This window comes from Phragmites australis, chromosome 9 (assembly GCF_958298935.1).
Source record: "Phragmites australis chromosome 9, lpPhrAust1.1, whole genome shotgun sequence".
In the NCBI taxonomy this organism is placed as follows: Eukaryota; Viridiplantae; Streptophyta; class Magnoliopsida; order Poales; family Poaceae; genus Phragmites; species Phragmites australis.
In genome coordinates this window covers 25017169-25078116 of record NC_084929.1, presented here as the reverse complement: position 1 = coordinate 25078116, position 60948 = coordinate 25017169, and the positions used below count along the sequence as shown (strand labels likewise).

General features: G+C 43.6%; 1 protein-coding gene and 1 long non-coding RNA gene across 2 annotated transcripts; both read right to left on the bottom strand.

The window, feature by feature from the left end:
- Window positions 1-9035: 9035 nt before the first annotated feature.
- Window positions 9036-20312, bottom strand: LOC133928881 (protein NRT1/ PTR FAMILY 3.1-like). Its single transcript, XM_062375387.1, has 3 exons — window positions 20073-20312; window positions 16786-17569; window positions 9036-10069 (listed from the first exon to the last, which is right to left on the bottom strand). The coding sequence occupies exons 1-3, from the start codon at window positions 20164-20166 to the stop codon at window positions 9166-9168; spliced, it is 1782 nt and encodes a 593-aa protein (XP_062231371.1). The 5' UTR covers window positions 20167-20312; the 3' UTR covers window positions 9036-9165.
- Window positions 20313-58749: 38437 nt separating this feature from the next.
- Window positions 58750-59746, bottom strand: LOC133927945 (uncharacterized). Its single transcript, XR_009911405.1, has 3 exons — window positions 59634-59746; window positions 59180-59556; window positions 58750-59102 (listed from the first exon to the last, which is right to left on the bottom strand). It is a non-coding gene; the product is annotated as an uncharacterized LOC133927945 (long non-coding RNA).
- Window positions 59747-60948: the final 1202 nt, after the last annotated feature.

Genomic DNA, 60948 nt, shown 5'->3' with positions numbered 1-60948 from the left:
GGACTGAAAAGGACTAGGAAGTGTGCAAGAGGCGAATTGGATGCTCGCGTCGGCAATGGTGCAAAAGTTGCTGCATTGGCCGTTGGCTTTTACTCCTTATCGCTACCCTCAGGATTAGTTTTGGAATTAAATAATTGTTATTATATTCCTGCCTTGGGCAAAAACATTATCTCTTCTTCATGTTTGGAAGAAGATGGTTATGAATTCATAATAAAGAACAAGTGTTGTTCGATATTTTTGAATGGTATGCTCTATGGTAATTGTCCATTAGTAAATGGATTATATATATTGGATCTTGAGGATATAACTATTTATAACATTGATACAAAGAAGCCTCGGCTTGATGATTTGAATCCCACTTTTGTTTGGCATTGTCGATTAGGTCATATAAATGAGAAGCGTATGCAGAAGCTCCATAAAGATGGTCTTCTACATTCATTTGATTTTGAATTATTTGATACATGCGAGTCTTGTTTACTTGGCAAGATGACTAAGACGCCTTTCACTGGTCGAAGTGAGAGGACAAATGAATTATTGGCCCTAGTACGTACAGATGTATGTGGACCGATGAGTTCTACAGCTAGAGGTGGTTTACAGTATTTCATTACTTTCACCGATGACTTTAGTAGATATGGTTACATCTACCTAATGAGGCACAAGTCTGAATCCTTTGAAAAGTTCAAGGAGTTCCAGAATGAAGTACAAAATCATATAGGCAAGACAATTAAATTTCTGTGATCAGATCATGGAGGTAAATATTTGAGCCATGAATTTGGTGATCATCTAAGGCAATGTGGAATCGTTCCACAATTGACTCCACCGGGTACGCCACAATGGAATGGGGTGTCTGAGCGGAGGAACCGAACTTTGTTAGACATGGTCCGGTCGATGATGAGCCAATCTGATCTTCCGTTGTCCTTCTGGGGATACGCTCTAGAAACTGCTGCTTTCACGTTAAACAGGGTTCCATCTAAGGCTGTAGAGAGGACACCATATGAGATATGGACCGGGAAGCATCCCAGATTGTCTTTCCTTAAGATATGGGGCTGTGAGGCTTATGTAAAACGTTTGTCATTCGATAAGCTCACTCCCAAATCTGATAAATGCTTCCTTGTGGGGTATCCTAGGGAAACCAAAGGATATTATTTCTATAACCGGGAAGAAGGCAAAGTGTTTGTCGCCCGGAATGGTGTCTTTCTTGAGAAAGAATTTCTCGCGAAGAGAGTTAGTGGGAGCACGGTGCAACTCGAAGAAATTCGGGAACCACTTGAAAGTGTTTCAGCTCCTATTGAACCACAACTCGGTATGCAAGATGTTGCAGAACCTGTTGTCGAGACACCAGCCCCACGTCGGTCGGAAAGGTTCAGTCGTGCACCCGAGCGGTTTATGTTCCTGACCACGGAGCAGCGCGACATATTATTGTTGGACAATGATGAACCTAAGACTTACTCGGAAGCAATGGTGGGATCAGACTCTGAAAAATGGCTTGGAGCCATGAGATCCGAGTTAGAATCCATGCGAGAAAACCAAGTTTGGAACTTGGTCGATCCACCTGATGGTGTGAAAACTATCGAGTGTAAATGGGTTTTTAAGAAAAAGATAGACGTTGATGGAAATGTTCACATCTATAAGGCACGATTGGTGGCGAAAGGTTTCAGGCAAATTCAAGGTGTTGATTATGATGAAACGTTTTCGCCCGTCGCAATGCTAAAGTCTATTCGGATTCTTCTAGCAATTGCTGCATATTTCGACTATGAGATATGGCAAATGGATGTCAAAACGGCTTTCCTTAATGGAAACCTAAGTGAGGATGTGTACATGACATAGCCTGAAGGTTTTGTCGATCCAAAAAATGCTGGGAAGATTTGCAAGCTGCAAAAGTCCATCTATGGACTAAAGCAAGCTTCTTGGAGTTGGAATCTTCGTTTTGATGAAGTGATCAAAGGGTTTGGTTTCATCAAGAATGAAGAAGAGCCTTGTGTTTACAAAAGGACTAGTGGGAGCGCACTTGTGTTTTTCTGGTCTTATATGTGGATGACATATTATTGATCGGAAATAATATTCCAATGTTCGATGCTGTCAAATCTTCATTGCAAAAGAGTTTTTCAATGAAAGATTTAGGAGAGGCAGCATACATATTGGGCATAAAGATCTATAGAGATAGGTCGAGAAGGCTAATCGGATTAAGCCAGAGCACGTACATTGACAAGATATTGAATCGGTTCAATATACAGGATTCTAAGAAAGGTTTCTTGCCAATGTCACATGGCATCACTCTCAGCAAGAATCAATGTCCTATGACATCTGATGAGCTCGAGAGGATGAGTGCGATCCCGTATGCTTCTGCTATCGGGTCCATCATGTATGCTATGTTTTGTACACGCCTAGATGTCTCATATGCTCTAAGTGTTACGAGCAGATATCAATCGAACCCAGGTGAATGTCACTGGGCTATAGTAAAGAGTATCCTCAAGTACATGAGAAGAACTAAGGATATGTTCCAAGTCTATGGAGGTGAGGAGGAGCTCATTGTAAATGGTTACACCGATGCTAGCTTCCAAACCAACAAGGACGATTCGAGATCGCAGTCTGGTTTTGTGTTTTGCCTTAATGGAGGTGCGGTGAGTTGGAAGAGTTCCAAGCAAGAAACGGTTGCTGATTCCACGACGGAGGCCGAGTATATCGCAGCTTCGGAAGCTGCAAAAGAGGTTGTTTGGATCAGAAAATTTGTTTCTGAGTTGGGTGTGGTCCCTAGTGCGTCCAGTCCAATGGACCTCTATTGTGACAATAGCGGTGTCATTGCACAAGCCAAGGAGCCTAGGTCGCACCAGAAGTCCAAGCACATACATCGGCGCTATCACCTCATTCGAGAGAGTATTGATAGAGGTGATGTAAAGATATGCAAGGTGCACACGGATTCGAATATTGCTGATCCGTTGACGAAGCCTCTCCCACAGCCCAAGCATGAGGCACACTTGAGCTCTATGGGTATTAGATACTTGCGGGATAGACTCTAGTGCATGTGAGAGAATGTGTTCTGTCTATGCTAATGTACTTTTGGATAATTGTTATCTGGTTCCATGAATAATTATCATTTACATTGATCAGCAAGTGTGTGACTTGTTTGTGAAACTCTTTGTTTTTATGATGTTGTTCTAAATAGTCCCTAATCTCATATCATTGTGTGGGACAATAATGATTTATAGGTTGACACATTTGACTGAATGATGATCATGTTTCACGGATCATAGATATGGAGATATCAAATCAGTAATGTGGACACATGTTAGAGAACATGATGTTGGATAGACCCACCTTGAGATACTGCTGGGATTGTTATTTTTAATGTGCCATCAGTTGTTATCTCAAATGGTGTACCTACAGAATCCTTTGACCTGAGATCATCATTGATTCCAGAATGTGTAGTAACACACTTAGGGGCTTCCAAACGCTATTTCGTAACTGGGTAGTTATAAAGGTTGCTTTCGGGTGTGTTATGAAACATGTCGTGGGATGTGAGTGATCAAGATGGAATTTATCCCTCCTAAATAACGGGAGAGATATCTCTGGGCCCCTCGAGGTAGTTGGATTGGAAAGTGCATGGCCATGCCAATGTGATTAAAGAGTTAATCATGGTGAATCCACTACTTGATTGAGTGAATGGTCGAGCTATCACAAGGGTGGCACAAATCTCACCTTGAGCTTGACTGGTATCGTGTGGTAAAGGGATTGGTGCATGAGTATATCAAGGTTCAGCCGATATGATCTTTGTGTGCATTCGGGAGTCAATATGTCCTGCTAGGTACCGCTATTGACTTGCAATTCAGAAAAGGGTTTCCGGATAGCGGCCGTTTACACATCAACCTAACGGGTCACACACTTAAGGGGATGGAATATAAAACTTGTACTGACTCTAGTGCAAGTGGGAGATTGTTGGTGATATGCCCTAGAGGCGATCGAGTTTGCGGATTGGATCTGCTAATGGGCTTTAATGTTGATTAAAGGCCCATTAGTGTGCTCTATATAAGAATAGGCAGGGGCCAAGGCGCATTGAGTTTTTCCGAAAAACAGATCTTACCACCAAAAACCTTGGCCGCCTCCTATTCCCGAACTCCCTTCAAAACCCTAGCCGGGCGCGCGGTGCTAGCACACCGGCGTACGGCGATTCCATCCTTGTACGTGTGGATACCGTAGAGGCGCTGCTACTATTGCGGTGTTGATCAGCTCGGGAGTACTCGGGACGTACTCAGGGGTACTCGGGACGTGCTCGGGGTACTCGGGACGTGCTCGGGGGTACTCGGGACGTGCTCGGGGTACTCGGGACGTGCTCGGGGGTACTCGGGTCCTGCTCGGGGGGTACTCGGGACGTGCTCGGAGGTACTCGGGTTGTGCTCGGGAGTACTCGGGACGTACTCGCGAGTACTCGGAAGGTGCTCGGGACGTGCTCGGGACGAGGTTGACGATCGACTACTTGACGCGCAAGACGTTGGATTGGTCTGCTCCAACTCTTCTTCCGCTGCACTGCTCGTCAAGTGGTAACGATTCATGATCCCCTACTCGCATGGCTTCCTGGTTGAATGCGGTAGAGAAAATTTATTTTGTGCTAGCGTAGCCTACCCGTTACCCAACATAATTATCTATATGGCTGGTAAGGCGGTTGTCCTAGCTATGGGTCATCTATTTTGGCGCTGTATTGTACAAGCGTTTCAAGCAACCACCACTTGCTCCATGGTGTCAGGCGGCCACCACTGCACCAACATTAAATGCTAGTCACCTCAGTGCATGTGGGGATGGCCTACGGGCTCCCTGCTGGTTGATCTTCTCAAAGGCTTGGAAGGCTCCGGGTCTTCGAAGGCATGGTCTCTGGGACCACCTCGGAGCCCCGGGCCTCGGAGGGGGCCAAAGCCTGGCGGTCTTCGGGGCTAGACTATGGGGACCAAGGGACATCGAGGGTCCTTAATAGCGATTCTCCCAAACATAATTAAACCAAATAGGAGTAACTAATTTACCCTAACAAATTAGCTCTATTCTGTAATTGCATAAGAGTGGTGGATGGTTGCAACGGTTGTGAGAAAACATATACAATACAAAAGATAGATCTACAAGCCTCAACTTCATATGCATTAAGTTCTATCTTGGTAGCTAATAGTTGCGGTTCTTACCCAAAAAAATTATTGCATGATATATTTAAGAAGCGCCTTTAAATCTATTATTTCCCTCAATTATCACCTACTAAGCGCTTGAAGACTCCCCTGATTCCTGTCTTGTCATAGGATAATTCAATTATCTCACTTTTTAGTGAATACAACCTAAGTAGATAGACTGACCACTAGAAAACACTTAACAACTTCTAAAAGTAGATAAAAGACTAGCAAAAATTCAGGGTCTACCAGAGATGTTTCAACTAGGTTAAACTTCATGAAGACTAGTAACATACTCACTTAGTTTATACCATAACTGCCATAGTTATTTTGACTAACATATCTAATCAATATGATTACATCAACTAGCTAATAATCTAGTTGCAAACTATATGAAAAATAAATCATACTCATGATAATCAGGACCAAGAGAAAACAAGATTGCTAACCCAAGAAGTTCTTCCAATCATAATTGTATGGGGAGGAGGAGGAGTGGTCATCGGAGGAGGCCGGCATTGCTTCCTCCTCCTCCTCCTCCGACGAGTACGACAATGGAGATAGAGGAGAGGCCGGAGGTGGCGATGGTGTAGGAGGAGCGACGATTGGCAGCGGTGGAGGAGAAGAGACCATGGTAATGTTGATAGTACAACTCAAGTAGCTAGGAACATTGGGCGATGGATTAGAAGAGGAGGATCAACATCGTGGTTGGAATGAGGAGGCCTGGGAGGGTGAGTAGTTTTAATGGCCATTCGAGGAAGACAAAGTAGTGGAGAACGAGGGGGGACCATGCAGTTTTAACGGCATGAAAGAATGAAGGAGCATGCAGGAGTTATTGAGGCGGCAATTAAGCTATCACTGTTGGTTGGAGTTACCAACCGACAGTGCTAGACTATAAATGTCAATTGGTAACTCCACCCTACAATCATAGGGGGAGCGAGAAATGAGGCGTCGGTCTATCCTGTCAGTGATATCATTGCATGAGGCATGCAAATCGATGCGTTCATCTATCACTGTTTGTTGGTAATTTCAATTGGAACAACTACAACATCTATTTAATCCTCATGCCTTTATCATTTTCTCTATGTCATAAGTGAGAATTCACTCTGAAACAAGTGAGATGAGAGATATTTGTTCTTCCTTACTTTGATCGCAAGAGGTATGTGAAGAAATATGATTTTCTTTTCATCACCTAGTGCTTTGTTTTTCCTTAGTTAGATATATGTTTTTTATCTTAAGTTGTAGTTCTCTTTTTTATGTTTGTGTTAATTTTTGTAGATCTACTCTTCTGTGTCATTTTGATACCTAATATTGGAACAAGGGTTAGGGTCAACCAGATGGTGGCTCATTATCAGGATCTCGTTATAGGCCCTCATGAATGATTGTTCTTCATCTTGCGAAACAAGGTTCATCCAACTTGAAGCGAATGGATGATCATTGGTGCTTCTCTCCAGTACGCTTTGGGACCTATCAACATATTTAGGATTGCCTTTGATCCCCAAAACAACAATTGCTTTGTTATCTTCCCCCGACACCAAGATGTAGAGTATCTACATCGTCATATGTATAGTGTTGATGAAGACATTGTCATCTTCAATAATGCGATCCACACTAGCCTGTACATGAGGCAAAGAATCATGCGTGCATTTTAAATATCAGAAGGGTTGTGTAGATCAGAACTATTTATATGTACTTTGTTATTAATATTAAGTTATGTAATATTTGTAATGGACTTATCTAGTATTATGCTTTGTATTTAATACTAAGTCTGACTACAAGCTACTTGCAATTTGCATCCTTGCTTGTCACAACTGCTACCATTGTTACCTTTAGTATCACACTACCTATCTAGAAACAGCTTGCATGCTTTATAAACCTCAGCCCAGACTTGTATAACTGAAGGGTTTCATTGACTTGCAGTGGTTGGGAACTTACAAGTGGTTTTCCTAGCCCTGCAGCTTGAACACCCTTTTTTTAATTTATGTTGATAGTATCACTGCCGGTTCTAGTTATCATCCGACAGTATTAGACTATCACTGATGCCTCAATTCCCGCACCCCACACAATGATACTAAATTGTCTGTTGTAGTTGTGAACTGATAGTGATAGTCTATCATTGGTGGTTATTTACTTAATCATACAGTGATAGTATCGTTGCCCTATATAACTATCCTTCTCCTTCCTTCTTCAACACTTAGCCACTCCCGAGCAACCACACCGACGCCTCGGCTCTCACTGCACCCTACTCTACCTCCTCCACATCTTGGAGCCAACGCCACCACCTCATCCACCCTGATGCTAGCCTCCTTCACACTAACACCTCAGCTCCCGTCTCAGCCACCTCCACACTAACACCTTGGCTCCCTCCCTGGCATCCTCAACACCGATGACATGTCTCCCTCCCTAGTCTTGTCCACACTGATGCCTCAACTCCCTTCCCGTTGCCATCGCCGTAAGGTAATCCCCAACTTTTTTCTAGTACTCCATACAAATATAAGAACTTGAATGTGTGTTGATGTAAATGGTCACTGGATATGAGATTATTGATAAAATAGATGATTAGTGGTGGAAAAAACATTCTTGGAGATGCCATGCTGAATTTTGGCTTGTGCACTGATTTGTACCTTTTTGCTAGTTGGGAATGGTTGAGTAGTGATAGAAAAATATTGATTACTAAATATAACGCAATAGAAATTTGAATGGTTGAGTAGTGACTTTTTGCTACTTTTCTTATATAGAAATTTAGTTGAGTTTTAGTTATGTTTATCCTGTCAACCATGAAATAGGAAAAATGATATGAGGTCATATATTAGAAAATGACTATGATAGATAGCTACAGTTTGCCAATAATGATACCATGTCGAATTAAGTTTAAACATAATGTTGTGTGGTATCAGGTTTGATGATTTTATGACTTGTGCCCCTAAAATAAGTCTCTTTTACATGAGTCAATAAGGGCAACAATTGCCAATGATGATAGTTGCAAATAAGGTGTCATAGCTTACGTTGTTTTTATCTGATGAAGGGTTTGACTAATGATGTTTTAAAGTTGATTTGATTGCCGTCATTGAGAGGTATCATGATAGATTACACCTAGGCAGAGGGAGACGAATGTGCAATAGGTTTGGTGTTACCTTCTTTCTCCCTCCGTCTTGCTGAAATTTCCTCTGCTAGGATTAGCTACTAAACTTTGAGAGATCATAGCATGATAGATTTCACTAGGGCTGTGGGTGGAAGGTACATTAGGTTTTTAGGGTGCTTATCCTTGGACTATTGGAGCCACCCTCCTCCTCCTCCTCTACCTCTGTGAAATTTTCCTCTGCCAAATATAGGATTAGCCACTAAAATATTTTTAGAGAGGGCTCATTTCACTTACTCGCACGCATTCTGCGTTGATAGAGACATATTCCTCCTAAATGACGCTAAGATATATAATTTTAGATATTAATATCTACTTTTCAATTACTATATAAATAATGATGAAGCCACGTGTGAATAATGAACTGCATGTCAATCATACGTGATAATTAATTGTATATGAACTATATGTGATATGTGATGGTGAACTGTGTATGAACTATAAGTGTTTTTTGTTTGGAATTATCACTACGGTTTGAGCCACGAACCAGTAGAGATATCATCATTATCACTGTCGGTTAATGTTATGAACAAACAGTGAAAATAAGCTATAACTACCGGTTCTTAGATCAAACCGGTAGTGATAATGGTGATATCACTTTTGGTTCTTGGATCAAACCAGCAGTTATATTAGGCTATCACTATCGATTGCGAAATCGGCAATTATAATTCTAGACTATCACTGCCGATTGCGTAGTGTCAGATAACGATTTCTATAGCGGTGGCATTTCTTAAACAATTGGCCATGCACTATGTGCCAGTGGTAAATAGTTCTTAAAATCTGCAATTTTAAGTTAAGAGAAAACAACGCTATCTAAGTACCATTATTCAGTCCCAACACAATTCTTCTACTAGATAGGGATCGAGATCGATCGAAGCACACTCTAAGTTACTTGAAGCTTCCACCCTGCTTCTTGGCGTCCTCGGTGTCATTGCCATGGTAGAGCTCGACGTCCTTCTCAACGCCGACCGTCTCCAATGGCTTAAAGGTGTAGTACTTGACGCAGACGAAGTAGTAGACGAGGTTGAGCACCTCCAGAGCCACGACGAGCCAGTAGTAGTTGTCTAGCTTCCCTCGGTTGAGGTTGTCCTGGAGCCATTGCCCGCTTCGCCGCGTCTTCTCGTGCACAATGGTCACCAGCAGCGTGCCCAGGTAGTTCCCCATTGAGATAGTCAGCCAGTACAGCGCTGCCGCCGTGCTCCGCATGCTCTCCGGCGCCTGGTCGTAGAGGAACTCCATGCGGCCGACATCCATGAAGGCGTTGGCGACGCCGTGGATGGCGTACTGCGGCACCAGCCAGAAGACGCTCATCGGCAGGGTGGCCTTGGGGGAGTCGAGAAGCCCGCTCGCGGCGGCCACGGATTTGCGCCTCCGCTCGATGATCGCGGCCATCACATTGGCTAGCATGGCTATGGTCAATCCGACGCCCGTGCGCTGGAGGTGGGTGATGCCGTTCGGTCGGCCAGTGAAGCGGCGGAGCACGCGGACGAGCACGCGGTCGTAGAAGGCCAGGGTGAGCAGCATGGCGAGGTTGGTGAAGATGAGCATGGAGGCCGGCGGGATCTTGAAGTGCGGCGTGATGTCGCGGTCCATGGTGCGGGCTTGCTGTATGGCGAAGCTGTGGTTGTGCGACGACGAGGTCACCAGGATGATGCCAGCTGCCCAGATCGGCAGCATGCGGATGATGGACTTGAGCTCCTCGATGCGGTGCACCGTCGACAGCCGCCATAGCTTCGGCTGGCCGGACGGCAGCACGTCGCCGTCCATCACTATGGCCGCCTTGTCAAGGAACCTAACGAGAACAAGTAGTAACCGCGTGCAACCAAAATAAAATCATATTTCATTGCATGGCAAAAGCGCTAGGAATTTATTTTGAAATTTGCTATTAATCCGATGACAGATTTTGATCTTCGGCTCTTTGATGTGCTTTATTCATGATTTGTTTTTGATCGAGGTTGCTTTAATTTGTGTGTAGAATCGGGTTTGATTTTTTGCCCGTAACATGTAGAAACTGGGAGACCCGAATCTGCTAGAAAAAAGGCATCTCTCTCTCCCTACTAGAGCATCTCACTCCTCCCTCTCTCTAACTCACTCGTCTCCTTCTCTCATCGACGTTGTCCCCCTCTCCAATCTGGCCCTTTCTTCTGCAATTGAAGGTGCAATTGAGCTGATTTGTGTTGTTTAGTACCCAATCTATCTAATTTGCTGAGTGATTCATTTATTTGCTAGTTTGTTTTTGTTGTTCCTCTTTCTTATGGGTGGAGCACGAGACAGGGTCGAGGCAATTGGGATAAAACCTAGGTTGCTATTGAGGTGAGCTCAAAATGCAACTAGTGTGAAGAATTGATGCATGGGTTGCTTTTTTTTTTTTGATTCATATATGTTGTGTTAGGGTTTGAGACTGTTGGAACAACAAGCGAGTGAGTCGTTTTTCAGATCCTTCTCCGGTGAGTTTGTGCTTCCATTTTCATGTTGTCTTTTTGTGTTGGATCCCTTTGATTGAAACTACATTTTTTAGTCAATACAAACCATACTTTTGCCTATGCTTTATGCCAGGAAGAACTCTTAATGAATTGTATGGTTTAGGTGAAAACTAATTGTGGATCCTTTGATAGATATGCCATATGTTGTTCAAAAGATCAGAAAATCAATTATGTAACTATCTACTATCACTTAACACCAATGATCAGTAGGCTATACTATCGATAACTAATCTGCCAAGAGAAGACTCTGCCTAAGTAGTACCTTGTAACAGAGGAACAAGTTGTTACTACTGAAAAGTGCCGAAGAGTTTTGTGTAAGATATGTATGGTGACCTTGTATCCTTTGACATGTTCTGCTTCCATCATAATGCAGAATGCTGACTAGCCATTTCTTCTGTACATCGAAGTTGTATGCATCCGAGGAACAAAAGAATGCATTGCCACTCTATACAAAAATCTGCACAATCAAGTCCGAAGTCCGTGGACTAGTGATTTCAATTTCACAGTGAAGTTTCACGCATCGTACAGAGAAACATTATTTAGAAACTGAAGGATTTTCAGGGTGTCTATAGCAATTTTTAGAATTACATTACGTCACATGAACCCCTTCTTTGCCTTATTTTCCCATCTTTCTGAGATGTCATCCACCATGGTTATAATGTATTGATTGTCGCCACGTATCCATCACATTCTCTGCTATTGTTTAGTCTCTCTCTCTCTCTCTCTCTCTCTCTCTCTATATATATATATATATATATATATATATATGTGTGTGTGTGTGTGTGTGTGTGTGTGTGTGTGTGTGTGTGTGTGTGTGTGTGTGTGTTTCTTAATTTGTGTCTCTATCTCTCTACTTATCTCCCCTCTCACTATTCCTCTCTCTATGTCTATCTCTTCCTCTCTATTTTATCTCTCTCCCTCTCTTTCTATGTGTTTCTTAATTTGTGTCTCTATCTCTCTATTTATCTCCCCTCTCTTTATTCCTCTCTCTATGTCTATCTCTTCCTCTCTATTTTATCTCTCTCTGTGTTTCATTATTTATCTATGTCTCTTTCTTCTTTATTTATCTTTCTGTATCTATGTATCCCTTTTTGTCCTCATTTCTTTTGTTTTTGTATATTCTTTTGCATGTCCTGTGAATCTCTCTCTCTATTACTCTATTTTTTTATCTATATCTATCTCTCTATTTATGTCCTCTCTCTGTATTCCTTTCTCCCTCTCTCTATCTATTTGTTTATCTCTTCCTCTCCCTATTTACATGTTTCTCTTTTACTCTCTCTCTCTCTCTCTTTGTTTATCTTTTTTATCTCTATCTCTTTCTTTCTATTTATCTGTTTGTATCTATATATCTCTCTTTTGTCCTCATTTCTTGTGTTTTTGTATATGCTGTGAATCTCTCTCTCTCTATATATATATACATATATATGTGTATGTGTTACTATGTATATATGTATCTCTCTAAATTTATTTATATCTTTCTATCTATAGCTTTTTCTCTATGTCTCTTTCTCTCTCATAAACTCTATAAACTTCGACTAATGGTGCCATGTTTCTTTCTCTCTCTGTGTGTGTTTCTTAATTTGTATCTGTATCTCTATCTCTCTATTTATCTCCCCTCTCTCTATGTCTATATCTTCCTCTCTATTTATCTACGTCTCTTTCTTCTCTATTTATATGTCGTTGTATCTCTCTTTTATCCTCATTTCTTATGTTTTTGTATATGCTTTCGTGTGTCATGTGAATCTCCCTCTCTCTATTACTCCGTTTCTTTCTTTGTGTCTATATCTATCTCTCTATTTATGTCCCTTCTCCATATTCCTCTCTCCCTTTCTCTATCTATTTGTTTCTCTCTTCCTCTCCATATTTACCTATCTCTTTTACTCTCTCTCTCAACCTATCTTTATCTCTCTATGTGTTTCTCCTTTTATCTCTATCTCTTTCTCTCTATTTATCTATTTGTATCTATGTTTCTCTTTTCTTGTTCTCATTTCTTGTGTTTTTTATATGCTTTTGCCTGTGCTGTGAATCACTCTCTCTATGTGTGTCGGTATGTTACTATGTATATATGTATCTCTCTAAATTTATTTATATCTTTCGATTTTATAGTTTGTCTCTATGTCTATTTCTCCCTCATAAACTCTATAAAGTTCGAACAATGGTGTCGTGTTTCACACATATGTGAGATGAATATGTCTCTATGGAGATGCATTTTCATAGGTTTAAGATTGGTTATAGATACGTCTCGAAGAAATTAAATAATATGAAAGTTCAGTGAACTATGATCATTACTATTTTTCTATCTCCCTTTTTTGTCGTCTTAAGAAATTATCGGAAATCTCCTCTATTTTTAGCACGATAATCTGATAAATTTTTATGCTCATGATTTTAGGTTTTATAGTGTTGATTGTGGTTCCTATCTTTGGTGAATCTCTCTCTCTCTATTATTCTTTTTTTTATCTATATCTATCTCTCTATTTATGTCCCCTCTCTATACTCCTTTCTCCCTCTCTCTATCTATTTGTTTCTCTCTTCCTCTCCCTATTTACATGTTTCTCTTTTACTCTCTCTCTCTCTCTGTTTCTCTTTTTATCTCTATCTCTTTCTTTCTATTTATCTGTTTGTATCTATATATCTCTCTTTTGTCCTCATTTCTTGTGTTTTTGTATATGCTTTTTCATGTGCTATGAATCTCTCTCTCTCTCTATATATATATATATGTGTGTGTGTGTGTGTGTGTGTGTTACTATGTATATATGTATCTCTCTAAATTTATTTATATATTTCTATTTATAGCTTTTTCTCTATGTCTCTTTCTCTCTCATAAACTCTATAAACTTCGATTAATGGTGCCATGTTTCTTTCTCTCTCTATGTGTGTTTCTTAATTTGTGTCTCTATCTCTATCTCTCTATTTATCTCCCCTCTCTCTATTTATCTATGTCCCTTTCCTCTCTATTTATCTATGTCCCTTTCCTCTCTATTTATCTATGTCTCTTTCTTCTCTATTTATCTGTCTTTGTATCTCTCTTTTTTCCTCATTTCTTGTGTTTTTGTATATGCTTTTGTGTGTGATGTGAATCTCTCTATATTACTCTGTTTCTTTCTTTGTGTCTATATCTATCTCTCTATTTACGTCCTCTCTCCATATTCCTCTCTCCCTCTCTCTATCTATTTGTTTCTCTCTTCCACTCCATATTTACCTGTATCTTTTACTCTCTCTCTCTCTCTCTCTCTCTCTCTCAACCTCTCTTTATCTCTCTATGTGTTTCTCCTTTTATCTCTATCTCTTTCTCTCTATTTATCTATTCGTATCAATGTTTCTCTCTTTTTTTCTCATTTCTTGTGTTTTTTATATGCTTTTGCCTGTGCTGTGAATTGCTCTCTCTATGTGTGTCTGTATGTTACTATGTATATATGTATCTCTCTAAATTTATTTATATCTTTCGATTTATAGCTTTTCTCTATGTCTCTTTCTCTATCATAAACTGTATAAAGTTCGAATAATGGTGTTGTGTTTCACGCATATGTGGGATGAATTTGTCTCTATGGAGATGCCTTTTCATAGGTTTAAGATTGGTTATATATACGCCTCGAAGAAATTAAATAATTTGAAAGTTCAGTAACTATGATCATTACTATTTTTCTATCTCCCTTTTTTGTCCTCTTAAGAAATTATTGGAAATCTCTTCTATTTTTAGCATGATAATCTGATTAATTTTTATGCTCATGATTTTAGGTTTATAGTGGTTATTGTGGTGCCTAGCTTGGGTGAATCTCTCTCTCTATTACTCTGTTTTTTTATCTATATCTATCTCTCTATTTATGTCCCCTCTCTATATTCCTTTCTCCCTCTATCTATCTATTTGTTTCTCTCTTCCTCTCCCTATTTACATGTTTCTGTTTTACTCTCTCTCTCTCTCTCTCTGTTTCTCTTTTTATTTCTATCTCTTTCTTTCTATTTATCTATTTGTATCTATATATCTCTCTTTTGTCCTCATTTCTTGTGTTTTTGTATATGCTTTTTCATGTGCTGTGACTCTCTCTCTCTCTCTCTCTCTCTCTCTCTCTCTATATATATATATATATATATATATATATATATATATATATATATATATATATATATATATATATATATATATATATATATGTGTGTGTGTGTGTGTGTGTGTGTGTGTGTGTGTGTGTGTGTTACTATGTATATATGTATCTCTCTAAATTTATTTATATCTTTCTATTTATAGCTTTTTCTCTATGTCTCTTTCTCTCTCATAAACTCTATAAACTTCTACTAATTGTGCCATGTTTCTTTCTCTCTCTATGTGTGTTTCTTAATTTGTGTCTCTATCTCTATCTCTCTATTTATCTCCCCTCTCAATATGTTTATATCTTCTTCTTTATTTATCTATGTCTATTTCTTCTCTATTTATTTGTCTTTGTATCTCTCTTTTTTCCTCATTTCTTGTGTTTTTTATATGCTTTTGTGTGTGATGTGAATCTCTCTCTCTCTTACTCTGTTTCCTTCTTTGTGTCTATATCTATCTCTCTATTTACGTCTCCTCTCCATATTCCTCTCTCCCTTTCTCTATCTATTTGTTTCTCTCTTCCTCTCCATATTTACCTGTCTCTTTTACTCTCTCTCTCAACCTCTCTTTATCTCTCTATGGGTTTCTCCTTTTATCTCTATCCCTTTCTCTCTATTTATCTATTTGTATCTATGTTTCTCTCTTTTTGTTCTCATTTCTTATGTTTTTTATATGCTTTTGCCTGTGCTGTGAATCGCTCTCTCTATGTGTGTCTGTATGTTACTATGTATATATGTATCTCTCTAAATTTATTTTATATCTTTCTATTTATAGCTTTTCTCTATGTCTCTTTCTCTCTCATAAACTCTATAAAGTTCAAATAATCGTGCCGTGTTTCACGCATATGTGGGATGAATTTGTCTCTGCGGAGATGCCTTTTCATAGGTTTAAGATTGGTTATAGATATGTCTCGACAAAATTAAATAATGTGAAAGTTCAGTGAACTATGATCATTACTATTTTTCTATCTCCTTTTTTTGTCCTCTTAAGAAATTATCAGAAATCTTCTCTATTTTTAGCATGATAATCTGATAAATTTTTATGCTCATGATTTTAGGCTTTATAGTGTTGATTGTGGTGCCTAGCTTTGTGATCAAGTGTATGGAACTGTAGAGATCCGGCGCTAAGTTGGTGGATGAGTTCTCTCAAGACAATATTCAAAACATTCAGAGTTCAAATTGTCAATAATTTGTTGTTCAGCAAGCATAATATTTTAGACAGAAGTGCAGATCAGGTTAGTGATGGAATTAAGATTTTTTTTTGGGAAACCAATTTGGCTATATTTATGAAGAATTTGTTCTGAAGTAATTCTTATGTTCTTCCAACCCTTATATATCTAGGAAGATTCTTGTCGACGTGAGCACCTATAAACTTTTTGTCAAATATGGATTTGTCAGCTATCCAGAATCCAAAAAGCACAACTATGGTTCAAAATAGATAGTCGTATTTGTTACAAGTTTGTAATATGTCACAGTTCATCAAGACAGTAATGTAGTTTTGTTTTGAACTTGGAATGTTATTGGTGACGCGTTAAGTGACTAAATCTTCACATGCCACATCATGGTAGCTATTTTTGTTTCTGATATATTGTGAATTTAGATCTTCTCTTATTTGTTCAAGTTGTTCTATTGTGTTGTTCCTGGACAGAAAAATCTTAGGTCTTTTTATTAGGCCTATTTTTGTGTTTGTGTTGCAGCCTAGGAATGACTGTTGGTTTCAGTCCTTTATTGTACTCCTTTTTTATTTGTGTTTGTTTGTAGCTTTTGGATCTTTCTGTAGACCCGTTTGCTTTTTTTAAGCTGCTATCCTAATTCTTTGATCTTGACATGTTTAAAATCCGGCTACACAACGTGACAGCAGCTCATCGGTTCATAATTTGATAGGTTTTAGAGACCAAAATCTGTCTTCAGATAGCTAGACAGACCTATTTATTTTACTTACTTTAGCTGATTGGTGTGGAGAAGACGTCCGGTGGTGGAGATGCCGGCGTCGAGTTCCTTGTCCTCGTACAGGAGGCTCGGGTCCGGCACGACGGCTTTCCGCTTCTTGAACGCTGCGGTAGTGACCTGCGCCAGCCGGACTAGGGGGCTGCCCCCGGGCGGCATCCTGAGGTACAAAGAGTACCCGGACACGAAGGCGATCACCGCGGCGAGCATGGCGATAGTGGGCACGCCAAGCCCCCATCCCCACCCGACGTTCTCCTGGATGTACACCACGGCGGTCACGGCAGTGAGCTTCGCGAGCTCGACGCCGAAGAAGTAGAGGTTGAAGAAGCTCCACTTGGACCTGGCACCCCGGTGCCCGTGCGCGTCCAGCTCGAACTGGTCGGCGCCGAACGCCATGTTGCAGGGGCGCGTACCCCCTGCGCCGATGGACGTGCAGAGCAGCGAGGCGTAGAGCACGGCGATCTGGGATGACGACGCGCGCTGGCAGTCGGCGGCGTGCTTGGCGCAAGGCGGCGGGTGGAGCGAGGGGAGCGCGGCGGACAGGGTGAGGCAGACCATGCCGAGCTGGTATATGAAGGAGCCGAACGTGATGGTCCAGAAGCGGCCGGCGAAGGAGTCGGCGATGAGACCACCGATGAGCGGGGTGAGGTTGGTGGTGCCGTTGAAATTGGTAATCGTGTTGGAGGCCTCGACAAGCGGCAGGTGCATCTGCAGGGTGAGGTACGTGATCAGGTTCGAGCTGAACCCAACCGTCGCGAGCCGGTCGCAGAAGTCGTTCGCTGTCGTTGTGCACAGGCATGGCGGGAAATGTTAGATGCTTCGATTGTAGATGGTAATAGTGAGATAAACAAAACTAAAAAAATCTAAATTGACTGGGCTTTAGGACAATAATTATTTTAAAAAAATTAGATCAAAAAAGATTTTTCTTTTGTTTTAGAGGTCAAGTTGCCCTTTTCCCGCCGAGTACTATGATTTTCGTATCTCTAGCGTAAATCCTACCCTTGGTTTAATATGACTTGTAGGAATTTGTACTAAAATCCTTGCCAACCAACATGAATGGGCTAGTATATATCGGTCCATTCAAACAAGGTCTTAGGATGTCTTGCACAATCCAGCTTATGATAGAAGTTGTTTCGAGGTAGCTCTTGCTTCTTAGCTAGATCCCAGTTTTTGCTTTCTCATAAGCTGGTTAAGAATCTAAGTCATTTGGTAGTAATTTATCTTTTTCCGCACGAATAAAGATGGAGTTGAAGCTGAAGTTGTGCCATAAGAGGGCCTTCGTCTCAAGCGTACAAGATATGTACATGAGAATCCCGAGCTTGGCATGATTTCGGCTAGTGGAACTAGAGGAGGATTTGACCAACTTTCTACCATAGGCTCAAGTTCTATTTGTTTTTTATGTGGCTTTTCCAAAAACTGATTCTGGATTGTGGCTTAGAAGTTGATTCTAACCTTTGAAATGATTTTGATGTCAAGGAAGTGCAATGTCTGTAATCCCCTAGTCGTAACTTCGTAACATAATTTCTCAGAATCTATAAAAGAACCTCTATGTCAGATTGTGGATTTCAATGGTACATATAGCTTTCCATTCTAAGAATTGATTCCTAAAATCACGCTGTTTGTGTCATCTTTAGCTTTTGAGAGCTGAATATAGAATCAAAAGCCCAAACAAACATTCCCACAATCTGCATAACCAGCTTACATACAAAGAAAAACATGATTTCCGCATCACATGATTTCCTCATAGAATGCTATGCCATTTTCAGGTATATTTTGCATATTTGCAAGTCTATTTAAAGTAATCTTGGTAACTTTGATATGACACCAAGACAAATTCAACGAGCCAACACGATTACCATACTACATATGTATTTTTTTATTCATTAGTTCCCCCCTCTCCGAGTAAGGCTTCAAGGTCTGCGAGGAATCTGGTCTTGTACCGACAACACTGTTATAGCAATAAAAAGTATGCAAACAAGAACCTCTCATTGTAGGGTGGCAACATGTATAAATTAAGGAATTTTCTTGTGTCTTTTCAGTTACTCCGGAGTTTAATTACCGCATAGAAACTTTGTTACAGTTCAGCTTTTCAAATAGGTTTCTAAATAATTCTTAAGAAAGATTCTGATCGCGCCTACAAGTCAATTTTTCTCATAGAAAATCGCCAAAAACCTTGAGTATACGTGTTGTAACATAATTGACACGTTGGTTGTCAAGGTCGCCAATGGTTGATTGGTTCGTACTTTGAACCACTGACAGCTACAGTTTGGCAGTATAGATTACCACTATTCACAGAGGAGTTCCTTGATACCGATCTGGAGATGTAAAACCAAAGACGTCATTTTTAGTTGCCAATGTCGTGTCGAGCAAAATAGACCGGGTGGACAGTGGACTCGGAGGGAAAACAACAAAACTGCTCCGAAAGGAAGGATGCTATATGTTCAGACATGCAGCGTCCTTCGTCGTCACAAATCCGAAAGGTGGCATGCTGAAAAAAAATACATTTGCAATGAGAGGCTCTGGTGTTGCTCTTGTTCTTGGGCTCTACTAGATCATGGGTGTTGCATATGTTTTAGGGATCAGAGCCGTAGTTTTATGAGCCTGACGGACAAGATCAAATCCCCAGAGCTTGCCTCTGCGTATCAGCTGATCAGCAAGTTCAGAAACTTGCCTGATGGGCAGGCTCCACTGACCCGTGAAGGAAAAGGGGTGGAACTATCTGCAGGCACCCGGCTCAAGAACCATAGAAGGGATCTAAAGAAAATCTAGTAGCGGAGGAATAACACCAGGAATCCAATTAAACACACTAGTTAATCTGTGGGGAAAAAGAGGATAATATATTCTTGCAAATCTTTGTCAGTAGTAGTCTATAATCGACTCTCCGTGCAAAGGAGTTTGATCGTTCATCATGTTAGTTTCCTGAGAGATTTGTAAGAAACGAAACCGACACGTTTTTAACCATCGAGACTAGGCCACGCCCACCTCGTCCAAGTCATCAAGGATGAAGCCTCTCTCTTTGGGCTTTTATGGGCATGCACCACTTAGGACGCCTAGTAGCGCGAGTAGGCCTACTACATCGGGCTTGGGATTTGCTGGTTCCCAGCCTCTATATGTTTTTTATTATTCTGTCATCTCTTTTAAAAAATCTTTATTTTTTGTCTATCAGATTTTCTTCTAATTAATGCAACGGGCAGTTCTACTGTTGGTTTCCTTTTTAAAAAAACAGTACTTCATAATCGACAGAAAGAGAGTAACATCAGCAAGGAGTGAAGAATCAATCACCTAGGATGAAGGGCATGGTCCTGAACCCGCCCTGCCGCTTCGCCTTCTTCGCCACCACCGCATCCTTCTTTTCTCCTCCTCCGTCTTCAGCCATTGCTCTCCTCCTCGTCCTCCTTCGGAGGAGAAGCCTCACAGTCAGCGAAGAGCGATTAGCTACAGGTTAGGCACTGGCTGCCACCCAGCACTTGTTTTGCGTGTGAGAAATGGAGATTGGAGATGTCTGCTTGTTCGCACGGCTTTTATAAAGGCGAATGGTTAAGATGGCGTTGGATATATGTCCCCGGAAAAACTCTTGAAATGAGATGCTTTCAGGCTCCACCACAGGACGCGGGGGATTGAGTTGTGACCCGTTGAGGACCTCCACCCACTGATCAATATCCACTGTAGGCAGATCAGATGTCACAGTTCTGACGAGGATTGAGGACGCAAGGCTAATTACCGTTTGATGACCAGAAATAGTTCTCCAGGTTACGAGAAGAGGAGACCTGAGGGTACAGCTCAGAATTCAAATTTGGTTTTTTAAAAATAGATAAGCATCTAGCTTTTTTATCGTTAGATGCATATAACCAATAGTTAATTATTATAAAGTTACGGTATATACAACCTGTTGGTAATATACGCAAAAATCTAATTTCAGATTCTATACAAAGGCATATTTCATAATCTATAATAGATGAACATACTTCTAACCCTAGCAGCAAGTAGCAGTACCAAAAATCCATCAGTTTCATCAAAAACTCACAGTCGGGTTGATGAAGGGATGAAGTTGATGATGTGTCGATTCGCTACCGTGCAGATCGTAGATGAAGCAATGCAGAGCGGTCGCGCAGGTGCGCTGCCCAGAAACCTTATTGCCATCCCTCGTGCGGGCTTCACGACGGCATATGCTCGGAGATACCGCTCACCCTCCAACCTTGTGCACGGCAAGGAGAAGGGCCGGCGAGATCCGGTAGCATAGCACACAAGACAGTGATCTGGATGGGTGGAGAAGAAAATATGGAGCAGAGAGATGTATTCTCAAAAGCCTGGACGTCTCCAGGATTTATAGGGAAATGGCTGCCCTCTTGGAGCCGTTTTCTCTCATAAAATTCCCACTAATTGCTGCCTCCATAACTGACTATTACCCTCAGAATTAAGGCATTGATCGCGATTAAAACGGCAGATTATGACATTGATCACAATTAAAAAGGGAGAGCAGCAAAAGGACTTGCAATTTTGTGCTGCCACGCCACGCCACGGCCGCGCGTCGCAAGTCACAAGTCACGCGGATATTCACGCGAAAAATACGCGAATACGCGCGCACGCGTGCGTGTGAATATAGCAAAGCATACTCTCTCTTTCTCATTTTCTCTATTTCAAAGAGGCCAGAGAACCCAAGTATTTAAGTTGGTCTACATCCGCTTGCCTGGCAATACGGGACTAAATCTTCTTACTTTGCATTCTCATGAATAGGCTTTAAATGGGCCACATTTCAACAATCCCCCACCAATACCAAAGCGAGAAAAAGAAGGAAAAATATCACTGTATTATAGTGATGTTAATATACCAGTCTTTTAGCATAAGTCCCGTACGGGTTGAACTTACACCTAGAATATCAAGATTCACCTTTCCACAACTGATGAATGGACTATGCCTTGAATTCACAGTTTTGTGTGGGCAGATTTCACTTGAAATCGCAACTGATACTAGGCTGCTAAAACAACCTCGCCTAAACAGAGCGTTTATGGTCTGCTCCCATATCTTCTCATGAGCTTTCTAAGAGAATGCCCTGTTCTCATGAACTGCGACCAAACAGTTAGGCTCAAGTAGGTGTTTTCCTTCAAGATATCCTGCAGGCTAATATCTTCTGCAATGAAAAATATTAAGGCTTTACGCCAACCTTCCATGCAGTCAAGAGTACTTTTATTTTGAACATGTGTAATGTACTCTTTGGTTACATCATCAATTTGTTTTTCCTATTACCTAATTCACGAGATCTCCGCTCAAAAGGATAGGTTACCATTGTGATGCACTAACTTAAATGGGCCTCATTCCCATGTCCTTGGACATCACTGAAATCGCATTTCGTGGTAATCCCTTTGTAAAAGGGTCTGCCAGATTTTTCTCAGTACGCACGTAGCTCACAGCTATTACTCCGGAGTTTCTCATTTTCCTGACAGATTTAAGTCTACGCTTCACTTGTTTGGAGGACTTAGTATTATCCTTAGTACTCATAACCTTGGCTAGCACAGTTTAGTTATCACAGTACATAAGGATTGGTGGTATTGGTTTCTCAACCAATGGTAAGTCCAATAGAACCTCTCTTAGCCATTCAGCTTCAACAGTGGCTATCTCTAGTGTAACAAGTTCTGCTTCCATGGTTGACCTCGTCAAAATGGTCTGTTTACAAGACCTTCATGAAACTGCACCACCTCCAAGTGTAAATACATAGCCACTGGTGGCTTTGATCTTATCTGCATCTGAGATCCAATTGGAATCACTATATCCTTCTAACACAGATGGATATCCTATATAGTGAATCCCAAATGTTGTTGTGCCTCTCAAATAGCGCAACACTCGCTCAAGTGCCTTCCAATGATCATCTCCTGGATTTGACGAGAACCGACTTAATTTGCTCACAGCAAAGGAAATGTCAAGTCTCGTTGCACCAGCCAAATACATAAGGGACCCAATTATTTGTGAATATCTCAATTGATCTATTCCTTGTCCTTCGTTCTTTCGAAGTTTCACACTCGCATCATATGGAGTCGGAGAAACTTTACAGTCTTCAAAGCCAAATCGGCTAAGAATCTTCTCCGCACAGTGGGATTGATTTAAAGTGATCCCATCTTCACTCTTGATCAATTTAATATTCAAAATAACATCTGCCAGACCCAAATCTTTCATCTCAAAACAACGAGACAAGAAGGATTTGATTTCATCAATCACAGCAGTATTTGTTCCAAAAATTAGTATGTCATCAACATACAATCACAAAATTACTCCTTGACCCCCACCAAAGCGATAGTATACACACTTTTCTGCCTCATTGACACTGAATCCAGCAGATGTTAATGTGTTATCAAATTTTTCGTGCCATTGTTTAGGTGCTTGTTTAAGGCCATACAGGGATTTTAACAATTTGCACACCTTATTTTTCTGCCCAGAAATCTGAAAACCATATGGTTGCTCCATATTAATTTCTTCCTCCAACTCTCCATAAAGGAAAGCTGTTTTTACATCCATTTGATGAACATGAAAACCATAGGAAGCTGCTAAAGCAAGAAGCACTCTGATGGTAGTAATTTTTGCGACAGGAGAATAAGTATCAAAGAAATCCTCTCCCTCTTTTTGGGTATAACCCTTGGCCACAAGCCTAGTCTTGTACTTTTCAACAGTACCATCAGACCTTAATTTCTTTTTAAAGATCCACTTACACCCAACTGGTTTACACCCGCTTGGAATATCAGTAATATCCCAAGTCCCATTAGACATGATAGAGTCCATCTCGCTATGGACCGCCTCTTTCCAATACACTGCATCAAGAGATGCAAAAGCCTCCGAAAGAGTTTTTGGCACATCATCGACAAGATATACAATAAAATCATCACCAAAGGATTTTGCAATCCTTGGTCTTTTGCTCCTCCTAGGAGCCTCATCAACTATATTGTCATCCTTGTCATATATCTCATTATTTGATTCAGGTGGTATAAAGGTTTCAGAGTATCTACATGAGTTTCATTATACTTATTATAGTTAGAACTGCATGCTGCTCTTATGGGATAAATATTCTCAAAGAATGAAGCATCTCTAGACTCCATGATTGTATTAGCACAAATTTCTGGAGTATCAGATCTCACTACTAAAAATCTATAGGCCGTGCTATTTTGAGCATAACCCAAAAACACGCAATCAATTGTTTTGGGTCCCAGCTTTCTCTTTTTCGGCGTAGGTATATTGACTTTTGCCAAACACCCCCAAGAACGCAGAAAATTGACATTGGGTTTTCTCCCCTTCCATCCCTCATACGGAGTGACATCTCTATTCTTTGTCACAACTCTGTTTAGGACGAAAGTGGCTGTCAAAATAGCTTCCCCCCACCATTCGTAAGGCATACCGGCACTCTCTAACATGGCATTCACCAAGTCTGTAAGTGTCCGGTTTTTCCTCTCAACTATCCCATTCGACTGGGGTGAATATGGTGGTGTAACTTCATGGATAATTCCATAATCAGCACAAAATTGAGAGAATTCATTTGAGATATACTCTCCTCCGCGATCATCATGTAATCGCTTAATTTTCCTCTCAAGTTGGTTGTCAACCTCGGCCTTATAAATTTTAAAGTAGTTTAGAGCTTCGTCTTTTGTTTTTAGTAAATAAACATAGCAATAGCGTGTTGCATCATCAATTAAGGTCATGAAATATCTCTTGCCTCCTTTAGTCAACAATCCATTCATCTCACACAAATCAGAATGGATAAGATCTAGAGGTGCCAAATTCCTCTTTTCCTCTAATCCTTTAAAAGGTTTTTGAGGTTGTTTAGCTTGAACACACGATTGGCACTTTGATCCTTTGACAAAATCAAATTTCGGAATTAACTCTGTCGGAGGATGAACTCCTGTCGCAGGGATCCCGAGAGACCCCTTTTTAAAGATTCGGCCGGGGGGATGATCCTGAACGATTTCGTCGGGGAAATAAATGGAAACGAAAATAAATGCAACGGTCGGTGGTGGGGGATGATCGACCTAGTGCAAAGAGAAATAAATGCACCGGGGTTTAGACAGGTTCGGGCCGCACGGGGGCGTAATACCCTACTCCTGTGTGGATGCAATATACTTCCTTGAAGGGAATCCTTCAAGGATGTGTCTGGTTACAAGGGTGTATAGCTAACAGAGAGCTTGAGGCTCCCTTGCTCTAGCTCTGCTCGAGCTTGCTTGTGGTGTTCTTCATCTCAGGTTACTCGATCTCGGATCGATCTAGGTTATTCTATCTCGGTTTTTCCGAGTCTTTCAGGGGTGTCTTCGAGAGTGTCGGGCTTCTTTTTTGGGCCTGTCTTCCTGTGGTTCTATCTTGGTTTCTTCGGTCCTCGGGGGGTGTCTTCCTGTGTTATCCATCTTTTCCTTTTATACACACGCCGACCTCGACTTACCCCAAATGGGAAAGAGGGGGCGCGAGTTCCAAGACGCCACGAAGAAAGGCGTCATCATTCCGTTCGGGCGAAGTGACAGGGGCGGTGGAAAAACGCGGCGCGCATCCGACCACCCGTTACTGTGGACGTCCTGGCGCCGTTGAGAGGGCCCACCGGGCGGCCACAGAGGCACCCGGCGCGCCCACCCTGTCTTGTTCTTCTGCTAGGGCAGGGTGGCAGGCGGAACGCTTGGATCCTGGCAACGTTATCCCGAGATACCCCGGATGATACGGGACGGGACCCGTGCAATTAATGGACCCACGCCCCTCTGCCAAAGCATGGCAGGGACTGACACTGCGGCGTGGGCAGTTGGGAATGTCAGGATGTCAGGATGTCAGGCCGCGCATGCCCATTAAATGCAGCTTCAGACCTTTGACTGGCTGACACCTCGCCGATGGATCCTTCCGGGTCGTCGGGGCGTCCGGTGATCTTGCGCGAACCTTCGGGGAACCGAGTCCTCGGGGGCTGCCACGTGCAGCCCTGAGCACTCTCTCCCGAGCACTCCTGTAGATCCTTCGGGGAACCGAGTGCTCAGGGGCTACCACGTGCAGCCCCGAGCACTCTCTCCCGAGCACTCCTGTAGATCCTTTGGGGAACCGAGTCCTCAGGGGCCGCCACGTGCAGCCCCGAGCACTCTCTCCCGAGCACTTCTGTAGATCCTTCGGGGAACCGAGTCCTCGGGGGCCGCCACGTGCAGCCCCGAGCACTCTCTCCCGAGCACTTCTGTAGATCCTTCGGGGAACCGAGTGCTCGGGGGCCGCCACGTGCAGCCCCGAGCACTCTCTCCCGAGCCCTCCTGTAGAACCTTCGGGGAACCGAGTGCTCGGGGGCTGCCACGTGCAGCCCCGAGCACTCTCTCCTGGGACCTGGGCCTGGCGGAGCTGAGGGGCATGGCCCGAGTGATCACCGGAGTGGAAGACATGAGCCGGGCGGAACTCCCGTGGCCGGAGATGGCGCTCCGCGCCAATCCCGATCGGGTGGCGATCATGGCGCAGCTGCCGGAGTTCGATGCCTAGGGGCTCGTGGACCGGCCGAGGAGCCGGAGCCCCGAGGCCTCCGAGCTCCCGGGTTTGGACAAGCTGCTCTGCGAGGAGGCTACGAACAGCTCGGCGCGGGATGGCGATGGGTCCACCGCGGGCAGCAGCCGCGCCAGAGAGGAGGGCGCCGCCGACACTGTAGTGGTGGTGGCGCCAGGGGATCGGGGGAAGCGCCCCCGAGTCCTCATCTCGGTGCCGGATTCCCCGTCGCCGCCGTCGGAAGCGGCGGCGTTCCCGGTCCTGGAGCCGCGACTCGAGCAGATGGGGCCTGGCCCGGTGCCCGAGAGCCGCGCGGCGGCCCCGTCGAGCCCCCAGCGGAAGAGGCGACGGGAGGACTCTGGGCCGGCGCCGCCAGACCCGGACTTCAGGCTCCCAGCGGCCAAATGGCAGTATCGGGGGTCGACGACCGGGTAAGTTTCCTTCTTTGCTCTTTCTTGGGCGCTCCTTGCCTGAACTGAGCTTCGATTTTGATCTTCGCATATCTCTTGCAGGCCGACCGCGGGCGCCACCGCGATTGAAGGGGCGCGGGCACCGAGGCCAGAGCCAAGCACGCCGGCCGCGTCGACGCAGGCAGATGCAGCGACGGCGGGGGCGCCAACGGTTGTGGCGGCCACGGGGAGGACGGCGGAAGCGGCGGCCGAGAGGAGGACGGAGCAGTCGTCCGAGCCCTCGGCGCCGGCGGAACCTACCCCGGGCATGCAGAGCCCGGGGCGGATGATGGTGGAGACATCGGCCTTGCCGGTGCCGGCGGACACAGCGTCTGAGGGAGATAGGCAAAGATCAAAATCGAAGCTCAGTTCGGGCAAGGAGCGCCCAAGAAAGAGCAAAGAAGGAAACTTACCCGGTCGTCGTCCCCTGATACTGCCATTTGGCCACCGGGAGCCTGAAGTCCGGGTCCGGCGGCGCCGGCCCAGAGTCCTCCCGTCGCCTCTTCCGCTGGGGGCTCGACGGGGCTGCCACGCGGCTTTCCTAAGCAGAAGGCCGTAGGTTCGACCCCTACCTGGCGCGCCAGCTGTCGGAGGATGAACTCCTGTCGTAGGGATCCCGAGAGACCCCTTTTTAAAGATTCGGCCGGGGGGATGATCCTGAACGAGTTCATCGGGGAAATAAATGGAAACGGAAATAAATGCAACAGTCGGTGGTGGGGGATGATCGACCTAGTGCAAAGAGAAATAAATGCACCGGGGTTTAGACAGGTTCGGGCCGCACGGGGGCGTAATACCCTACTCCTGTGTGGATGCAATATACTTCCTTGAAGGGAATCCTTCAAGGATGTGTCTGGTTACAAGGGTGTATAGCTAACAGAGAGCTTGAGGCTCCCTTGCTCTAGCTCTGCTCGAGCTTGCTTGTGGTGTTCTTCGTCTCAGGTTACTCGATCTCGGATCGATCTAGGTTATTCTATCTCGGTTTTTCCGAGTCTTTCGGGGGTGTCTTCGAGAGTTCTTCGAGAGTGTCAGGCTTCTTTTTTGGGCCTGTCTTCCTGTGGTTCTATCTTGGTTTCTTCGGTCCTCGGGGGGTGTCTTCCTGTGTTATCCATCCCTTCCTTTTATACACACGCCGACCTCGACTTACCCCAAATGGGAAAGAGGGGGCGCGAGTTCCAAGACGCCATGGAGAAAGGCGTCATCATTTCGTCCGGGCGAAGTGACAGGGGCGGTGGAAAAACGCGGCACGCATCCGACCACCCGTTACTGTGGACGTCCTGGCGCCGTTGAGAGGGCCCACCGGGCGGCCACAGAGGCACCTGGCGCGCCCACCCTGTCTTGTTCTTCTGCTAGGGCAGGGTGGCAGGCGGAACGCTTGGATCCTGGCAACGTTATCTCGAGATACCCCGGATGATACGGGATGGGACCCGTGCAATTAATAGACCCACGCCCCTCTGCCAAAGCATGGCAGGGACTGACACTGCGGTGTGGGCAGTTGGGAATGTCAGGATGTCAAGATGTCAGGCCGCGCATGCCCATTAAATGCAGCTTCGGACCTTTGACTAGCTGACACCTCGCCGATGGATCCTTCCGGGTCGTCGGGGCGTCCGGTGATCTTGCGCGAACCTTCGGGGAACCGAGTCCTCGGGGGCTGCCACGTGCAGCCCCGAGCACTCTCTCCCGAGCACTCCTGTAGATCCTTCAGGGAACCGAGTGCTCGGGGGCCACCACGTGCATCCCCGAGCACTCTCTCCCGAGCACTTCTGTAGATCCTTCGGGGAACCGAGTCCTCGGGGGCGCCACGTGCAGCCCCGAGCACTTTCTCCCGAGCACTTCTGTAGATCCTTCGGGGAGCCGAGTGCTCGGGGGCTGCCACGTGCAGCCCCGAGCACTCTCTCCCGAGCCCTCCTGTAGAACCTTCGGGGAACCGAGTGCTCGGGGGCTGCCACGTGCAGCCCCGAGCACTCTCTCCCGAGCTCTCCTGTAGAACCTTCGGGGAACCGAGTCCTCGGGGGCTGCCACGTGCAGCCCCGAGCACTCTCTCCCGAGTACTTGGTTGTTTGGCCCATCGGGGGACTATGGTACTTGGAGGCGAGCGGGCACCTTCCCGGGCACTTTCTTCCCGGTACTTGGACTCTGCGGGTCATCGGGGAACTGGGGTGCTCGGGAACCAGAGGCTGTGGTCCCGAGCACCTTCCCCCGGAACTTAGATTTTCCTCATCCTGCAGGAGGGACTTCGCGAGATAGTGACACGTGGCGGACGGCCGGCCTGGTCTCAGGACTCAGGGACCCTCGGTTCCTGATACACCGACAAACTCTAATCTGGACATTCGAGCAATGGTGTCAAAACCAATATGACAAAAACGAGAGTGCCAAGAGCTGGTCTCGCAAATATTATTCATGGATGCAACATTCAAATTATAATTAGACTCAATAGTACCTGGCCTTTACCAACAAAGTTCCCGAATTTAGAAATGACAACTTTATTGGACTCGAACACTAACTTATAACCATCCCGACAATGCAAAGAACCACTAATAAGGTTCCTGTTTATTGTTGGAGCATGCTACATGTTCTTCAAATGGACAATCTTCCCTGAAGTGAGCTTCAGTTCGACCGTACCAACACCAAGAACAGAAGCAGCAGATCCGTTTCCCATCAGGACGGAGGAAGACTGCCCTCCCTGGTAAGAGGAAAATAAGGAAATATCAGAACACACATGTATATTGGCACCAGTATCAACCCACCAATCTGTTGATTGTAATACTGAAAATACAACTGGTATATTACCATACCCAGAAGATCCGGCCTCATTGTCGTTGTTGCCAATAGTAACATTCACAGCCTTCTTGTTTGGCTGTCCATCTTCTCTAGTTTTGCGGTAGCGGCAGTTCTTTGCAAAGTGCCCATTTTTGCCACACACAAAACATGCTTTGTCCTTCAATTTCTTCTCATTGTTCTTCTTTTTGAAGTTAGTGGTTTTCTTTGGTTTTCCACCATCCTGCATCTTGCCCTTGTTCTTGTTGTACAATTTGTTCTCTATGATGTTTGCATTAGCACCATTTTCCACTGCTGCGGATGTAATCGGCATGTCCTTTGCTCTTGCCTTTTCCTCCACATCAAGGGCTATAATAAGATCCTCGGTGGAGATCTCTTCCCTCTTGTGTTTCAGGCTAGTGGCAAAATCCCTCCATGATGCAGGAAGTTTGGCGATAATACCCGCTACCACAAACCTATCAGGCAGGACACAACCCAAACTTGCGATCTCCCCAACTAGAAGTTGTAACTCATGCGCCTATGCAACTATCAACTTCGCAGCATCCATGCTGTAGTCATAGAATTACTCACAGGTATAAAGCAAGCGACCAGATTCGGAGACCGCAAATTTGCGCTCAAGTGCATCCCACAACTCTGTGGGGTTTGTGTAATTCATATACACATCGTACAACTGATCTGATAACAAGGTCAAGATGCAACCGAGTGCAGTGTCTCTTGCACTCCCAAAGTTGGTATTCTGATCAACCGTGAATGGCATATCTGGATGGATTACCCACCACAGTCCCAACGACATGAGCTAAAACTTGACTCTAGTTTGCCATCTACGGAAGTTCATGCCACCAGTAAACCTCTCAGGTTTCATTGCATCCGAAGCACCAGCCATTGCTGAATAAGAATTAGCGCAATAAGGTTTCTAGAATGTTGGTAATATGCGCAAAAATCTAATTCCAGATTCTATACAAAGGCATATTTCACAATCTATAATAGATGAACATACTTCTAACCCTAGCAGCAAGCAGCAGTACAAAAAATCCATCAGTTTCATCAAGAACTCACAATCGGGTTGATGAAGGGATGAAGTTGACGATGTGTCGATTCGCTGCCGTGCAGATCGTAGATGAAGCAGTGCAGAGCGGTCGCGCAGGTGCGCTGCCCAGAAACCTTATTGCCGTCCCTCGTTGCGGGCTTCACGATGGCAGAGGCTCGGAGATACCGCTCACCCTCCAACCTTGTGCACGGCAAGGAGAAGGGTCGGCGAGATCCGGCAGCACAGCACACAAGACAATGGTCTGGATGGGTGGAGAAGAAAATGTGGAGCAGAGAGATGTATTCTCAAAAGCCTGGACGTCTCTAGAATTTCTAGGGAAATTGCTGCCCTCTTGGAGCCGTTTTCTCTCATAAAATGCCCACTATGTGCTACCTCCATAATTGACTATTACCCTCAGAATTAAGGCATTGATCGCGATTAAAACGATAGATTATTACATTGATCACAATTAAAAAGGGAGAGCAGCAAAAGGGCTTGCAATTTTGTGCTGCCACGCCACACCACGGCCGTGCGTCGCAAGTCACAAGTCACACAGATATTCACGCTAAAAATACGCGAATACGCGCGCGCGTGCGTGTGAATATAGCAAAGCATACTCTCTCTTTCTCATTTTCTCTATTTCAAAGAGGCTAGAGAACTCAAGTATTTAAGTTGGTCTACATCCGCTTGCCTGGCAATACGGGACTAAACCTTCTTGCTTTGCATTCTCATGAATGGGGTTTAAATGGGCCACACTCCAACACAACCAACATCGTACAGAAAGAGAAAACAAAGTAAAAAAGATAGAGTCATGAAGCTTGCAATCTATAACTACATGACTGTCAGAAACTCTTTCCTTTTAACCTCCCTGTGTAGAAGTCTTCAGAATCTTAGCTAGTAAGTGCCTCTGAAAAGTGCCTGTATAAATTATATTTTTGTTTTTTTATGAAACACTATATCATTACGATAGAGCCAAATAGCCCAAAATATTGCCGATATCCCAACTAAGGTTCCTCTCTTTTTCTTAGCTCCTATCTCCCGTAACCAATTACCGATCATATGTGACACGTTCCTCAGTTTCTTAATCTCTAAGGCTATTATGATAATATACCATATAGTCTTAGCTAATGAACAATCAAAGAAAAGGTGTTGGATAGTTTCATTATGGTTACAAAAGAAGCAATTGAGGCTGCCCTTCCAATTTCTTTTGGCCAGGTTATCTTTGATCAAAATCACCCTACGTCATATGTATCATAAGAAAACTTTTATTTTTAATGGGAGCTTGAGTTGCTAAAGCCACTTGTTTGGGATGCTAATGGGTTGGTTTAGCATTTGTTTGTACATCAACCGAACAGTAAATTGTCATTTTCCATTCAAATCCCATTTGTAAATATCTCTATCATTAGAGAGCTGGATATGAACAAGTTGCAACGTCAAATGTTGCCTTTCAATTAGTTTGTTCATAGTGATCAGTCCGCGGAAGGATAAATTAAGAGATGTGCTTCTCATTACCTCTGCTACTATGGCTTGTTTATGTCTCACCACCTGGTGTAGCAAGGGATAAAATTGGTTTAGTGGGCATTTACTCAGCCAAATATCATTCCAGAAGCGAGTTTGCTTCCCATTCTATACTTAAAAAGACCCCCATTTGAGGAATTTATTTTTAATTTTCATAAGACCAGTCCAAAAGTGTGAATCTCCTTGCTGTCCTTAGACTTGTGTGAGCTCTTTGGAGCCAAGATACTTATTCCTGAGCAGTTGTTGTCAAACCCTATCCTTATTAAGCAGCTTAAAAAGCCATTTGCTTAGAAGGCGGATATTTTTGATCGAAAGGTTGGTAATTCCCAAACCCCTTGGTCCTTAGGTAGCCAAAGAATGTCCCAACATGCATGTCTATACTTCTTCTTGTGATTTTCTCTTTGCCAGAAAAACCTAGATCGTAGATAATCCAACCATTTGAGGACTCCCCTTGGGATATCAAAGAAAGACATCATGAAAATAGAAAGACTACTGAGGAACGAATTAAGTAGCACTAATCGGTCTCCAGGAGACATCATCTTCCCTTTTCAACTGCTCAATTTTCTTTCGAAACTATTTTTAACCCCCTTCCTATCAATATTTCTTAATTTTCGGTGATGCATCAGAATGCCAAGGTATTTAAAAGGGTGTGTATTAGTATATTGGTCTTCACATTTTTTGTCTCACCATAGAAGAACAGCTCGCTTTTGTGGAAGTTTATTTTCAACCTCGAGAGCTGTTCAAACACACTACGAATGAGTTTCATATTCTTAGCCTCTTCCAACTTATGGTCCATGAAAATGATGATGTCATCCGCATATTGCAAAATAGATAGACCATCATCTGCTAAATGTGGAACTAGATATGTTATTTGTCCATCTCTTTTAGCTCTTGATACTAATATTGCAAGCACATCTGCTATAATATTAAAAAGGATGGGTGATAGGGGGTCACCCTGCCTTAAGTCTTTGTGCATTTGAAAATAGGGGACAACCTCATCATTGACCTTAATTCCTACATGTCCTCCCGACACAAAGCTTTGTATCCACTTGCACCATTATGTGGAGAATCCTTTCATTCACAGAGTATGTTGCAAAAAGAACCATTTCACTTTATCATAGGCATTCTCAAAATCAAGTTTCAATATCACTCCATTTTGTTTCTTCCTATGTAATTCATGGATAGTTTCATGTAAAATTATTACACCCTTCATAATATTTTGTCCTGTCCTGAAGGCGGTTTGTGAAGGTTTTATTATCTTTTCCGCCATGGTGCCAATCATGTTTGTGCCCACTTTGGTGAATATCTTAAACGAGACATTTAACAAACATATAGGGTGGTACTCTTGAATCTTCAAAGCCTCCTTTATTTTTGGGGCAAGAGTTATGACCACAAAATTAAGGCTAAAAATATCCAGTTGTCCCTAGTGGAAATCAGAGAATAATGTCATAAAGTCACCTTTGATTACTTCCCAAAATACCTAATAAAATTCAGCACGGAAGCCATCAAGGCCTGGGGCTTTATTGTGTTCCTTCTGAAAATTCGTATACCTCACCTCTTCTTCATCCAAAAGGTGCTGTAAGGATGTCGTTTTCTTCTTCACTTACTTGGGGTATATAATTTATGCATGATTCGTTCATCACAAAATTATTATGCTCCGGCTTGCCAAATAACCCCTTGTAATATTTCGTGACGTACTTTTTGAGATCCGGTTCCCTAATATAGTTGTCGTTCTCGTCTTCTAGTTTGTACACCCGCTGCTTTCGGTGTTTACCATTGGCTACTAGTTGGAAGTACTTAGTATTATTATCACCCTCTAGCAATTCTTTCACCTTGGCACACTAGTACCATTTAAGCTCTTCTTCTTGCAGTAAATGTGCGAGCCTCTCATTGAGGTAAAGCTTAAAGGCCACCTCAGTAGGTGTTAATGGGTTTATTTCCTCCTTTTTGTCAAGGTCACCTATTTTATTGGCCAACTATTTCTTTTCTTTCTTTAAAATTCCAGCTTAATGCTTGGCCCAACCCCTCAAATATTGTCTAAGGGATCAGATTTTCTTTTGCCATTTTTTTATGGCATTAGTTCCCCGATGTTCACTTAGCCAGATATTTGCAACCATCTCATAGAAACCATCACGAATTAACCATCCCAATTCAAATTTTAATGGGGGTTGTTTTCCGTAATGTAAGGCAACACCTGTATTGAGCAATAATGATGGAGTATGGTCCAACCTTACTCTGTCCAACGCTTCAACTGAGATCTTCAGGTATTTTGCTTCTCATTCCATACTCATGAAAATCCTATTAAGTTTTTCATATGTTGGAGGGTCAAGCTCATTTGCCCATGTATATTGGTGTCTTGTCATTACGATCTCCCGTAGATCAACTATTTCAATTACAGCATTGAATAAATGGGGCCAGCATGGATCATAATTATCATTATTCTTGTCCTCCGGTTTTCGCATAATTTTGAAATCCCCCCAATTAGTATTGGGTGGCTTTCAGCACTACAAACGTGAACCATTTCTATTAGGAAAGAAGACTTAAGGTCATCTTGGGCTAGTCCATAGACAGCTAATAAAGCTCATATGAAACCGTCCTCTTTGTTCTGTAGAAGGAACTTAGTATAAAATCATCTTCTACGATGGAGCCAATATCAAATATTGTTGCATTGACTCCAGTTAGCATACCACCAAATCTGCCTCTTAGGGGCATTATATGCCATAGGTACTCAAGGCCACATAGGTGTCTGAGGGTTGAAGCATGAAAATCACTTCTACCTATCTCCATAATGGTAAGGAAATCTATGTGTTGCTCTTTAACGGTATTTAAAAGGAAGTTGTGTTTAGGCAAGTCATCAAGACCTCTACTATCCCAGTAGATTCCTTTCATGAAAGAACTAATTTTGATGAGGTGTTCAATTTTTTGGATGGGTGGTTTATCTTGCCGTTATTTTTTGAAGAATTGGTCTTTTTCTTCCTTGGGACCATGTTTAGATCATAGCATATTTGATCCAAACCCTCCTCATTGAGGACCGAAGTTAAATCATGACATATGTGACTGAGGTGCACATCAAGACCATCCATATCATCGTCATCCTCAACATGAACAGAGGAAGTGTGAATCTTAGCATAAAGGTTATTACCTATAGGATTAGTTTTTTTAGCAGCAATTGTAAGGGGATCTAATTCTATATTTTTAATAGAATAACATAGTTCATGATATCACTATTATTTCTACCCATAGACATGCCTAGATTTGTTAATATTGGATCTAATACTGTGTAAAGACATTGAAACAAAGGAGTTGTTAGACATACCATCATCTAGGTTCCTCTTTGCCGCCAATATCTTTGCCGTTTCCAGCATATGCTCATCTCCCGTTGCTATTGTCCTCTTTCTAGTCCTTCTACCCGATTTATCACCCCTAGGAATGGTTGCAAGATTATCTATCTTTGAGGTAATCCCACATTGCACCTTTGCCTTGTTCTTCATTTCAGATATCATATCAATGCCCAACACAGAGTCAAGAGCTTGTAGTGCCTCCGCCATTGCCATATTCGACATATTGGCACGAACACCATTATGTTTGGAGAGGTTTTGTAACACATGTCTGGGAAGCCCATGAATAACACTTGAAATATTGGCTCTGTTGGACTACTCATGAACCTCAAATAATCCCTACTCCTTGGAGATGTGAGAGGCTCTGAACATTGTGAGATTCCAGTAGCTGCTACCTTGCAAATCAGATCAATAGTCAGTCCTAAAGAAGCTTCATCTGCCACCATCAAAGAGGATGCTTGAACCAGCAGCTTCATAACTGTGTCCACCACTGCATCATCAGGGCTCTTGATCAACGGCTGCAACTGTGGAGCCTTATGTTCCCTGTCACAAACCGGCAAGCATATATTAGTACCGGTGGCATTCATCATTCCAATTGCCAAGGCCGATTGCAATGTTTCCTCCTGGCTCAAGCTCTGAATCGCCATTGTCTCAGAAGAGTCCTCCAGCCTGAATGCCGAGCACCGCGCCACTGAACAGTCACAAATATCAGACAGCAGGTTAGGCGGCTAGCAAACATGACTCAACGCCATATTCGGTGAGTGTGAAACAACGGACATCAGCCCAGCAACTAGGCATTCACCCGCCTCAGCAGCGACATTGCGATCGAGGATCTCTCGTAACACCATAGGCGGCCATCGAGCGATCACGCATGGAGACATAGCGTTCGGCAGACCCATGCTAAGACCTTCAACACCCTCACTAGGAATCATAGCACCAGAAGGCCCCTCCGGCGTCACCACAGGTAAAAGAGCCACCAGAACAGCTTCCTTCACCGATAAATCAATGATATCTTTGATAAGAGCTGAGTTGCAAGAGTCATTAATTGTGATTTTAGTATCTTCAGCAATCACTTTATCAGCCATACACACAAGAAGCTCATCCACAACCTTATCCAAAATACCATCGGCCATGGACTTATATTTCACATTCATATCCTCCTGATTGGGCAATTCCTCCTGCATGTCATTGCCTCCAGATGGTTGAACATCGGATGAAGCACTGGATGAGCTTCCTAGATTTTTCTTACTTTGGGCCTCTTGTTTTCACAGTCATCATGAAAATTCTCCTCCTCATCTGGCTGAGCATCTCCCTCATTGTCATGTCCATCCTTAGAATCAACACCAGACTTAATACATGGTAGAACCTTATCCACCTTAAAGAAGATTTCATAGATAGCATCATCAACAGTAATATTTGTGGCATCCGGGATCTTTTTGACATCAATCATTGCCACACAAATGCGAACCACCTCTGTCTTTTTAAGATGAACCATATCTACCTTCTGGGTCACTCCCAGAATCCAGCCCAGAGCCCAAAGCAGCAAATAAGATCGTATTTTATATGGAGTTCCATACACATTGACCCACACATGCTGCAGATATTGACATGGTTCTATTTTCTGGTTCCATTCTTCAATTATCATGGCCCCCTCCGCATTGATAGTCCTGATCTCCTTGATGGCCACCAAACACTGCAACTCGACATGTCAAGGGAAAGGAACAACATATGCCCCATTACCATGCTCTTGTACCATCCACTACCATTTGACAGGAATCAACAGTGCCGATTTGGATTTAATTAGATCCGTCAGAATGTTACCTTCCTTGATGTGAATCAGAGTAGTCCCAGCTTCATTCTTGTGAGTTTTTGCCAAACCATCATGGGGTATTTGAAAGAAACCAAGGCCATCATTAGCAAATCCATAGAACAGTGATGTCAGTTTGGGAGCACGCAAAAGATGGCATTGCAGGGTGAAATGTTCCTCCTCGCAAATCTGACATCATAAGACGATCTATTTCTTACCCTTATTGTTCTGATTTTTTTGGACACCAGAACCCTCGCTCTTCTCCATAATACACTTATGGCCATGATCAGAATTAAAATCACTGCCAACCTTGTCATTGGGGTCCTATCCTTGATTACCATCGTTGATGTTTGATGGCACTTGGGCAGAGGCTGCACATCAGCACATCCACGACCGCCACCACCCCTCCTGCCCTCGATGCACCCGCGCCTGTAGGGGAAGAAGAAACGGGAGGGTCTAGATCGCCCGCCCCCATCTCCTCTTCCAGCGCCACGGCCACCCTGGCCGATAGCAGACGACGCACCGTCTCCGCCAATGCCTCTGTGGCCACCAGCTGCCAAGGCACCGCCACCGCTAATGGCACCATGAACACCTCAAACATCACTACTTCCATGACCGCCTCCACCATTGCCAGGGCGCCCCTTGCTTCTGCCAACACCGTATCCACCGCCGGCCATGTTTTCGTCATAGAGAGCGCGAGCAAAAGTCCAGCAATCACCAGCCACCATACTCGACCAGCTAGGTTTAGGTTTTGGTCTACACTAGAGTCTACCCCGTAAGGAAAAAAGACATGGGCTGCGCCTAGCCCAATCAGTGGGGAGCCTATCTGGTTCCACGGCCCCACCTGGCGACCCAACTTTAGCCTTAGTTTATGAAATTTGAAAACTTCATAGATGCCAATCAGTCATCATCGTACCACCGAAGTTGGCAACGAGATGCTCTCCCCGCACCCAAAATCGAGGTGGAAACACATCTCCAATAGACCGCCGAGGAGATATTCTCAGCTTTGGTAGGGGACCTGACCATGGCTTTGGCCTTCCGCTTGGTGATCGCTTGGGCACAACGGAATCAAAGGAATTGTCCGGTGCCTTCACCATCAGAGGAAAAAGGCTGCCCTCCGATGCATGATCCGGAATAAAATTCCCAGATCTCACCGCATTAGCAACAAACTGCGACGGAGATGATGAAGATATCCCCGATGGTACTGATCCATCGCCATAGTCACCACTTTGAACTTGATCCACAAAAACCACCGAACGAAGAGCCCTAGCCACAATCACGCGCTCCAAATGATACCGTGAACAAACACGACACTCAACCTCCGCCTCCTTTCCAATAGCCTCTGTCGGTGATATGGGAACCGGGGGTTCCCGAGTCCCGAGGCCAGGACAGCGCAGTGCCACATGGCGCCCTCCCTTGGGGACCATCTCCCCGAAGGCCCGAGAAAAGCCAGGTCCGGGAGGTGGTGCTCGGGGCCAAGAACAGCTGGTCCCTGAGTACCCAGAATTCCCTGAGGACCCGAGAAGAGCCAGATCCGGGAGGAGGTGCTCGGGGCCAAAAACAGCTGGTCCCCGAGTACCCAGAGTTCCCCGAGGACCCGAGAAGAGCCAGATCCAGGAGGAGGTGCTCGGGGCCAAGAACAATTGGTCCCCGAGTACCCAGAGTTCCCCAAGGACCTGAGAAGAGTCAGATCCAGGAGGTGGTGCTCGGGGCCAAGAACAGTTAGTCCCCGAGTACCCAGAGTTCCCCGAGGACCCGAGAAGCCCCTTGCCGGTGGACCCTGCAAGGACTCCATGATGAGGTGTCGTTCGATGGGAGACCCGATGCTGCATTTAAGGGGGAGCGTGGCCGGTCACATCCAACCACTCCCCCCCTCCCACGCCTGTCATACTAAGTACGTCAGTCCCTACCACCGCCTGGCAGGAAGGCGTGGGAACAATAAATGCGACAGGTCCCATCGCATGTCCCCTCGCGGGGCCCATAAAGGAAGACGGCTTGAAGATATCTTCGATGGGCTCGAGGCTTATCACCTATCGCCCCATTGATCGAACCGTGTCAGATCTACTCTGACCGGATGGGCATGAGAGAGCACCCAGTGGCTAGCCGGTGGGCCCCCCTGCACTTGCTAAAGTTGGGGCGTAAAGACAGATGGGACCGTCCGAGGGGCGTATTTTCAACCCTCTGTAACATCAACTGTAGACCCATGATGGTTATTTTCTATTTATTATTTACGGGAACTTGTGCCCGCATTCTGGGCACGCCCTGGAGGGCCTCCCCCCCTGGTAGGATAAAAAGGGGGAGCACTTCGTAGAAAGAGAAGGTTGAAGCCAACAAGCTCACAAGACCTGGAACACAGGCCAACAAGAGACCAAAAAACCTTGTAACACAGAGATCCAGATAAAGACATTCCAAGAGCATTAATAACATACTAGACATACAGGAGTAGAGTATTACACCTCCGTGCGGCCTGAACCTGTCTAAATCCTTGGTGCATTTACTCCAACTAGTCGATAATCATTCGTCCCGCCTAAGTCTCATACACACGCATTAACCCCACGTACGAGGTAGATCCAGGACCAGCCCCTGACCGAATCTCAAAGGGGGTCCCTCAGGATCCCCGCTTGCGGTGTTCATCCACCGACAGCCTCGATCTCGTGCCTGACAATGCATCGATGACATCGTGCCACATGAATTGCAAGGAGCCAGCCAAGAAAAACGCCTCATTGCTTAACCACTGATCTGGCACATATCCTCCCAATTCAAATTTTGGTGACTACGATTATATATATATATATATATATATATATATATATATATATAGATATAGATATATATATATATATTTGGTACTCCCGGGAGTATGTACTTCCATATACGTATCTCATTACATATGGAGTATCTCGTGTGATAAATGATATGTACATAGAGCATGTGAGTATATATGATCATCTAAGTGGTATGTAGTTCACATTAGAGTATCTTAGAATACATGAAAAAATAGAAAAGAAGTCCATCAATTTTATTAGATTTTGATAATACCTTTGTATTTATACATAAAATGTAATACACTAAAAAAAATATGTGCAAACCACTAAAAAAAACTATACATACCACTTGGATGATCTTATATACTCACATGCTCCATGTATAAATAATTTATCACACGAGATACTCCCTATGTAATGAGATAAGTATGTGGGAGTACATACTCCCAGGAGTACTAAATATGCTTATATATATACGATGAGGCTATTCTGCGCCTATGCGCAGTTGCTATTTGCGCTGCGCACATTCCCCAGTTACAACCTGAAACACTGTAAGTTACAACTTGTTAGGTAGATCAGTTACAATTTCACATCCAGAAATGCATAATTGCAACATGAGAAGCTAACATTGTGAGTTACAAGTTGTTATTTGCACTACGTACATCTCCAGTTACAACCCGAAACACTATGAGTTACAACTTGTTAGGTAGAACAGTTACAACTTCATGTCCAGAAATGCATAATTGCAACACGAGAAGCTAACACTTTGAGTTACAACTTGTTATTCGCACTACGCACATCCTCCAGTTACAACTCGAGACACTGTGAGTTACAACTTATTAGGTAGACCAGTTACAACTTCATATTCATAAATGCATAATTGCAACACAAGGAAATAACACTGTGAGTTACAACTTGTTATTCGCACTGCGTATATCCCCTAGTTACAACCCGAAATACTATGAGTTACAACTTGTGGGATGTGCTCAGACATGAACCACAGTGAGCATACCTATAGAATATATATATATATATGGTTCATAGGACAAATCATCTGAGTACTCGGCTCGGGTCCCGTGAGGTTGTGGACCGTATGTGAAAACTTGTTTGCACAGGCGGTTCCTTATTAGAACCGTCTGTAAAAATAGTTCTATTTCTACAAGCGGTTCACATAAGGAACCGTTTGTGAAAATATCTGTTTTCAACACATTTTGTATTTGTGTTAATTATTAGACTTGTGTTGATTCAAATACTGTTGAAATCTGTGATTTGGAATCTGCCTTGAAAATATGTTGAAATCTGGAGAGAATAAAATATATGATCTTTATTATTTTTTGAATAAAATATATACCACAGGCGGATCCTTATGTCGCCTGACTGTGAAAATCTACCTATCTACATGCGGTTACTTAAGACAACTGTCTGTGAAAACAGTTCACTTAAGAAACCACCTATAGATAATCAATTTACACGAGTGATTACTTCAGAGAACCGCCTGTGGAAATAGCTTTCCACAGGTGGTTATCTTAAGTAACCGCCCGTGTAAATCGATTATCACAGGCGGTCTCTTTTGCGCATGTGAAAATCATCTATTTCGTAGGCCTTCGATCGCAGGGGTTGACTAAACGCCTGTGAAAATGGGTTAAGACCCATCTCTAAAAATAGTTTTTATAGTAGTGGTTTTGTCACTTTCATCATAAATTGTACGTTAGGAAACCACTAAAGCTCGGGCTGATAAGTTTTATGCAAAAGAGTGTCTTCCATTTGGGTTTTGCTTCCCCTGCTACAGTTGAGAGCGGCAAATAAAGTCTCCAAAATTCGGTCCCCTCTCTCCTCCTTCCTTGGCAAGCTCGCCGGAGGGACGAGTGTGTGGCTGTGCGCAGGGCCGGGTCGTCACTGCGGCTGCGCGGCACAGTGCATCTCGCCCGGCAGCTTTGGCGCGTGGGCGGGACACATGATCCCACGCAGGTCTGCTGCGTGCCACAGGCCTGCGGGCTCGGTGGCTCGGTTGCGCGTGGCATCGGTATTGCAGTCATGCGATGGGGCTACCGTTTGGAGTTCGGTCGGGTATCGCTGCCGATTCGTTGACGTGATTTTTTCTTTTCTCTGTGCTTCTACAGATGCCGATACATATGTGTATGTCTTCGTGTTTAGTATGTTCGTGTAGAGGTAGGCCCTCGGCAGAAATTGTCACATCATTGGTGTGCAGGAGTTGGTTTGAGAAGCGCTGGATTCGGGAGTTAGTGGTGAGGAGTTTGCAGCAACTTTGGGAAGTGCATTGTGCCTATGTCTTCCTCCTCTCTGGTGGCGTCTTCAGCCTACTTGAGCTCACCGACATCTGTGTTAGGTTTGTTGGTAGTAGCTGTGTTTAGGGGGTGCATTAGCTCTCCTGGGTGTTTCTTCATGTCTTCGGGTCATCGAGACTTGCTTCGGCGAATCTCGATCTTCTCTCGGGTCGCTAGAGCTTGCTTCGGTGGAGTCTGATATGTTTTCCTTGATTATATTTGAGGACGAGGTTCCTAAGGACGTGTTGTACTATGCTTTCAGTTTATCTATAAACCTGGTCCCATTAAAAAAAAGGCTGATAAAAGAAAGGACGTGTAAAATATGACCTTGCTTGAGGTTGAAGTACTTATGTGGGGGAGGGTACAATTAGGATATCCCTTTTTTTTAAGAATGGAGACCGCTACATCTTCTGTTGATAAGGCAACGTACAATGCACGGATAGCAACTTAGGGTATTCTCAATATCTTATTTATTAGGTGATATCTAAGATGAAAGAGAATAAGAAATTATTTTAGAAAAAAACAAGCTTCTGATTCATGCATATGTGCGTTAGTTTTTTCAGATCTCTTAAGATAAATAATTATCTTCAGCCGTCTAGAATTGCTAGAAGAATATCTCCATTCGTTTAAGATTATTTCAAGAGCTAGTTTTTTCTATAAAAAATAAGTTTCTCCTCTCTTCATCTTAACTTACTTGTCGTATTAATTTTTTAGTTAGCTGGACGTCTAATTACTGTCTAAGAAACCAGCACTAGGAGATACGTGGTTTCCTTCGTTTTTTGCCACCGTGGAACTCAGCGCAAGGGTTCGCGATGGAATCGCACTCGAGGCGTTCGACGCCTGAGCGAGCCAGATCGAGCGGGAGGGGAAGCGGGCGCTCCAGGCAGGTCGTTTCAATCGAGATTTGCACTGGAAATTAGTATTTCATGATCAGTGTTGCGGTTTGCAGGCGCTTAAATACACTATTTTTTTCAGCGTCTCCCCACTGCATAATCTATTTTGAAAACCTTTTAGTGTATGCAACAAAAATCGAACTCCCATCGACTCCTCCACCTATAAAATTTTGCCACTAAGTTATAAACCCGTCCGTGCTTAAACGGATTATTAATCTTGACATACTAACTAAGCAACCGTAAGATTGTTTTTCCCGTTGCACGTTGATCGTTCTCTCTCTTTAAACATCTACCTAAGCATCCTGCACAGTACATGCTGTTATAATCCAATCGAACTATTGAAGATTGGTTGGTGGATTATATTGTTCCTTAAAGCCTCATACAATGTCAAAAGCCCTGGAATATTTGGTAGTGTCTAGATCTATTAAAAAGAATAGTTATAAGCTTTCCATTAAGTCTAAGAACACCTAAAATAGTTTTTGTATGTGAGAGTTATATCTGTTTTACTGATATGATGTTCTGGGACTTCGAGTAAAATTTAGAGTTCAACTAGGGCTCAACTTTGACTCAGAGTAGACTTGGCCTTCAAGTAATGTCATCCAGATAAGGTTGTGGTGCTTTTACTAGGTTCCTAATAAACAAAAATACACAAAATAACACAAAAACTTAGTAATATCCTATTCTTTACGAAGAAAATATAAACAATGAGAAACGAATTCATCTTGTGTATATCCGAAGGAGCCATGCCCTTGTAGCAACTCAAGCTCAGATAAAAAACACTTTATCCTAGACTTAAGTTCCTTAACCTCACAAACCACTTTCTGAAGTAATCTATCCTAGCTAACAAGAGCATCATTCAAGGTATCAATCTAAATAGAAACCTGGTCGTAGGAAGATAATAACTCAGAGAGATCATTACTAAAGGCTAAGTGCCGGCCTATAACTCAGACTGACTGGATTACAATTCTACGAATAAACTTTTTTTATGGCAAGATGTTACTAATAAACTTTAGTGACGCACCTAATGTTTGAAGCATGTTTAGGGAGCGTCCATCTTGCCTCAGCAGATTATGGGATTTTTTTAATGCAGTATTCTTAAAACATAGGGTAATACATCGGCTCATTAGTGTTTTCAGTTTCGACTCGTTTATCCTAAGTATTCCGATGTGTGAGTTTAATACCATCTTGATAGTTTAAATAGGTTGGAACCAGCTTATAATATTTCACGCTCTAAATAAATCATCTTCGGATTAACACTTTGGGCTAAAAGTGTAGGAGAGGTGCCATATGTATGTGGGCCCACCCCTCATGTGGGCTAGGTTGTAAGCGAATTTTGGAGATGGAGTGTGACATATGGTATTCAAAGCCAACTCTTGCTGCACCTGTGCATGGGTGTCAACCCGTGGAGGGGACATCGCATTGTCGTGGCACCGAGGGGAGATCCTGTGTACTTATTTGTTGTATATGTGGTAAGCTACCAAGGGCATCAACCCTAAAGGGGGAGAATGTAATACCTTAACCTATTAGTGTTTCTAGTTTTGGCCCGTGCAACCCAAATGTTACGGTGTGGTGGATTTTGTATGGACCTCGATCTCCGGTGTGGTGGGTTTTGTAGGGACTCCAATCTCGGGTTCTTTTGTGCCTCCTGTATCAATCCCTGAATCAAGTAGCTGATACGTACAGAATTCAATAAAATGATATCAAATACATACTTCGAATAAAATAATTACCTCAATGGAGCGAACGATGATCTCATGGAATAGGATCCACAACAAACCAACTAAGCAGAAGATCCTACAACAGAATGAAGTGGCACAAAGAGGAACAACTTAATGCCATAGGCAACTTGGGTGCAGACGCAACTTTAGACTTCTTCTCTTTAAATTCATCTGGGTCGAGATCGATCTCCATCTCAACAATCTGAAAGCAACAAGATTAAGTACGAAAGGTACTCAATAAGTCCTAACACTATTTTAAGAGGTTGAGTAGATGCATAAGTGAGGTGATCAAGGATAAAACCCTAGGGCTATAGTTTGAGCGCAAAGCTAGTTTTACATGCAGTGTGAATTTAGATGTAACGCTTGGTTTAAACTAATTAAACAAACACCAGATTTGATTGATAAAGGTTGTTGGCCCTGAGGAAAAGCTATTTGTTCCCCTCCAGTTTCTCATCTTTTAACTGGTTGATGGCTAGTCCAAAAATGACATACAACCGACTTTCTCCAAAACACGAGCACACTACCCATTCATACATCAAATGGACATCTTTTCCTAGGAGGCATTCTCTAAGGACTTGCTTACTAGGAGACATCCTTTTCCCAAAGGAATACCCACATGAGATAGCCTCCAACTTTCGAAGGACTATCCCGCTTGCCTCCGCCAAAGCAGTTTTCAGGGTTTTCTTAGCACTGCATCATTTTCCACTACACACATGTCAATCACCTCAACACATTTCACTTATTTGTAAAGCAAGTGACCATAATAAAAAGTACATTGAGCAAGGGGAGTTAAGATGGCGAGTGACCTTCCTTAGGGTCAAGGAAAACGACATCGGCAATACTTGAAGCAGCTCGGTGGCCAGCCTCACTCGTCAACAAAGACGACGACCGACACAGCTCTCTGCTCTGTCCAAAGTAGAGAGGCTGAGGCAGTGGAGGGGATGACAGGTGGGCCTATGCGAACGGTGGCTGACATGAACAGTACTCAATAGTGATGAACATAGAGTAGAGAGAGAGGAAAGATCTGAGAGAGAGAGAAAGATTTGAATGATAAATTCAAATTAATGTATTTGGATTTGAAACTAGATTTATAATAATTCAAATTGAATAACTTGAATTAGAATTGGGTTGGGGTAATTGAATTTGAATTTGAATTTGAATTTGGCATTATTTTGGAACAAGGATTTGAATTATGAGATTTGAACTTGAATCAAGATTTGAATTGAACTGAAAATAATTTGCGAAAGATTAAACTAGAATGCAACTGATTATATCTTGAACGATTCAAAATGCATTTGAAAACAAATCTACAAAAATTTGAATGAATCTTGCTTTTGATAGGATTTGAGATAAAGGAAAAGTCAGAAGATTATTCCAGGCTTGGTATAAATTCAAATAGAATTATTTGAATTTGAAACTGATTTGAAATGTGCCTGGATATCAAACTAATATTTGAATTTGTTGGTGATTGAATTTAGTCAAATTTAGGGATAATTCAATTGAATAACTTGAATTATGAATTTGAGCTAGATTGGAATATCAAATTTGTAGGGATTGAGTTGGGTTAGGATTCAGCCAAAAAGAACTAAAATAGATTCGAATTTGAGAGGCATTCAAATTCAAATCACCACACAGAAAAACAAGGACACCAAGAAACCAAAATGCAATTGCTCGAGTTGATGTAGGTTTTAAATTTAGATATCGACTCCAGTGAATTTTGGAATACGTAGTCCAATAATAATATATATGTATATATGCACATACAAATATATACATACACCCATATATATTTCATGGATTTTAAGCTGACTTAATTATTTAAAAATAAACAAAAGTGGATTTTGGCTATTTTCTAAATGCTAAAACGCACGGTGTTATAGTTTCAATATCATCTTGGTAGTTTAAATAGGTTGGACCTAGTTTATAAATCTTCGTACTTCAAATATAGTATTTTTGGTTTAACCATTTTACATGAAACGAGGATGAAACTATAAGAGAAATGCTATGTAAATGCAGGCCTACCTCACAGGTGGACTGAGTTGTAAGCGGATTTTGGAGGTGGAGTGTTACACACAGGAATAGGGAAAGCATAGGATTGGAACAATGCCTTAGCTCCTTGAATCCTACGGAATAACAACATAAGAAAACTGCAGGAATAATTATTTGGATGGAGCACACAAAAACACGGGAATCAGATGAGAGATATTAACACATAATTTTTTCCCCGGGGTTAGAAAATCCTCCAAAATTCCTATGGAACAGGTCATTTCATATGAATTTGACAAATCCATTCCTTTGTTCCCAGAGGCTCTTATAGGAAAATTTAAAAAGGATTAAAATACTCTAAAATTCATATAAAAAACCTACGATCCAAAGTGGCTCTAGACCTTTTCTGCTAATATTGTTTGGTGCAAGCATGTTACTAAACTGAATTCTTTGCCCCAGCCCCAAGAATGGCTACAAGTTTCCTTCTATCTTTTTTCCCTTTGGGATAACCCCTTCCATGTCATTGGAATCCTATATATGCCACTGGAAATTCGCTAATTCCGTAAGTGCCATGATTCTTAAATTTGATGATAAAAAATGCCACTGTCATCAGTTCTGTTAGGGTGGACCGTTAGTCAAACTTCAAAATACCTATCCTACCCTTGCCTCCTTCAACCATTCGTTTGTTGCGGCTCATTGGTGGCGACACATCTAGGCTCGATCTTGGCACGGGGGTGGCCGGGAGCAAGGCCGCAGCACTCGGGTGCAGCTGGGAGGGCCAGATCCAGGCGCGGGTTGCCCCTTGCGCGGCCGCTAGGGTTGCAACGTGCCCCCCCGAACGCGACGTGGCTACTTGGTGGCGTGGGTGTTGCTTGGGCGGTGGGTGAAGGTGAGCACTGCAGAGGAGCGTGTTGCACCTGCACGGGGCGGCGGGTGAAGGCGAAAACAACACCTACACATGCACATGAACCCATATGAAGGGTCCCTGTCTAGGGGGCCTGACCGGAATCAGGCCGACGGCAAAAGGGCGGCACGACGGAGCTTGGTGTGCGAGGATGAGCGCACCGGTGGTGGGTGGAGGGCCAACGAGCGCACGCAAAAGGCATTGGGTGACCCTCCGGAGCTCACCATGAGCTTGAATAAGACAGATGAGTAGCAGAGAGGCGACACAACCTTGGAGAGGTTGGAAAACTTGTCGACGTCGAAAAAGAAGATGGCTCGCAACTCAGTGAAGCTCGGTCTCGGCGGGATTCAGTTGATGGAGCATCGCGTGACCACCTCCTTAGCTCCTTGAGGCTCAGATGCGTCGGATTTGGGCTTAGGCTTGTGGGTTTTGGCTAGTAGCACAGTGGATTTAGCAGCGGCGTACAGTTGTTGTGGAGGAGATGCTCGGCCATGCCGAGGAGCTGTAAGGAGTCGCTACTCATCTCGTCCTCAAAGAGTCTCATGTTGGACATGACGGCGGTGACCTGGATCCACATGTGCAGCCAGGGCTTGCCAATCCTCTACCCAATCTCAGAGAAGAAGTCGTCGGTCCACTCCACCGCCGTCTCCGAAGGCAGCGCATCAGTGCCGACCGGGATGAGGTACATGCCAATGACGAGCCCCAGCGGGAGGGGTGGATCTTGGGGACAGCAAGCACAGTGAGGGCGATGCGATCGGTAGATTCTCAGAGCAGATGAGGAAGAGACAGAGAATAGATGAAGAAGTCATTGACACGTGGGCCATAAGGGCAATATGGTTTTTTCACATGTCCGTCACGGCTTGACTACGGGAAAATAGTCAAAAATAGTAATTTTGGGCCTAAAATTTTAGAAGAGTGACACTTAAAGTATTACCCAGTTTTCAGTGGCATTTTCATGATTAGACAACTTTCCAATGATATAAAAGAAATTGTCCCTTCCCCATTTGTGGATCCAAGAATTTCATCAATATGTAATGTTCTTGCGCGCATATGCATGTCCATGTAATGATTTTTGACGCACCAAAGGAAGCGCGTGCGTCCAGATCACACCCAGGAAAGCAACGAGTTACCTTAAACTTCTTATCGTTATGCAATAACGCGAAACCTTCCAACGGCGTCGTGGGCGTCGACGGCGACAGGCACGGCGGTTCAGCGGCTCAGCGCACAGTGGCGGCGCCACTGCAGCGACTGTGATCTTTCTGTTGTTTTGGTATCTTTCTGGCAGAGGAAAAGCGACGGACACCACTGCTACTTGCTGCGGGACTACATGATCCTCGGCATTAATCATGCGCTGCCTGCCTCCCTTTGGCACTTCTAGCGATTGAGAAACATTGCCGGTAGCCCTCTTTCGAGTTGAAATTAGATACCAATGATGAATGCAAAGATATTTCTGAACCGTTTTCTAGTGCAAAAAGTGGCCCAACTTAGTACTTTACTCAGTACTACCTGGGATCTTTTTTCCCCTTTATGTTTCAGCAAGTTACTAGAGACTGAATATGCCCAAAATTTCAGTCGACCCTCGCCAGGTTAGCGGAGAGGTATCTTGGGGTGAGGAGAGGCCACCGGGCTTAGACGAAGGCTCGAGGCGGTTACCGAAATAGCGGTGGGCTGAGGTGTGGCAAGACGACGGCAGCAGCATGAGCGGGAAGAGGGTGGTGGACCATGCAGCGCGAGGCAGACAAAGAAGAGGACTGGCAATGCCAGGTTAGCACAACAATAGACGGGAGAGCGGATCTAACGACAGGAGAGCCGTTGGATCCAGAGGAGTGAACGACACAGGGGCGAGTGATGGGAGTAAGCAAGAAGATGGTCGGAAATTATTGAAGACGTGATCTTGAAGGACGGATCCCAATCTCACAGTTGGGAGGTGTCAACTGAAATATAATTGTGTTCAGTCGCTTCTCTATAGCAACTCCGTATAGAAAAGCCTAGGGTGATGCTATATATCAACCGCTTATTTTTTGCTTTTAGTTTAGAGACGGCTATGAGCCGTTGGATGCCTATCCAACGGCTCGTAGCCGTCTTCAATCTCCCGATGGCTCCCTCGCGCTCGCGCTCCTCTACCCCTCAATCGAGTTAGTGTGCCCCCCTCCTCCATTTATCTCTAGTGATGTTCCCGCCGTCGGATCAACTGGTCACCCACCGCTGCACTAAATTGGCATCCTTTCCTTCCTCGTCACGACACTGGCCCAACAACCGTTCTCCACCACCCGTGACCGATGGCACTCCCGCCACCTCATCACTCCACCCCGGGACCCGCCTCCTCCGCTGGACCTGTCTCTTCTGAGTTCAATGACAAAGGAGCCCCCAAAATCAACCCTCACCAGTGTTCTTTGTCGCCTGAACAGACATCCTAAATTTCAGATGCAAGAAGCGTGAAAAACATATCATTCTATGACACTTTCGACTTTGTACGAACACAAGATTTTTGTAATGTTTCGTAGAAATAATATTGTTTGTTTTAGTTAAGACTCTTATAAATATATGTGTTCCAACAAACCCGACCATGGGCTCTGTTTGTACATTGGTCTATACTAGCAGGCCAGTGAGCTGTTCCTTCTTTTCTCTAATTTTTGTCTTCAATATTCCTAAACCTCACAGATAACACGGAGCTATCTAGGCTAGTGCCTGGTTCTTCAGGGACTACAGTGACAGAAATCTTTGCCAGTTATGGGTCACGGTTTAGCAATCGGATTTGTGGTTCTTGATAAGACTCTCGTTTAGTTTCCTATGGTGATCATTTGTTTTGAGCAATCTTTGTACCTTTCGGTCTACGACAGTCTACGACTGCATCATTGTAATAATAAATGGCTACGAGAGCCCGGGATAATTGTTTATTCCATTATCTAAAAATGATAGGCTAGTGCTACAAGGAAAAAAAGCAGCAAGCGACCATGAAGAAAATATCTAGTCGCCGAGCCAGGACGAACAGTGGCACAAATATATTGGCAATGATAGGACTTCGATAAGGACGCACACAGTTGTGACACTACCTGTAACATTACATGCACTCTGGAATGGCCACCCGGGGACATCCGGTATAGGCACTAGCTAAGTTGCTAGTAGCCTCTCTCCCCGACTCCAATAGCTAGCTTCAGGGCGTGTCATGAGCATTGAGGACCATGCGCATCCATAGTGTTCATAGGTCATAGCCTCCCACTTAATCCACCGAGAGGAGATGAGCACCTTGCTAGAAAGCATCCAAAAGCATTGAGAGCTTTCAGGAGCTGGCTGGTTGCAACTAGGGCTTAGTTTTCTTAAATGTGCTGGTTCAGTACCTACACAATTACACGAACGTTTCCCTACACTTCTCAGAAGAAAAAAATATCATCGCAGCTTTTGAAATCTAATTTGTAACATCCGATCAGTAGATTCTAATAGACTCTGAAAAATCTGACTCGTACAAACCGGGGAAAATTACACCTCAGGGCTTTTTCAGAGGGTAGTTTTGCTAACTGGATTAAAGTAAGAGGACTTTTCCACGTGGATGAAACAAAGGGCTAAAAGGTATCCCAGTGACAAGAACAATACTAGAATTGCTATGTTTTGACGTCCACATGGCATAGCGTATCATAGTCTGTAGGAGAATGGATGCAATGCCACAATTCTCATATGTACGGGTGTTGGAAGGTACTGCTACCGGCATGTTGGAAGGTAACTCGATGACGCCTAAAAGCGCTCGCAGATTGAGACCGGCTATTAGCACTTCGCTTGATGCCGGTAAGCACAGGATGAATTGGCATTGCGCATCTACCGCACAAAAACAACATAGCACCCACACCCAGTTGGAAGATAATGGTGAGCATCACCGAGAAGTCTATATATCTATCTATACATATATTAATCACAGGTTCGGAGAAAATTCTCATGTTAATCGTAGAAAAAGAGAATATCTAGCCATCCATCCACGCTGAAACCGAGTTATAACGATCCAGATCAAAGGCTACGGTTTAGATCAAATGTCCTTTAACATCCCATTTTCTAGAAATTGCATAATGTAATATCACGGAAGAAAATGAATAAATAATTCGAATAAAAATCACCCTAGATTTAATTCTTGTCTTAGTGATTGTTGTTTCTTTTAGTTAGGTTCTAGTCCTTCTATGGGTGTTTTCGGTTTTCCCTAAACCAATCAATTAAAATAATATGCAGAAGATAATTGATGAAAAGGATAACAGAATTCAGAAAAAGGATAAAAGAAACGGAACTTCTAAATAACAGTCAGCTATTTTAATTTGTGTTCTCAGTCAAATTCTGGGGCGTCAGATCTACTCCGTGATTGGTGCTCACGGCTGCACCTCCCCCGTTTGCCCGTGCGTGTTCGCGCGTCATGGGATGTATCCTCATCTTTAGCTAGTTTATTTTGTTCGTTTGTTGGGTTGGTTTTTGTATTTTTGGCCCAAAATCGTTGTGTTTTACGCCCAATTCCATCCAGATCGGGTTATGAACGAGACTCGTCGCTTTGTGTGCAAGTTGGATACCCGTTAAAGCGAGGTGTGGAGGAGAGCAGCCCAGAAGACTTGTCAGTTTGTGTGCGAATCATTTTGTATTTTTGGCCCAAAATCATTTTGTTTTTTCATGCTTTAGGGAGAACTCACATACTGATAATTGTATAGTGTATCCATCTCTGTCTCTTTGTACAAGTTTGTATATGCCTGTGTTGCTTTCTCAACTTCTGGACCACTTTCATGGACATAAATTCAGGTTAGTTGTTGTCTAACGAGCAAAAGAAAAGTACAAACTGCATGTGTTGTTGGAGACAATTCACCTACTGATCAAAGCCGGTTAGTACAACTCACTTCTATTTTTTTTATTTTTCTCGGGTCGCTCGTCCTTTTATGTATTTTCCTTTATGTTGTGCTTTTTTTTTTGTTAGCCTTTAAAATTGACACTCCAATAATTTCGCAAGCAAAACGATACCTTGATTCTGTTTCTACTTCAATCTCTGGTTAGTCCTTTTTTGTATTTGATAATTTTTTATATTTTAAATGGCTTTTTTTCTATTTTCAATTTCTTGTTTGTTTGTTGCAGCTCCTATTCACCCAATGAATAAGAAATTCAAACCAGTCTGCAAAAACACTCCATGAATTTGTTTGAACCCAATAATTTATTTTAATTATTGAATCCTAAAGATGAATATTGCAACAATAATTTGACCAATGACAACAATAACATTCAATCTCACAATAGTTCTCCCCTAATGATAACAAAGGACACTTGTGGACAACAATGTCATACTGTTGTTAGCTCCCAAAGTACCAATAATGCTTTCATTAAGCAAGCTGAGTTACAAAATGAGGTAAGCATGTTTTTAAATTGTACCCACATATCAATGTTTTTTGTCTGTACCTTTATTTCATAGTATTAGTCATCCTGCTCAGATAATTGATGTCGACTTGCAATTTGATCATCTTTCCAAGAAGCAAGACTCTTAGGTATGTTATTCCAAATAGTACATTTTTATATTACATTAGAGCTATGTTTTCTGAAATTTATTCTATATACTTGTTTTTTCGTGTATTCTAAAATTGAGACCACGATATGATCTTTTATTTCAGCATTCTAGTCAACACATGATTCATTTCAAAGTCCCTACAACTTCATTTGATGGGAAAAAGGTTTTATTACTATGCATTTTACCTCATCAAGTGGCATCCTATTGCTTTGTGTACCAAATACATTTGATGCCATTTCATCTACTCTGACACAATAAATTATAGTTTTTTTGTCGATTTTTGCAAAAAACAAACTGGCTGAAAACAAACAAAAAAGCAGTCACGTTTCCATTTACAGGAAACCATTTGTTTCATGATATATCGCTTTTTCATTGGTTTAAATCTGATGGTAATCACATAGAAAAATAGCTAGCTGTCAAGTAGTCATTCCCAGAAAAGATTGAAACAAAGGAGAACCTAGAAATTTTTCCCTTGGGCCGAAATCCTTCTCCCTCCCCTATCCCTTTTCTGCTTGGGCCATTTCCTCACTGCACGCAGCCCATCCTTTCCTCCTCTGCGGGCCGCACCTTATTTGTTTCTGAGCCGACCCCAGCCCAGCTCCACCCGAACCCATTTCCCGAGTTTTTTTTATTTTTATATTTTTTAACATAAAAATTTATTTAAATGTATCCCAGATGAAAAGATTTGCAAAAATAGGCGCCTACCGCCCTTTCATAGAGCGGTTAAGCCCTTACCGCCTCCTGAGAGGGCGGTAAGCAGTCAGCCCACAGCTTACCGCCCTCTTATAGAGCGAGTAGGCTTACAGCCCTCTGAAGGGGCGGTAAGCCCCCTGAATAAACAGTACCCGCAGTAAACAGTACTCCGAATTTCAATTTCCCTCTCGTCGGTTCAAAATAGTGATGTTTTGTTGCTAAAAAATTCTAAAACTTTTTGTGCTTGTTCCATAATCCATGTGCAATGCATTTTAATTGAATTTACCCAAAAATCATGTGCAGAATTTAAACTAAAATTCTCCAAATAAGGCTACTTTTATAACTTCTAACAATTGTTAGTGCTTCAAATAAATTTCTAAAAATCTGGTAAAATTCACTAATATTCTTCTTATGTGATCTGATAATTTCTAAAATTATTTTCAGCACTAGGTTTATATATTTTTGAATTCAAATTAAGTTAAAAGAAGAATATCATATGAAATTATAAAAATACATATAAATGGTGCATTACAAAGGAACTCACTTTTTTACCACATAATATAGGGCTGAAAATAATTTTAAAAATTATCAAATCACATAAGAAGAATATTAGTGAATTTTACCAGATTTTTAGAAATTTATTTGAGCACTAACAATTGTTAGAATTTATTAAAGTAGCCTTTTTTTTGGAGAATTTTAGTTTAAATTCTACACATGATTTTTGGGTAAATTCAATTAAAATGGGTTGCACATAGACTATGGAACAAGTACAAAAAGTTTTAGAATTTTTTAGCAACAGAACATCACTATTTTGAACCGACGAGAGGAAAATTGAAATTCGGAGTACTGTTCATTGCGGTACTGTTCATGCAAGGGCTTACTGCCCCTTCAGAGGGCTGTAAGGCCTACCCGCCCTATGAGAGGGTGGTAAGTAGTCGGCCCGCAGCTTACCGCCCTCTCAAGGGGCGGTAGACGCCTATTTTTACAAATCTTTTCATCCTAAATACATTTAAATAAATTTTTATGTTAAAAAATATAAAAAAGACCCCATTTCCCCTACCACCCTGGGCCGCGTGCTTTTCCTCTCAGCCCAAGCGTGCCTTCCACTTGGACCCGAGCCTGCGCTCGCGCTCACTCCTCACTGGAACGAAGGCGGACGCAGCCCAGCGCACTGCCCTTCTCCCTCGAGTTCTTTTTATTTTTATATTTTTTGAATTAAAAATTTAAATAAATAGATTCCCCGTAAAAAAAATTACAAATCTAGACGCCTGCAGGGCTGCAGCCCTCTGAGAGGACAGTTAGGCCAGCTAACCGCTCCCTGGGAGGGCGGGAGGCCTAACCGCCCCTTCAGAGGGCGGCAAGAGGGCTAACCGCCCTCTGAGGGAGCGGTAACGACCTATTTTTCCTGAAAATTGCTAAATTTTGTGTATTTCATCAAAAAATAAAATAGGACTTTAAGAAAATTTGGAATTAAAATTTGGAGTAGGTTATGTAATAGTCAGAGAATAAAAAATCAATAATTAGCACTCGTAGCATATTACGTGGGTATGCGGTGCGAACGACGACAAACATAGGGTGAAAACATTACATAAGACTGTAACCACGACGACATGGCGAGGAAACGAAAGTGGCATGTACAGTTCGCACTAAGACCTACTTATTAGTGCGTCGATCCTAATCATAACATGCCTTAGGGAGTGAAAGTATATCGGGTTACATTAGATACTCTATACTGAGTGCATCTAGGATATTTTCCCTTTCGGAGGGCATCGGGACCTGCCGCATTACCACGGCAGGCTCTCTCCCGCTTCCTTGCCCTCTCAGCCTCCCGAGCCTGAGCCATGGTATGGTCGTGCGTCGCTTTCCTCATGCGCTCTTCTTCGTCCCGTTTGAGGCGAAGTTCCTCTTGCTGTTACTCGTACTCCCGACGTGCGTACGCTTCCCTTCTCCACCTCATATTCATGTCGACCCACTCCTTCTGTTCCTCATTTTGCTCATTATCGAGCTATTGAATAAAATCACAGAGCGGTGGAGGGGACTGAACAAATAGAACAAGATGAGCGGTTAGTAAAACAGGGTGCAAAATCGGCAGAGATGTGGCTGATATCTGTTGTTATACCGGTCGATACTCATATGTTGTATGTTGAGACCTGTCATATTCGTAGTTGGCACACATGAAGAAGCGCAGCCCATAGGTGTATGAGATGTCCTGCGACTCGCGGAGCCTGCAAAAGTCACCACAAAAGCACATTGGTGGTTCGATACCTTGAGGTAAGATAGTCCCCCAATGTTTTTTTGGTGGGTTTGGTAGAGCTGAGAAAGATATTGCACTTGAGAGATCTGAGAAATAAGTGGTGCATTAATATATGGAGGTTCGGCTATTTATGGTTGGGGAAGGCAGGAGCATTGGATTCGCTCTTGAAGAAAGGAGTGAGTGCAGAGGCTCAGATGGTGGCAGGAGCATTGGATTTTATCTTGAAGAATGGGAAAGTTATGTCATTGATGATGGACTGAGATTCCACATTTATTGGTACCTATGTTGTCATTTATTATGTGGTAAAAGCTGTTCAGTTTTGTCACTTCTTGTCTAAAGCCTGCGCAAGGAGGCATGTGTTATCATGTCATGGTTAAAGTTCAGTACTGTGGTCACTTCGTGATTAAAGTTACACTCCCAACAGAGTAAGCGAGGTATCACTCGTTGCATAAGTAGCTTTGTAAGATATAATGACGATGATAGAATGTAGCGTGTGGTCGTGTCGGATTAAGAAATGCAACTAGAATACCATCATTTTGGAATATGAAATGCAATTATGACATGCTAAGTGGACCATAAAGAGTAATGTAAGTCTGAATACGTAGGAGTACATTGCGAATCGAATATACATATGTAAGTTACAACAAATCTAAAATTCTACTGCTACCTCCCATGTTGCCGTCGCCCGTTCCCCCTATTGTGGTCCCGATGCCACTGGTTAACCCTCACGTGGCCCCTAGAGTAGGTGAGGGGGTCGGGTGGACTGACCTGTCTGATAAGCCTAGTATGGAGCACCGGTGTCGAGGCCTCATCCTACGTGGGCTGTGTCCGAAGGGGAGCACTGGGTACCTGGGACCGTTGGAGGACGTCGTAGTCAGGTGTGCCCCCGAAGAAGTCACGAACGAGGTCGTATGTGGGGTCCAGGCTAGCCTCTTCCTTCTGACTAGAGTAGGAGGACTGTGAAGACTCTCCTGGCGTTCATGTGCACTGGCTGACGGGGCCTACGAACAAATAATTATGTTGGATATGAACAATGTGGAAATGGAAATAGTAGTAAAAAAATGTACAATTGTACCTGCGTAGTATGCTGGTGCAGCAGAAGAAGGCCAGGCTGGCGTGCCGTAGTATGGCTCGAACGATACTGGTGGGGTCGGGCGTGGGGCCGCTGAAGACAAACCGACCTCATCACCGAAGTAACATGTGCACAATATTACCTTAATTTGCTGAATGTATTGAAAACAGGGATGAAGGGGGCGCCCAGTACCTGAGAGTGGACGCACAGGGCTCGATCTACAAGGCTGCGTCGAGGCTTGTGTAGGTGCACCTAATGAAAGTTTAATAATTAATGCACTAGTAAGAAACGAATATTTTTTAATATCGTGCGAATTAAAAATTCATACCTATTTGCTCCGAGCCTGCATGACATGGTAAAAGGGGTCGTGTGGGTGCCGACACCGATGAACGACGGTGCACATCTAACCGCTGAGACAACTCAACGTGGACACCACTAGACCTGGGAGGCGCTCCTGCTACATCTGTGGTGGATCGGCAGGAGGTAAGCTTCAAGACGCGCGTGATCTTGTCGAAAACCCGCTTGATGAAGCCCGCAACATCCGATGCACTGAGGTGCTGGCCTTGCCAGAGGCGGTCTGTGGCACCAGCTGCATCCTTATGTACATCATAAATGATATCAGTCTGCGGATACGAACAAGAACAAAACAATTAAATATACGATTTTGTTCCTTGAGTATGGACTACTGACTTAAAAGGAAAACGTATCGCTAATGCAGCGTCCTCGTCCCAATGCACCGAGTATGCCTCCGTAGTCGACGCGATGTGGGGCCGAACACCCTCATGGGTGTAGGTGACCCGTGTGCGTGTACGTGGAACATACCATCGTAGGTAGTTGTTGAAGCTCCGCTCGTTGAAGGGACGCGCCTCCTCCACGACATCCTGTAGCGCTTGGGCCCATGCTGCCACCTAAGAGGTCAAACGATCTGCCCAGGGGTTGTCACCCGGCTGGTCTTTGCGTGTGTACCTACAAGTGAACCATAGTAAATGTAAGTTACAGTAAGACGAAGGTTACAAAAAATTTAATTATGCATATGTACTTGTGGATGTGCACGGGGACGATACGAATGTGGACGAGAGGGAATGCCTGGTGACGACCAAACTACCGCATGACGTGGTGCGGTGAGCATTCTTCGACATAAATGTCGAAGACAAGTGGTGCCTTCATAAGCCAGTAATCCTCGTCGTGGCTACACAATGGCGACAAACCCAAACCTGCACGACCTTGCACGGCCAAGATGTTGTAAGGCTCCTATACCACGTCGTCCGGTCGTAGCCTGTCGAACTGGACCCGAAAATGCTCGTAAGCGTTGCGAGGCTGCTCATGCGCCTAGTGTGGCTGCGTAACAAGCGCCTAGTATGGCTGCGTAACAAACATCGTTACAAATCATTAGAGAGAACAAGCGTGCGAACGAAAGTGTTAATATAAAATACGTACCCGACGACGGCACCACATCGAGGTCATGGTAGGTGTGTCCTCGTCCGGCTCGCCGTACCATTCCTCGGGGTACAAGGAGCGGTCCACCATTGGCCTGCCTATAGCGAAACGCTCGTAGGACCACAGCTGCAGAAGAAGTGGACACCCGGCAAAAGTGGCTAATGGCTCTTTCTTTGTGCACGCGTCGCAAAGCGCCCGATACGTCGCAGCAAGGATAGCAGATGCCTAACTGAACTGCGGTACCTCCTCGACATCAGCATCCGCTATCAACCTGACGTACGGCACAAGCGTCCTCACAACCAGGTGGCCTTGACCGCTGGTGAACATAACCCACCCAAACAACCAAAGCAGATAGGTATCCAAATGCCTGGAGACTGAGTATGCGTTGGCCTCGGAGTGTATGTACGCCGACTGCAAATATGACAGGTGTCAGTAATGATCATAACTAGTTACTCGAATAGTAAATGATAGGTTGTATTGTACCAAACCTGAAACTGTAGGATCCACTTCTTCGTTGGCCCTCGTGCATCGGACAAAAACTCAGGCACGTAGGGGGGTGCGTCTGCCTTCCGCTCAACCAGGCCAAAGCGCTGATGCATGACGTTTATCCAGTCAGCATCCATATCGATGACCCAAACCGCAGCTCCCGCGCAAGGTAGGCCTAAGAGGTAGGCTACGCCCTGTAAGGTCAGGGTCATCTCACCGCACGAGAGATGGAACGTATGTGTCTCTGGCCTCCATCGGTCGACCAGGGCTGCTATCAGCGACTAGTCAAAGTAGAAATGACGCGCCACTGCCTCGGGGGTTCTCCGTCGATCGAGCCTCAACCAAACGGCAAAGGGGTAGGAGTCCTGCCACTGCCAACCTAAATGTATTGCAGTACATCAATAATATGGAATTACATTAGTGATATGGAAATTTCGTATGAAATTATCGAAGTACCTATGCTTCCATCGCTCGTCGATCGTAAGCAGCTCTACAGGGCCCTGTGGTCGAAACACTCCTAGCTCCGTCTGGTGCTCGGCGGATAAGAAGCTGTGGTGCCTCTTGTCCACTGCAGGGTCCAGAAGCTCAGGGGTCGCAGGGTCCGCCATATCTGCATTTGAAAGATATGTACATTAATGCATTGCTAGATGTAGGCAGGAACAATATACATTGAATGCAAATTCACTATACCACTATATGCAATATGAACACATTGCGACATTTACCTATAAATGAAGGTTCAAATGCTACAAATCGAGCACAACGCGTCATAATACTCACCTAGACAACAAGTGCATCACCAAGTGTATTTTTGGGACAATACTTATACGTGTGACTTGTTTCATTGCACTGACTGCATCGCTTGACCTTAGGTCCCACCTCGGATTCATCCATATTGTTGCAAATCCGATGAGTTTGTCTTCGGCCAGGTGCGTTCTTCATCTTTTCCAAATCAAGCATATATATTCTTACAGGCTCTGGATTACTTGTAAAAGTGTCAACAATACCGTAACCATACAGCTTATGATTCCAGTTGTTCAGTATTTGATATTTCATAAAATACTTTGAAACATATTGCCTGGGAAGCATATGGTGCTCCGCACACGCAGCTATGACGTGTGTATAAGGTTTGTGGAGTAATTGTGGCTTCTGGCAACTACAAATGCATGTCCCACTCTTTAGCACACACTTTTGAACATGCCGCTCACGTCTTCCCCACCCCCCCCCCCTCCGACCCTTATCCCGGCACAGGACACTGAACCTGTGCTCCGTAATCCCCTCTTGATTTGAGCGATGCATGTGGACCTTCTTAGTGGCCTTCTCCATATACCCACATAGCATCCGTCCGTAAAGCATACGATTGTCCTCCATTATATTTTTAGCAATTGCATACCGATCAATAAAATATTTACAAGTTCCATGCAAAATATCTTCTAAAATTCCAACAAGTGGTAGGGACCTTATTCCTCGCATGACCCAGTTATAAACCTCTGCAAGATTTGTAGTCGTTACTCCTACCTTGCACCACCATTGTCGTACAACAGAGCTCATTTTTCATTTGGCTCATTACGTATCCACTGTGAGAAACTCCTACTAGCTGAACCTGAGTATCTGTTGGAAGAGATCCAAGAGCTATCGGTTCATCACCATTAGGTGCAGCCTTCGCTGTTTGTTTCAGAGTTAGCTCATCAAGTCTTGCCCATAGGGCATTGAACTTCTGTTGCTGGTTTTGACTACACAACTTTTTGAAAAGCTTCATCAACTCTTTGTT

Coding starts and splice junctions, on each gene's coding strand:
- LOC133928881 (XM_062375387.1), bottom strand. CDS start 20,166: ATGGCTGAAGACGGAGGAGGAGAAAAGAAGGATGCGGTGGTGGCGAAG. Junction 17,570..20,072: donor GACCATGCCCTTCATCCTAG/GTGATTGATTCT, acceptor GCACAACGACAG/CGAACGACTTCTGCGACCGG. Junction 10,070..16,785: donor CTCCACACCAATCAGCTAAA/GTAAGTAAAATA, acceptor TGTTCTCGTTAG/GTTCCTTGACAAGGCGGCCA.